At 41.6% G+C, this 72089-nt stretch overlaps 2 long non-coding RNA genes across 4 annotated transcripts; both read left to right on the top strand.

The window, feature by feature from the left end:
- The first annotated feature begins 12378 nt into the window (after positions 1 to 12378).
- Positions 12379 to 13759, top strand: LOC144586679 (uncharacterized). Its single transcript, XR_013541635.1, has 2 exons — positions 12379 to 12642; positions 13659 to 13759. It is a non-coding gene; the product is annotated as an uncharacterized LOC144586679 (long non-coding RNA).
- Positions 13760 to 21973: 8214 nt separating this feature from the next.
- LOC140704353 (uncharacterized) lies at positions 21974 to 66281 on the top strand. Of its 3 annotated transcripts, none has more exons than XR_012083508.2 (4): positions 21974 to 23684; positions 25698 to 25777; positions 65844 to 65938; positions 66057 to 66281. It is a non-coding gene; the product is annotated as an uncharacterized LOC140704353 (long non-coding RNA). The 3 variants fall into 3 exon arrangements; XR_012083506.2 differs by having other exon boundaries at positions 25668 to 25777; XR_012083509.2 differs by lacking the exon at positions 25698 to 25777.
- The last annotated feature ends 5808 nt before the right edge of the window (positions 66282 to 72089 follow it).

Here is a 72089-nt window from a genome sequence, read left to right as displayed (position 1 = left end):
AGGTTTTCATAGCCAGACTTCTGTAACATTGTATTAGATTTTTATAGTTATGTTTTTTGGATATTCAATACATAATAATGTAACACATTTATTTCTGCTTGCATATGCCTATTTTATAAAAATAATAAAGAAAATCTAGATTGTCTTGGACAGTCAGTTTGTCTGTCTTGCATGGGGCAAATAAATTAAAGGGCATATAAAGAAGAGAGAATTGTACAAGGCGCAAAATATGCCTCTGGGTCACACTAGGATTAGCTCTTCTGAGATAAACGTCAGCAGTAATGAACACAGGCATCTGATTTTTCCCTGGAGGTCTATAAAATTATGTTAGGACTCTTAGGGAGAGCTTCAGGCATCAGTTTATCTGATCTTACAATTAGACCTAGATCTAATTGACAATTTCAGCTAGAACAAATCCACTGAATCTATTGCTCAGTCATAAGTCCCATTGATTTCAAGGTTCTATTCTCTTTGGAACTAGAGATTGGATTTGGCTTAGGGTGGAGCCTTATCCCACTGATGAAATAAATCAGGAAAGGGATAGGTTTTTTTCGATTCAAGGTATGATCACATGACTTTTAGTGTGTGTCCTCACTGCTGCGTTCACTGCCACCATCTATGAGCAGGTGGCTCTGCTTGGCTGGGATGCAGGAGAACACAATAAGGGGAAAAGATGAAAGAGAAATGGGAGGAAAGAGAAAGACTGGGAAAGGGGTAAGAGTGGGAGTGGAACAAAGACAGGTGGCTCAGGGGAGTAGAAGGTAGGAAGGATTTGGAGGGGGACAAGGAGAAGGGATTGGTTGAGGGATGGAGTGAGAGGGAAAGAAGATGGAGGGCTGAAAGGGGAGAGAAGGAAGGCTGGGCTTGACTAACTGGTGCCTAGGAATCAGTAGATGATGCTGTGCCAGCTTTTTGAGCAAGTGACTGGAGTTTTTTAAACTGCTGTTTCTGATATCTGGTATAGCAATGTATCAGATAGCAGGAATTTAAATATATAAGGTGAATAGGTGCATTCACATATGTGGAATCCATTTCAGTGAATTGATACATATCCGTATAAAAATAAACAGACCTCTGGCACAGAAAGCAAAGCGTGCTACTTATACACTGCCCCATAGCACTTCTAGAACTCTCTGGGCAGTTTACAATTAATTATGCAGGCTATACATTCCCCCCCCCCCGCGAGTTGGGTACTCATTTTACCAGCCTTGGAAGGATAGAAGGCCAAATCAACCTTCAGCCGGCTACCTGGGATTGAACCCTCTGTCATGATCACAGTTTTGCCTGCAGTACAGCCGTTTAACCACAGCACCACAAGGCAGAAGTAGAAAAACCCACTCCCCTCAGACATTACTCCACATGTGCATGTACCTTGTGTAAATGTCCAAATTTCAATCGATGTAAAACATACTGAACTCAATTTAAATAGAGGCTTTGTTTTGTTTGTTTTCAAACTAGTGGGATCGGGCTCCTAGGCACAGCAGCAAAGGATTCTATATCAAAATAGCCATGACATTGCCCATACAGTATTTTTGAATCCTGCAATCTGAATTCTCTTCCTCTTGTTAAACTGAGAGAAGCTATGGAGGAAAGTACTGTTTTGAGATGGAATGGTCGCATAAACTCTTTTAATATTTAGGACCTCATACAGTATCTATGAAGTGAAAGGAAAGTCCAATGCCGCAAAGAGGAATACTACATAGGGACCTGGAATGTAAGATCTATGAACCTTGGTAAGCTGGATGTGGTCAAACAGGAGATGGCAAGAATAAATATTGACATCCTGGGCGTCAGTGAACTAAAATGGACAGGAATGGGCGAATTCAGTTCAGACAATTATCATATCTACTATTGTGGGCAAGAATCCCATAGATGAAATGGAGCATAGTCAACAAAAGAGTAGGAAAACCTGTACTGGGATATAATCTCAAAAATGATAGAACAATTTCAATATGAATCCAAGGCAGACCTTTCAGCATCACAATAATCCAAGTTTATGCACCAACAACCCATGCTGAAAAAGCGAAATTGAACAATTCTATGAAGACACAATACCTTCTAGAACTGACATCAAAGAAAGATTTTCCTGTCATTCTAGGGGACTGGAATGTTAAAGTAGAGAGTCAAGAGGTGAAAGGAACAACAGGTAAGTTTGGCCTTGGAGTTTAAAATGAAGCAGGGCAAAGGCTAATAGAGTTTGTCAAGAGAACAAGCTGGTCATCACAAACACTCTTTTCCAACAACACAAGAGACGACTCTACACATGGACATCACCAGATGGGCAATACATTTATTTATGTTCTCTGCAGCCAAATATGGAGAAGCTCTATACAGTCAGCAAAAACAAGACCTGGAGCTGATCATCAACTTCTCATAGCAAAACTCAAGCTTAAACTGAAGAAAGTAGGAAAAACCACTGGGCTAGTCAGGTATAATCTAAGCCAAATCCCTTATGAATACACAGTGGAAGTGAAGAACAGATTTAAGGAACTCGATTTGGTGGACAAAATGTCTGAAGAACTATGGATGGAGGCTCATAACTTTGTACAGGAGGCAGCAACAAAAACCATCCCAAAGAAAAGGAAAAGCAAGAAAGTGAAGTGGCTGTCCAACGAGATCTGTTCAAGAAAACTGGAGCTATTAAAGGAACATTTTGTGCAACGATGGACATGTTAAAGGACAAAAATGGTAGGGACCTAATGGAAACAGAAGACATCAAGAAGAGGTGGCAAGAATACACAGAGGAATTCTACCAGAAAGATCTGGATGTCCAGGACAAATCAGATAGCGTGGTTGCTGACCTTGAGCCACACATCATGGAGAGTGAAGTCAAATGGGCCTTAGAAAGCACTGCTAACAAGACCAGTGGAGGTGATGACATTCCAGTTGAACTATTTAAAACCTTAAAAGATGATGCTGTTAAGGTGCTACACTCAATATGCCAGCAAGTTTGGGAAAACTCAGCAGTGGCCAGAGGATTGGAAAAGATCAGTCTACAGTCCAATCCCAAAGAAGGGCAGTGCCAAAAAATGCTCCAACTACCGTACAATTGCACTCATTTCACACGCTAGCAAGGTTATGATCAAAATCCTACAAGGTAGGCTTCAGCAGTATGTGGACCGAGAACTCCCAGAAGTACAAGCTGGATTCCGAAGGGGCACAGGAACTAGAGACCAATTTGCGAACATGCGCTGGATTATAGAGAAAGCCAGAGAGTGCCAGAAAAACATCTACTTTTGCTTCAAAGCCTTTGACTGCGTAGACCACAACAAACTATGGCAAGTCCTTAAAGAAATGGGAGTGCCTGACCACCTTATCTATCTCCTGAGAAATCTATATGTGGGACAGGAAGCAACAGTTAGAACTGGATATGGAACAACTGATTGGTTCAAAATTGCGAAAGGAGTATGACAAAGCTGTATTTTGTCTCCCTGCTTATTTAACTTATATGCAGAATACATCATGTGAAAGGCAGGACTGGATGAATCCCAAGATGGATTTAAGATTGCCAGAAGGAATATCAACAACCTCAGATGTGCAGATGATACCACTCTGATGGCAGAAAGTGAGAAGGAACTAAAGAACCTCTTAATGAGGGTGAAAGAGGAGAGCGCAAAAAATGGTCTGAAGCTCATATAAAAAAAAACCTAAGATCATAGCCACTGGTCCCATCACCAACCCGGCAAATAGAAAGGGACGATATGGAGGCAGTGAGAGATTTTACCTTCTTGGGCTCCATGATCACTGTAGATGGTGACAGCAGCCATGAAATGAAAAGGCACCTGCTTCTTGGGAGGAAAGAGATAACAAATCTCGACAGCTTCTTAAAAAGCAGAGACAAAGGTCCGCATAGTCAAAGTTGTGGTTTTTCAATAGCAATGTATGGAAGTGAGAGCTGGACCATAAAGAAAGCTGACCACCAAAGAATTGATGCTTTTGATTGTGGTGCTGGAGGATACTCTTGAGAGTTCACTGGACTGCAAGAAGATCAAACCTATCCATTCTGAAGAAAATCAACCCTGAGTGCTCACTGGAAGGACAGATCCTGAAGCTGAGTCTCCAATACTTTGGTCATCTCATGAGAAGAGAAGATTCCCTGGAAAAGACGCTGATGTTAGGAAAGTGTGAAGGCAAGAGGAGAAGGGGACGATAGAGGACGAGATGGTTGGACAGTGTCATCCAAGCTACCAACGTGAATTTGACCCAACTCCAGGAGGCAGTGGAAGACAGGAGGGCCTGGCATGCTCTGGTCCACGGGGTCATGAAGAGTCAGATACGACTTAACAACTAAACAACAACAACAACAACAGTATCTATTTCAGCAAGTAAATGTCGGGAGATCACTCACCAAGTCCTTCTCTGGTATCAGGTCATCAATCCATTGTTGCTTAATGTGCTTTGATGGAGAATGAGAGTTGGATCCTGCTCTTAGTCTTTTTTCTATTCCCCATGCTCTGTGGTTACAGCTAGATTCCTGAATAAGTTTATTCTGAAAATCCCAGTTGTTGGCAGGAATATTCATGGCAAATTAATTGGATGGGAGAAGTGAAAACAAAATACTCCAGGCAGATATGGCCAGTTATAGCAGAAAAATTATAACAAAACTAGTGGAACTCTTAAATGTAGCTGCTCACACACTATTCTCTTGGGTTCTTCCCCAACTCTTTTAACAGTGGATTGGCCCAGTTAGCTTTCCTCTCATGAAATCCCATCCCCACCCCCTTCTCCTGTTATTTGCCTTCAAATAGGGCCACCTTAGACCATCTATGCTGGGAGGTAGCAGGAGTGAAAGGAGAGAACCCAATGGCACATGGCTTGCTCTGCACCACCTAAGCTAAGCTGCTGCTTTCATTGGTATCTATCCCACTGCAAACGTTAAAAAGAAAACCAGATCCCAGTCCAGTTGGCCTTTGTGCATGGACTGGAAAATGGAGCTCCATCTTGGTTAGGCCTCACCTTGAATATTTTGTCCGGTTCTGGACACCACATTTCAAGAAGGATGCTTACAAATTGGAACAAGTTCAGAGGAGGGCAACGATGATCAGGGGGCTGGAAACCAAGCCTTATGAGGAAAAGTTGAAAGAATTGGGCATGTTTAGCCTTGAGAAAAGAAGGATGAGGAGTGATATGATAGCACTCTTCAAATATTTGAAAAGCTGTCTTACAGAGGAGGGACAGGATATGTTCTCGATCATCCCAGAGGGCAGGACACGCAACAATGGGCTCAAGTTAAAGGAAGCCAGATTTCAGTTGAATATCAGGAAAAACTTCCTAACTGTTAGAGCAGTACAACAGTGGAACCAGTTATCTCAGGAGCTGGTGAATGCTCCAACACTGGAGGCATTCAAGAAAAACTTAGACAATCACCTGGCAGATAGGCTTTGATTGTATTCCTGCACTGAGCAAGGGGCTGGACCTGATAACCTTGTAGGCCCCTTCCAACTTCACTTTTCTATCATTCATTGACTCTATCTTCTTCTTTGCCATCAAAAGCAAAATCTGTAGGTTAACTCTGTCCCTGCTACCCTCGGCACAAATAAGGATAGCTGCAATGTTCCTTTAAGTTCATTTTTATGAGAGTGCACCAAACCACAAAATTGGAAGATTTGTTGATTTGTTCATTTCCAAGTACTGTACAAGGTTTGGAATCTCTCTTTCTCTCTCTTTCTCTCTCTCTCTCTTTAATGAAACTCCTAGAATCCTTCTCCTAGCATGGCTGTTGGTCATACTAATTGAGGTGGGGACTTCAAAATCATAACTTCCAAATTTTTAATTTCCAAGCTCAAAAAGATAGAAAGAAGCAGATAGTTCTGAAGATGATTTTCATCAGGGAAATGGCATGAAGGGCAAAGGATTGAAAGCCTGTTTTGTACCACTGTCCCAATTCAGATCCCATTCCTATGGTTGCAGTGAGTTTATAAGAAAGAAACCCAGCCATGGTATTCAAAATATTTCAGCCTAGTTTGCCTTCAATCCAAAAAAGCTTACTGATTCCTTTTTCACTCTTTTCACTTCCACTTCAGTCCCTGAATATGTAAACAAATGATGATATGAATTCAGGGCTAGGGAGAGATTAATAATCCTGGGATAACTGATTGTATTTTAAACAAGTCCCAACAACAATACTCGGTAGGCCCAAACTCAGAGTGGATTTGATGTTATTGCCTTTAACAAAATTACTCTTCTTCAACCTCAGTTCCCCAACAGTAAAACAGACATCATAACAGCCTGTCTTTCAGAGTCGCTACTGTGAGAATGAATGAGTTAAGGACTGGAAGCTTATAAGAAACCAAAGGTATAGCATAAATCTTAACACTTGTAAAGCTGACAAATTTAAACCGATCTAGCCGAAAGCAGGATTGGTTAAGACTGCCAGCATCAATGCATTTCAACTGGCAGGTTTACCAGCCATGCTGAGATTTTCACTGATGCTTTGGAGCCTCTGCTCAGAGATATGTAAATAGAAGTAGAACTTCATTTTGCCGGAAAGGCCTGGGGGACATGCAAAGCATTTAGGTAATCAGATATCTGAAAAAACAGGAGTGTGTATTTAGAATTGTGAATATTTATCTTTGGTGGGTTAGATTAATACGATGCTACACTGAGTTTGTGGAATGAATTTCCCTAATGAGAAAGTTTGACATTCCAGAGATAAGATAGGTAAAACAGGTTATGTTGCAGCTAGGAGGAGCTGTCAGGGCTGGCCTTTTGCTGCCTGAAGTGAAGGATAAATTCACCCCTGCGCCATCTACTGCAGCTGAGGAGACAGCCACCAGTTCAGTCTTTCTTTCATAGTGGTCGTGTGAGGGCCTTCTCCACCACAACAGAGGCATGCACCTAGATTAGGGTATGCAGTACAGGTTGTTAAACAGCATTGTGCCCTCAGTGGAAAGTAATAGCCAGAGACTTCATGAAAAAGAGGCCAGAGTTCATTAAAAATGCTTACTGAACCCTGCAGGCATCTGCCACCTGAGGTGATTGCTTCACTCTGCCCAATGGCAGAGCCAACACCAGGAACAGTAACTATTCAGCTTAATGTAATAAGTGCAGGAAAACCCCCTGTCTCAGGGCCTGATGACAAGTGACATAGGATATACAATGACTGAAGTTTTTATTCTTATTCTAAATCAGGTGTGAGGTACTCTGAATTTGCTCAGAGCTGAAGAGGTATAAGAGGGAAAGCACTACTAGCCCATTCCACACGGATCCTTCTCCACACATGGGCACACGTATACTTCTTTGGACTTGTGGGGGAAAAACTTGGAATATTTCAGACAGAGAGACCATGTCGTATTCTGGCCAGCACAGGGTTCAAATCCTCATTCAACCATACAGCCAACTGGATGATCTTGGGCCAGTCATTATATCTCAGCCTAAACTACCTCACAGCATTTTTTTTGTGAGGTTGAAGTGGGGAAGAGGAAGTCAGTGAAGACCCCTTGAACTCACTGGAGGAAAGGCGGGTTATAAAAGGCACTAATAAGTCAAGTAACTAGTACTAGAACGGAGAAAGAGAGATTCCCATAAATGCTTTAAACTAAATATAAAAACAAATGATCTGGACAGGATTCTTACATCTCATGTTGTTGGACACTGAAAATTGTAGAGAGTTGCTTCCAGTTAAACCACTTGGTAGTTCTGCAGCTTCAAATCATATGTTCACATAGGGAAAACCCTGACAATTTATTTCCAAAGTGAAGCTTTGAGGCCTCCATTACCATGTTTCCCCGAAAATAAGACAGGGTTTTATATTAATTTTTTCTCTAATAAAAACTGCATTAGGGCTTATTTTCAGGATTTTTTTTCATGTACAACAATCTACATTTATTCAAATACTGTACAGTCATTTCATCTTCTTGTGGTTGCTGCACAAGGATGGAGGGCAGGGTTTCATTCAACTGGGGCTTATTTTTGGGGGTAGGTATATACTTATATTACAAGCATCCTGAAAAATCGTACTAGGTCTTATTTTGAGGTTAGGTCTTATTTTCAGGGAAACAGGGTATTAATGTGTCCTAATTTCCTGCTAGGAAAAAAAAAGCTTTGCAAAAGAGCTAAATGTTATGACATATTCACATAATCTAGACGATCCCAGTTTATCATACTGTTAAAAGTACCTGTGTGTGTATGACAGGGTGCTGTATCAAACTTCCACTTCCCTCTAATGAATGATTGATGCTGCCAGAGCTGAAAGCACTCACAACCTGTGATACAAAAGAAACTCACATTAACTGAGATTTCTTTTATGAATTTAACCTAATTATGAAACTACAAGTGTTTCTCTAAGTGATCTGTCATCACATTCTCCTGCCTGAAATGAGGTACAAGTAGATGTGCAAGAGTAAAAGCAGGGATCTGAGCAATGGACAGAAATATCCTTTAACCAATACACCTTAATACACATATGAGGGGGTGCTGATAAGTATTGGACCTTAACCAGAATAATTGAGCTAGGAAGCTATAAATTGCAGGGTGTATTGGCCAATTTGTCTGTATTCAACAGCGAAAAATCAACTACCTATGATTTTAACTTAACTTTCATTTTCTGGTCCAAAGTGAACATGGCGACACCTCCAGAAAAGTTCAATGTGGAAGAGCATAGGACCATAATCAAGTTCCTGTTTCTCCAAGGGAAAGGTGCAAAGCAGATCCATGATGAAATGTCACAAACTATGGGTGATAGTGGCCCTTCATATGCAACAGTTAAACGCTGGGTTGTCAATTTTTAAACTGGCCATTTCGGTGTTGAAAGTGAGAAACCCAGTGGAAGGCCTGTTTCTGTCTCTGTGCCTGCAAATGTGAAAGCCATCCATGACATGATCATGGAGGACTGCCAAATATCAGCCAAAAGTATTGCTATATATCTGAGAATATGTGAGAGAGTTGGTGCCATTATCCACAACAACTTGGAAATGAGAAAGCTGGCAGCAAAGTGGGTCCCCAAACTTTTGACAACCGAACGAAAGAGGAAACATGTGGAGTCATCGGTAGCTGTTTTGGAACATTTTGCAAGAAATGGGCAAACTGGTAACTGGTGATGAGACATGGATCTACTGTTATGATCCTGAGACAAAGGAACAGTCTAAGGACTGTTCCCCCAGGCCAAAGAAGTTTCGAGTGCAAAGGTTGGTGCAGAAACAAAAGGCATTTTTTGGGATAAGAAGGGAATTCTGCTGGTGGACTACCTCCAACAGGGTTCAATCATCAATGCAAAATATTACTGCTGACGAAGTTGAGGCAAAACATCAAGGAAAAATGTTGAGGAATGCTCTCCAAAGGTGTCATCCTGTTGCATGCCAACACCTTGTCACACACTGCAGGTGAAACAATGGCAAAATTGACGTCCTTAGGCTTTCAAGTGATGTCCCATCCGCCCTATTCTCCCAACCTGGCTCCTTTTGACTATTATCTGTTCCACAAACTCAAAAAAACCGACAGGGGTAAAATTTCTTTGTTGGTCTTGCTCGACATCTCTGCGGCCTTCGATACCGTTGACCACGGTATCCTCCTGGGGAGGCTCTCTGAGTTGGGTATCGGTGGCTTGGCTCTGGCCTGGTTCAGTTCCTTCTTGGAGGACTGCCCCCAGAGAGTACAGCTTGGGGAGAGTATTTCAGCCCCGTGGAGACTCAATTATGGGGTTCCACAGGGGTCAATCATCTCCTCAATGCTGTTTAACATCTATATGAGGCCGCTGGGTGGGGTCATCAGGGGGTGTGGAGCATTGTGTCATCAATATGCTGATGACACCCAGCTCTATATTTCTTTTTCACCAACTGCAGGTGATCCATCCTGTCCCTCCAGCGCTGCCTGGGGGCCGTACAGCAATGGATGCAGGAGAACGGGCTGAGGATGAACCCGGACAAGACGGAAGTTCTGAGGGTGGGTGTCCCTGTGGATAGTGGCTTGGGAAATTCCCTCATGTTTTTGGGGGGTAGCCCTGGTCGCGAAGAGTGGGGTCCGCAGCCTGGAGGTACACCTGGACCCGATGCTCACCATGGAAACTCAGGTGGCGTCAGTAGTCCGCACCGCCTTTTTCCACCTTTGGCGGATTGCCCGGCTGCGACCTTACCTAGACACGGGGGCGCTCACTATCTTAGTACATGCACTCGTAATTTCTAGATTAGACTACTGTAATGCGCTCTACGTGGGGCTTCCTTTGAAGCTGATGCGGAAACTTCAAGTGGTGCAGAATGCGGTGGCCAGACTCCTTACTGGAGTGAGAAAATACCAACATATCTCTCCTACTCTGGCCATGCTGCACTGGCTGCCCATCCATTTCCGCATTGACTTCCAAGTGTTAATGCTTACATATAAAGCCCTAAACAGTTTAGGACCTCGGTACTTGGCAGAACGCTTACTCCCAACTAGCTCTACCCGTGTCACCCGTGCGAGCCAGGAGGTGAGGCTGAGGAGCCTGACGCTGAGGGAGGCCCGGAAGGAAAGAACTAGAAACCGGGCCTTCTCGGCAGTGGCTCCTCGCCTCTGGAATAACCTACCTCCGGAGATTCGCGCTGCACCCTCGCTGGGTACTTTTAAGAACCAACTAAAAACATGGATGTATAGGCAGGCCTTCCCTTCCAGGTAATTCCTGTCCTATTTCCTTTTTCCCCCCTCTTTATCTGATTTATTTTGTATTTTTCCCATTTTGCAGAATCATTTAATTAATTAATTTGTTATAAATTTTTCTTGAACTTGTTATGCTTTATGTTGTAAGCTGCCTAGAGTGGTCGAAATGACTAGATAGGCGGGGTATAAATAAATAAATAAATAAATAAATAAATAAATAAATAAATAAATAAATAAATAAATAAATAAATAAATAAATAAATAAATAAATAAATAAAAGTTAGAGTCCAAGAAATATTCTCTCTCTCTCTCTCTCTCTCTCTCTCTCTCTCTCTCTCTCTCTCTCTGTCACACAGACACACAAACGCACGCATACACACATATTGGCATCACAAAGGGAGAAAGATTCATTTTGAATGGAGAGACTTTGCATAAAATGTCGAAAACATGGTGCCGGGGAAAGATTACTGCTGTGTTGTTGCATCACACATGAAAACTCACAGGGGCTGGAGGCCACAAAGGTGTGACTTTCCTCACATGTTCTTGTAACAATCTAATTCATTCAAAATCAGAGAAACCCCAGTGTAGATCATGTTACTAAAAATTCATAGTTTTACATAGTTGTTTGGGTTTGTTTGTTTGTTTGTTTGCTTGCTTGCTTGTTTGTTTGCTTAACTTATATACTGCCCCATACTGCATGGGACTCTCTGGGTGGTTTACAACACTAAATTCAATTGAATAATACCCAATACAACACAAACATAAAATTTATAGCAACAAATAATTAGTCCCCTGCCACAAGCAAACCCGACTTTAAATAAAAATAAACAGCTTAAAATCCCAGGTCAACATGAATAAAAAGCTGCTTTTAAAAGTTCAGTTTTCACCCATTTCTTAAAAGCTTGTAGGGAAGGCGCATGACTAACCTCTGTTGTTAGTTTGTTCCACAGAGATGGGACCACAACCAAGAAAATATTTCTTATGCTCACTCTTCTCGTTTCCTTCGGTGTCACTATTATGAACCTTATGGACTGTGAAGAGCAGGTGGGATGGGTACCTGTTGTGTAGGTATACTCTCATGTTTCTTTATTTCTGAACCACAAACGAATCTTTGGGTGGACCCTACCCCACCGATAGCAATTTATGCAACATTTCTCTCTGCCTTGTAAATCCACTTCGAAAGTTTTATGATAATAGGAATGTGGGGATTGTAGCTCAGTGACAGAGCATGTGCCCGACATATAAAAAGATCACCAATTCAGCCCCTCATATCTCCAGATGAAACTGGGGGAAATTATGTCTGAAATCTAGAGAGTGGTTGTTAGTCAGTGCATGAAGTACTGAACCAGACAGAACAATGGTCCAACTTGGCAGGAAGGAGCTTCCAATGATCCTTAGAAAGGCATTACTGTATATCCTAAGGCAATGTTTCCTAATCTTATTCCCAAGATGTTGCTTGACTACAGCTCTCGAAACACCCAGCTGGGGAGTTGGAACCCACCAGTATCTGTGAGATACATGCTGGTACTGTATATCTGGGAATCCCCAGATAAATACAGCTCAAATATCAGTACAGTGCATCAGGAGGCTTAGAAATGGCCATGTAGATGTTTCATATATATATATGAAACACCTACATGGCCATTTCTAAGCCTCCTGATGCAATGTACTGATATTTGAGCTGTGAAGCATACCTGGAAGCTTGTGACAAAAAATAATGCAACTGGGATAATGGGGTATTTGAGGACACGATCAGACAGCTACAAAGGTTACATCAGATTGAACCAGAAAAGCTCACTTTTCACAGTGTGATCTTCCTACTTTCAGGAGTAGCTCCAGCATGGCCCCCCAAAATAATAGACATTCAGCTGGACAAAAAAGGCCAGATTGGCGATAGATTGGAATCTAGCTGGAGTGCATTTCCCTGTGTGTTGTGTGATTGCCTGGGGTGGCGGGTGTGGTGGAAATAGCCCTGGACTGCTCTGTAAGCAATCCAAATTGTGATCTATTTCCCTACAGCTCACACCCTGAACTGTCTTCAAGCAGATAATATGAAGAAGATATCACACAGCACAGGTGGGAGAGCAGAACAGCATACCGTTAATGTTTAAAGAAGAATTGGTTAAGAGTGGGAAGAGAAGGGAATAAGGAAAACAGAGAAGCTGATCGAGGAAAACATTTGTTTGACGTACAAGCTGCAGTATCATTATATGATAGTGTTACTAAAAGCAGGGGTTGGGTTTTGCATACACATGTCCCAGGTATAAATGCTGAGGAAATTAGTTCCAGACTTCTGATCAAAGCCTTCCTCTATATTCTCACCTATTAACCAAATGTCACCTGCAAAATAGATATTCAGCTGCAGAATCATCATCATCATCTCAAAACTGCAGGGCTGGAAGGGACCCTATGGATCATCAAGTCCAGTCCCTGTCAAGGAGGCAGAGTGGGGAATCGAACCTCTGACTTTTGCCTCTGCTGTCAGATATTTAAAGCATTGAGCTAGTGAGATGACAAGCAATGTACAAAGTCTCATGAAAACACTACCCATCTCTACCACCAAAATGGCTAAGGGCTGGTTTATCAAAGGTGTCTCAAGTGAGCTAGCTACCAGAACTGAAGCACCAAATCAGGTTCACGTACTTACCCAATTCAAGATGCATAGTATTCAAAGATGACATGAAGAGGGAAAAAATGTATCTTTCTCCATCCCTGGCAATAGAATTAAAGTAATAAAAAATTGAATAACTAGTTACTGCCCATTCATGACATCTAAAGTCTTCTTGAAGGGGCTGCCTCACTTTGCCTAGTGACCAGGCCAGCTCTGTCCACTGTCAAAAGGTGAGGGGGCACCGTTTGGAAAACATGCAGTCATCAAGCTTTTGGTTCTATATTACTGTACTTCGCTTCCTCAGTTTGCAACCTCGAGGAATGAGTTTGGAAACTGGAAGATAGCTGTCTAGTCTGCATTCTGTGGAGAAGGCAAGGCAACATTAGTTTACCTGAAAGGTCAAAGGGTGTGTCTGCTTCTCTGTTGCATGCATTGCACTCATTCACATTTTTGCGTCACTGTTTCATTAAATCCAAAACAGCCCTTCAAAATACTTTGGCACATAACAGCCTGCAGCCACATCCCTCCCAGCGGCTCTTGATTTTGGCCTCTCCCAGAAACCACAGTACAGATCATGGGCTCATCTTCTGAGATCTTCCAGCGCTGGGTAAGTCTACCCCAGGAAAGTTTCTGTTGGAATTTGTGTGTATTGGATATATATATATACTTAAATTTCTGTTTTAAAAAGCAGGAAATGCAATTCTTAAAAAGCCTGTAATTTCGGAATGTGGGATATTGTATTTCTCTATCCACAATTCAAAACACCAGAAAATGTCTCAGTATTGTTGAACAATATTGTGCCTGCTTTGCTGTTGTTTAGTCGTTTAGTCGTGTCCGACTCTTCGTGACCCCATGGACCAGAGCACGCCAGGCCCTCCTATCTTCCACTGCCTCCTGGAGTTGGGTCAAATTCACATTGGTAGCTTTGATGACACTGTCCAACCATCTCATCTGTTTAGTCAGCAGGTAAAAGAGTGCCAAATTTTACAGAGTTTAAGGTAGCCTTAATGTTGACCACACCAATGTCATCACTCAAAATAGTGTGCAGAATTTTATTTATTAGATGCTTCCATCCTATTTTGACTTATCCATCATTCCCCCTACACCACAGCTCACTCTATTCAGCATGGTCTCTGCCTTGACTATCTATGTGTCATTTTCAAGGATGTGGGTAGCTACTAAGGAGAGGACTGAATGGTCCTCTAGACTGGTCTCACATGTTTAAATGTAGATTCAAGCTAGAATCTGTAATAGCCTACAGATACAGTCTGCTCCTGTCCACCTCTGGAATATAAACCTGGGGATTTTGATGCCGAAGAGGTCAAAGACATATAAGATTTTTAGCTGTGGGCTCAGAATAGCCATTCCATCATAAAATCACATCAACTCCATCTGGCTTGGTAATACAGAAAGATTTTCAGGAGAGACCCCTATTGGATTAATGAAGTATCTGCTCCCTGTACTGTAAGCCTTAGGGTGGAATAGGAGGGAAAGAGCAGGTGTTTTATATTGATGCTTTACTTTGATCTTGATCCTGTTCATCACCATTCAATATCTGTAAAAGCCACACAATAATCTGAATAGACAGAGATATATGACTCTTTTTTGTTTTATCTGCACCCCTTCTTCCTTTCTCTCCTACCTTTCTTCACTCCAACAGTGGCAAGCCATGGGAAAAGGGAGAAACATCTTTGTTTTTCATTTTAATTTTATTTGACTTGCATTTAGCTAATTTGCAATTCCAGAAGCAATGCAGGAACCAGCCTGGATCAGAACTTCTGGATAGCTCAGTGGTTTAGGCATCTGCAGAGCCAGAGGTTGGGCACTCGATTCCCCACAGTGTGTCCTTGACAGGGGCTGGGCTTCATAATCCATTGGGTCCCTTCCAGCTCTGGAGTTCTAAGAAAAGAAAGAGCATGGAAATATAGTCAAAATGAGTAAGGGATTGAAGCAACCCCCTCTGAGGGGAAAGGTGACAATGTTAGGGACTGCTAAGCTCTGAAAAATGTAGACACAACGGAAAAGTAGAGAATGATCAACAATGTGGAGGTATAACAAAAGTAGAAGGACTTTTCCCCCCTCTTTCACAATACTAACATCCACATCAACCACTGAAGCTGAAAAATGGGCATTTCAGGAGTGACAGATGGAGGCATGCAAAGTTAAAATATAGAATTCATTGCCATGTGACATAGTGATAGTTGCTGATTTGGATGCATTTAAAAGGAGGTCTGGATAAACTCATGGAGGTTAGGGCCATTAGTATCTATTAATCAGAATGGCTATGTATCCCTCCAGTATTCAAGGGAATGTGCCTAATATGCCTCTTATGCAGTTGCTGAGTGAGGTGAGAGACCCTGCAGTTGCACTTGTGCCCTTCTAAAAGATTTACCATCGCAATTGTGTGAACAGCGTGCTGTACTAAATAAGGTGTTTGGTCTTCATCCAGCATGGCTCTTCTGACATTCTTGAAATGTAGTCATACTTTGAAATCCACATTTTTCCAAACAGTGCTCCAATATGGTCATGTGTCCTTTATTGAAATGTGCACACAACATGGCCTGGATTCATAAAAACAACATCCAAAAGGAACACAAAACATCGACACACAGTTCATGCACTCTGTTTTTAAAAATTCAAACTGATGAGGGGTTAAGTGAATTCAGCTATGGACAAAATGGTGAACTGAACTGACAGTCATGTTCATTCCTAACACTAACACACATACACACAAACACACACTTTTTCTTTTAAATGAAGGCACACAGCATCAATTCAACCATCAAATCAACTAACCAGACAAAATAACTCCCCTCCCCAAGAGAATAGTAATTCACAGCTGAGATAATTAGAAAAGACTTTCCAGAGCATGGTTTCCAAATGTTAATTTTTGGGGGCTCCTCCCAGAAACCCTCATCCAGCTGTCTGGGGCCATACTGGTTAAGAGTTTCCAGGACTAGTCATCCAGAAAATGAACCTTTCTAAGTTCTGCTCCTGGGTTATAGCCTTGCTGAAGCGCATAGTCTTTCTTTAATATGAAAGGTGAAGATACAAGACAAATATCCCTGGAGACATCACTCTACAAGTGCACGGGGTTGGAAGGCATTCCATAACAGAGAAAGGGTGCTCTCTGGTGGATATTTGCCTCATCTTTGAAGAATGAGCTTCCTGGAACAGAGTTTTTGAAGATGAAGGTTGTCTAAATTGAAGACATTCCTATCTCCCACCAGAAGCTCCATCTTCCACAGATCTATTATACATTTTGTTGTGTTGTCCATATTGTTTTACTCTTTCTACATCAATGCTGAATAGCAGACTCTTCCAAATAACACTGTCTGTACTCTGCACTCCATATGACCGCCTACTAAAAATATCTGTCATCTATTGTAGTCTCTGTCATCTGAACATGTTGATTAAATAATCTCTTTTTCTATTCAACAAGCAATGTGGATAAGGTTTCTTGTAATGCCTAATTAATCAGAAGAAGAGACAATGAAAATAGGATTATAGCCATATAAAGAAATGGTGTGTGCAATTTCTGTTAGCTGAGATCTTTGCACTTCTGAAATTAGGTACAGAAATGTTCAGTTGCATTGACTTCAAGAGGGCCAACGATCTTTTATGTCATCTTGGGATTGAAGCCTGTGTCCTTTTATAATGGTTTCTGAGCCAGTATAGGAAGCAATTTGCTATATGCTCTATATATAGTACTCAGCACAGAGGAATCTGACATATTTATCTAAAAGTTTGCAGAAACTGGAAAGCTTTTAAGTGATTTCTGATAAAAGGCTGCTAGTCACAATATAAAATACTTCATGCATATGCCAAGTCTGATGGTGCAGGATAGATGCATAATCTAGACTCAGCAGAAGTGCCAGCAAGCAATACACACCAGAATTGACCAGCATTAAACATCAAGGACACCTGTGTTCCAATCCTCATTTGGCTCCTAGGCTCACTGTCTTACCACTAGGGCTCTCACCCACTTGCACGAATCTTAGCTGATTACTTATTTCCACTTTATTCTTTCTGTCTTTGCTTATTTTAAAAACTTCTCCCCCCCTATCAGAGTACATGATGTCCACTGTTATGGCTTCATTGTGGAATTAGACAAAGGGTATGACTACATATTTGCAGCCTGTATTATGTTTGAAATCAAGCCAGTGCTCACACAGGGGCTGTGTATTGATTTGGGAGTTCACTGTTCATACTGCATGTGATGTGATTTGCCTTTCAGCCCAAAAACACTCTTCTTTTTTTCCTCTGATCGTGCCTCTGCCAATCCTTCCTTCCTCTGGTCCCACCTCTGCTGATCTTTTTATGGGGTATAAATACAGGAAACAATAATAACGGCGACCTGTGATAAGGTGATCGAGTGCTAATCTCAAGAGTCATATATGTAAGTTTTAAAAAATTAAAATTATATATTTAAAGATGATTGGGGAGACGAAAGAAATCAAGATTGCATTCCCCTCATCCTGAACATTATGCCCTAACTGCCTACATCAACAAAACATCACTTATAGCCATGCCTCCTGTTATTACAAAAATGTACCATAACCACATTGGGGAAACCCATGAATCATTCCAGATGAAAAAAGTAGAATCACTCCTAGCAGCAGAGGAAAAAATGTTGCTTTAGGAGTAAAAACCCACAGACCAATTCAAATCAACATTTGCATCATGTAGTCAGTAAAAATTACTTTGGACTCACTTATTTTATGAGCAGAGCAAATCCCATGGTATTTGACCATGTAGTCACAGCCAAAGTCATGAAGGGTGCCATTATCAGTGGTTACCAGTCTTAGTGGTTAAATATTACAGCCAGTATTTGAATACCAGGTGTCGGGGTAATATAGAGCAGTAGGAGGCTGTTGAGTCCATGACTTACTTGTGTACTTCTCAAAATTTATGCAGAACTAGTCAAACCATTTGTTTAGGAGGGTTGTTTCAATGTTCTTAACTGCTGAAAACAAAATTGATTGATTGATTGATTGATTGATTGATTGATTGATTGATTGATTGATTGATTGATTGATTGATTGCCGAATGACCACTCTAGGCTGCTAGAAAGTCACAACTAACTTAATCCAGACAGCACACTGGCAAAAAGCCTTATTGTTACCGATCAATTACATTTGTACAGGAATAAAAGCAATAGCTCTGGCACAAAAAATACAATTTCTCTGTTTTTAGATGATACATACATGTATTACAGCTCATAGTACATAAAAAAATATAGAACATGATATATAACAGGCATTCTCTGCCTTTTTAGGACAGAAGAGAGTCCTGTCTTGTTATCAGCCGTTTTTATAAGCATCTGTGTTCAAAAGTAATCCATTAAAATAAGGAAATATGCTGGCTGCTTAATCAAGGCACCGTGTTAATCAATCCTAATCAATCAAGTATACATTACAGCCATACTTTTCATCATTCTGATCAGAACGCTCCTTATGAAGGAGACCTTGGTGAATAAAAGAAGATTTTAAGACAAAGATTATGTTGGTGATGCTTGCTTTAAGTTATGGTTTGTAGGAAGTTTGTAATTTCAGATACATCTGATAGTAATATCTGATCTTGACCAGGATTGGAACAGTTACTCATTTATGATGAGGGGCATCAGCACACTAAATTGGCTTTTGATTATTTTGGAACATATTCCCATGGGACCAATTTGAATAATACGTATCTCCAATATAGTCTGCATGCATGGTGGGGGGGAGGCCCTCAGTCCCCCCCCACACACACACACAGGGAGGGGGGAAGAGAGAGTCTATTGCAGTGACCGCAAACCTTTTTGGGACCGAGTGCCCAAACTGGGGGGGGGGACAGTAGGTGGCAGGCTGTGGTGGAAGCGGAACCAGAAGTGGCGGCGTAAGGGAGAATCCTGGGCATGGAGGTGCCTCAAGACCCCACTCCAGATCCGCTGCCAGTGCCAGCTGCTCCGAATCCTGGCTTGCCGCCTGTCGGGACACCAGCACTACAGCTGCAGCCACCTTCTCAGGTTTGGCTGCAAGGGGGAAGGGGAGTAGAGATCCAGCGAATTACGGCTTGCATGCCTGTAGAAAGGGCTCTGCATGCCAACTGTGGCACACGTGCCATAGGTTTGTCTTTTGTGTACCGGTGAAGATTGTGGGTGCAATCCCATTCTGTACCATGAAACATGATCACTTCTAAAGAGAAATTAATTTATATCACAACTCGAATAATTTGGAAGAACTCCTTGATAATCTGTGGTTGATATTACAACGTATTACAATGAACTCCTTTATCCCAAGGTTTAGGCATAATTTAGAGACATGATATTTGTTCCTTTATGTTAGCTTTTACTTACAAAACTCAATACTGTTGTTGTGAAACATAATATGGGTGGAGCTTCACTAAATGAAGGAAGGGGATGAATATCCCATGCCACAAGTACTGGCATGTGTAGCTCCTCATTGTGCTGCCTCATGCTCTATTGTGGATATTGAGGAGATACATACTGAGGTGGCTGGAAGGACATTCTGGTCTTGAACCCTGGGGATTACAGCTGTTCCTAATTATTTTTAGAAGTAAATTTCTAATCCCTGAGAAATACATGATAAATTCTGGCTTTTGGGGTTAGGGAACACATTTTCTCTCAAGGGATCTGCTGTTGAGAGCCAAGCGGATTTATTTTTATGGGTAGAAAAGGCAAACTGGAGTTTGGTTACACTGTGAAATGGAAAAATAATTATATAATGCCTTTGTGTATCTGCTTTGGGTGTTTGGCAATACGACATTTTTGTGCCCTCTCCCCTTTGTATCACGTACCTGTTTCATGCCCCATTTGTCAGAATTCTGCTTTTATTAATCCATTGATTCAACTGATGCACCTTTCTCTTTGATCTGGGAACCATCCCTTCAGCTTCCTTCCGGGTGCCTCCTTCTGTTGTCTCACAAGAATCCCTTTTGGCTAGCACAGAAAACTCTGACTTTTCTGACATAACCTGCCTTCCTCCCCAACCCGTGTCTTGTTCCTATTTTATTCACAAGTTTGTGGTTTTTTATCAAATGTGGGGGAATGAACTCCAGTAACCTAAACATGGTTATGTAACATTTTATTTTATAGCATCAATCAATAAACTAGACTGTCTAAAAAGAACCTCATTGCTTCAGAAAATATAGAACCATACAGTAGTTTCACTGGTAATACTGTATGTGAATGAATTTCTTCCTATACCTAAACTCACAGGTCAAGAGAGCACTTCCTCATAATCAGATCTTCATATTTCAATGCGTCCTTTCTCCAGGGGCTAAATCTGGTGAGTAACAAAGCAATGGCTCAGCACAACATATGACCAATATGAAAATCAACCTTGTCCCAGAAACTCATTAAATCAGAGTACCTGAATGAAATCTGATCTCATTTTCTGAGGCCATTAGAAGAGTACACTGGCTCAAGTCCAAAATGCTAGCAGAGCTGGCTAGTGGATGAATTGAAAATAACTGCTTCAGCATGAAACATTTTGCGTTTCCAACATTATCCAGCATAATGCAATCTGGCAAAAGTTAAGTGCAACTGAGTGCCGTTGATTGAACGTTACCAACATTTAAGTGTGCACATAAGCTCCTCTGGTTTCTGTGGGACTGTGGGTCAAGTTGCACTGGCAGCAGAAATAGCGCAAAGCAGAAATAGGGTGTATCATCCTAGGCCTCTCAAGCCCGAAGATAATTTGGAAAAAGTATGGCATCAGACCCATCCAAATATTCTGAAATGTGGCTTAGGTAAATAGGGAAAGAAGAAGGGGCATTAGCCATCCATCCCATTTCTGCCAGCTTCTACCTGTGGAGGGGGCAACAAACAGGAGAGGACATTCTTCTCTCTGTGTGGAGGTTCTCTATGCAAACAGTAACACTGGGAAATCAGCATGTCTGATTTCATGAGGAGCCTGCATGGATTGACTAGCCTGTCCTCTTCAGACTGCCACTTTCCAAACATACTGGGCAACAGAAATGATGGCGGAGGGGCCAAGGCTAGCATGTGTCCATGCCCCTTGTATACATATACTGTATGTTGTTGTTGTTATGGGCCGTCAAGTTTGAACCAACTCACAGCAGCCCTAGCAGAGCTTTCAAGGTAAGTGAGATATTTGAGAAGTAGCTTTACCAGTTCCACACTCCCAGAGAGTTTTCATGAATGGGTATGGAAGTGAACCCAGGCCTTCTGAGTCCTTGTCTGTCACTCTATCTAGTTACATCACTTTGGGTACCTATACATTCTTAGCATTCTTTAATAACACTTGAATGGGATTTCTGTGATTTGTTTTTCAGCTCATATTCAATCATCCAATTCCCTGTGAGATATGGACTGGCTGTAGCAAAACCAACCCTTCCCCCAGCCTGCAGGGACAGAAAACTGATTAAGACAGTCTGATCCTCTGGTGACTTATGGAGCCATGGAAGATATTGGCATCACTTCAGCAACAAGTCAAGATGTACTTATTTATTAGAATCTTTAGGGGCTGAGGATCATGGACAGCATACGTAGTCTTTAGTGCACTGCTTTTAATGTTTTTAATGTCTGGATGATTAAATTGTGGGTATTTTGGTTTTCAATTGTTTCAAATATCTTATGTTTTAAAATTCAACGGATTTCAACGGAGCCCCCAGGCATGGGACACATGAACAGTTCTGACTCTGGAGTTTTCAAGGTATGTGAGATGTTCAAGGAGACAATTACTGTTGCCAACTGACAGTGAATTTCTTTGGTTGAGTGGGGATTTGAGCCCAGGTCTACCGTGTCCCAATCCTTCACTCATCTACTACACCATAGAAATTTTCCTACTGGAAAAAGGAAACATCATTGTACAAAAGGTATCTATCATCCAGGGCAGAAAAATACTTACTCATGTTAAAAAGAGGACAAAAAGGAACTTAATTAATCAAAAGCTCATCTCTTTGAGGAAATAAATTCTTCATTTAGATCCTAAGAAGCTTTGTAAGCACATAACAGACTGCTTTGGCATTACACTAGTAGCAGCTTTACAGCAAATAACACTAACAGTATGTGCTTAATTTATTGAGTCTTTTTTTTATGGAGAATGGGAAAAATGAAGCCAATGTACAAATTGGGTTCCTTTCTTAACAGTAACCTTAGCTTGGCAGAAGCAGATGTACTTCATGCCAGGAGCCTGTTTTATAGGAAAGTGTTTGACAAATTGCCACAGGCCCCAGGTTAACATTTCTGTTTGTCTTAGCAGATATTAATTGTTCAGCCTCTTCTGGATTGTCTCCCCCATAATTCTCTGCTTTTAAATACCCAGCATCTTTCTTGAAAGAACCTCAAAGGGTATTCTTTTCCTAAGGGCAAATTGTGAGCATGTAGCTAATTTAAGTCTCTCCTGGGTGAAAGTGCTCCCTGCCTCTTCCTCTGTAAATCAGAATGAGGGAACCTATACCATCACTGGAAGCAGCAACAGCAGCATTTCCCAGAAAGCTTTGGGAAACCTGACACAATTGCCGATCAATACCCTCTCAAGATAACTGATGGCCCATTGAAGGAAGATAATTGATGGCTCATTGAAGGAAGGATTGGGGAAGATGAGGAAGGGAGGAAAAGTGGAAGGGATCATCAATATATAATCTTGGTTATGAAACAGAAGTCTGGGAAGAGGTGCTCTGCCCATTTAGGACAAATAGCAAGGCATAAGAAGAAAAATAGGAAATGAAAGAAAGAAGAACATTTTCCGACAGATGTGTCACTGGGAAGATAAGAGGGGTCAAAAGGAAGCTGGCAAAGGTATTGATCTAGAAACTACAGAGGCTTATAACAAAGGACTGTAAGCAAAGATCAAACACTAGCTGTTCTAAACCTCTGGGTTTTCTTCTATACCTAGACAGCTGTTGCAATATAGCAATAGTTCAAATATGATGATATTCCAGAGATGATTTTTAATGGTGCTTAAACCACACAGAGAAAACAAGGGAAAAGCTGCATACAAATAGACAAAGAAAAATGCCCCAAATAAAGAGCTAGAATCATCTTTTAAATGGGAAGGCAGGAAAAGAAGTGGAAAAAGATTCAAGAGCTTCTGCTCACAAAAATCTAAGCTGCCCCCCTCTCTTTTATCCTTTTGATGACTGTTAAAGACCTGCCACTTTAGGGAGGCTTTTAACAATAAAGATTGAATCCCTTCTGGATACTGGGCTTATGCTCTTTTCCAGTGCGTTCTTAAAGTTCTAAGTGCTTAGATAAATGTTATTATATGTTGTTATTGTTCTTCTTGTTGGTTTTTTAAAAAAAAACCTTTGCAATATACCGTGTTTTAGTCCAATTTATTTTAATCCTTGTAAGCCAGTTTGGGTTCCCTCAGCAGGTGGAAGGCAGCAAAGAAAGAAAGAAAGAAAGAAAGAAAGAAAGAAAGAAAGAAAGAAAGAAAGAAAGAAAGAAAGAAAGAAAGAAAGAAAGAAAGAAAGAAAGAAAGAAAGAAAGAAAGAAAGAAAGAAAGAAAGAAAGAAAGAAAGAAAACCAGATATCCAGGTAGGTGTCCATGTGCAGTTGCTGTCTTATTTATTTATTTATTTATTTATTTGTTTGTTTGTTTGTTTGTTTGTTTGTTTGTTTGTTTGTTTGTTTGTTTGTTAGATTTCTACCCCACCCCACTTGACAGCGTCTACTCGGGGCGGCTTACAAATATCATAAAATATCATAAAAAACATAATGAACATTAAACAATTGAATCAATAATATAGTGTATTCAAGATGGGGAATGATAGACCACATGTTCAAAGTTAGATTTATAGGGTCCTTCCTGTGTCACCGTATCAACTGCTTAGCTACCACAAGGGAAGGAAGAATAAAGTTCCATTGAACATTGGTTGATATCCATGAGACAGGTTGATATTTTAACCAAAGATATATCTCAACAAAATTCAAAGATTGCTCCAATACAAAATTTAATAGAATGGGGGAAATCCATTATCTCCTTGACCAATCAACTGATCCAAAGCAAAAATTTCCCTGTCCTTCTATAGCTTCCATAGAAATGGTTTCTTCCCCATTTTCAATTCTGGATTGTCCTGCAAGATTAATTTAGCTTGAGAAAATGACTCAAACTGTAATTGTTGTGACATTATGCACTAGAAAGCTCTAACTGCAAAAACTGTGGAAAGCATTTTTGATATGTTTGGATCTAAAACAGTGTCTTCTTAGAAACGGGTAACAAAAAAACTTTATGTATCTATGATTTGCATAGGGTCTCCTGCCATCTACCCAAACCGACAGATCAATAATGTCAGAAATCATTGAACTGAATCAGAATGTGAAGTCAGACCAGGAGGTAGTTTGCGTCAGCACAAAGCCGTGTTCTAAGGCCCTGTAATTCTGGGTTCACTCATTTGTAATGCAGAATCCAGAGAATGATGCTGCCAGATTGTAGCATTCCAATGTTCTTTGTGTCATCCTCCTGAGGTCCTTTATGTCTTATCTGCAGTGACAATAAAACTGTAACATCAGCTTGGCTGGTGTGGATAAACTAAGCACTAAATGGAGGCTTTTAATGAGCCCCTGTGCCTTTAATCAAATTCCTGAACATGGCTTATTCCTGAATAAGCATTATAAGAGGAGTCTCACCATGGGAAATGATATTGTTAGCTAATATTATACTAAATGAAATGATAGTGTGGAAAAAAATGTTTTAATTCTGCTTCTAGCTAGGGGTGGAAAATAATGTTGTTGCTTTCAGCAGTCTCAATGAAACTGCACTTCCCAAAATTTGTGAGAAGAAGCACACACAAGAATTAACACATACCTGAGGTTTGCAGAGGATTTCAGAGGAATAATGTCTGCTGTGAGCATAAGAATGGGGTCTTTGCAGGAAAGTAGACATGTCAAGAGACTGGCACAGACCAGAACAAGGATCAAGAGTGTCACTAAACGGGCATAAGAGGAATGTGTCCCATTCTCTGTGTCCCTTATTTGGGCACAGAGCAAGTTGGGAGGGGAACTCTGCACATCCTGCGTCTGAATAAATAAGCTTAGTTTTGTGTTATAAGCATTGTCTTGCACCTTTCTTCGATCTACAGATTAGGCATACAGTATGTCTGTGCACAGTCACAAATAAAATAAAAATGCAATAGCTCTAAGCACAAAATTATAATATTGCAAAATCATAGAAAAACAGAAAGAAAGAAAAAGGACGAAGCAAAAAAAGAAAGCATGAGAGTATATTTGCGAAGGCTTTCACGGCCGGGTTCTAATGGTTGTTCTGGATTTTTCGGGCTCTTTGGCCGTGTTCTGAACCTTTAGAACACGGCCAAAGAGCCTGAAAAACCCAGAACAACCAAAAGCATGAGAGTGTCTACACAGGCTACTATGAATGATATACACACACACAGAGAGAGAGAGAGAGAGAGAGAAAGAGAAAGAGAGAGAGAGAGAGAGAGAGAGAGAGCGAGAGAGAGAGTTGCTGTCTATATGCCACAAGTTAATGTTGTTAATTTTGTAAGGTCTTTTATCCACTAGATTACTAGTTGTGGGCATCTATCTTTCCAGTTTTGGAAAGTCAGACTTTTTCCAGTTGTAAGGACATGGAGTCTATCTACAGTGGCTAATGGTTAATCTCCAAGAAGCAGGTATGTAATTTAAAAGTACGTAAGCTTCAACGAAGATCAAAGATTGGTCCAGTAAAAAATTAATGCAAGTAATAACTCCTATTCAAAATAAGCTTATAACTGGACATGACGATAGCACATGTCTAAGAGATGCACCAAGAGAATCACAGAGCCAACATTTAGATGATTTGCTTAGACAAGTGGTCTGGGAACAGGGGTAAATTACCCCAAATGGGGTAAAAATGAAAACCCTGGGGGTAATGAGCAAAGCCTACCTTGTAGGATTTTGAGCATAACCTTGCTAGCGTGTGAAATGAGTGCAATTGTACAGTAGTTGGACCATTCTTTGGCACTGCCCTTCTTTGGGACTGGGATGTAGACTGATCTTTTCCAGTCCTCTGGCCACTGCTGAATTTTCCATTGATGATGATAAAAAAATTAGTGCACTGGTCTTTGATGTTGGGCTGTGGCACCAGGGTGGGTGACATGATCTTTAGCCTGGTTTGTTCCTTTTTGCAAACCACACACAGAATGATTAAGGTGGTAGGAAAAGCCCCCCCCCGCCCATTGCTAGCACCACTCTGGCAGCCATTGATGATAATTAAATCCTCTGCAAGCTAGCAAAAATGTAATGCAACTTGCTAGGCACATTGGACACCTTACTACTCCCTATACCACCCCATGGCTGGTGTGCAATGTGTTCCAGCAAAAACAGTGCACATCTTTAGTAAATTTGGTGCATCCTGCTAGTTCGGTACATAGCCTGGCAGCCACTGATACTTATGATATATCCTGCTAGTTCAGTACACAGCTTTTGTAGATTCAATAATATTTTGAATTCAAATAATGTATGATTTCCTTACTTTCAAATCAAGGGGGTAATGTTGGCGTATATAAATTTTTTTTGGGGGGGGGGTAAAAGGTAAAAAAGTTTCAGGCTTAGACCTGAAAAGGCATTCCAGTGTCCAGTATATTCTAAACATGATCTTTTGTTGGATGAGTCGTAGAGCTTAAGATCTGTAAATATCTCAGGTAGACTGGTAAGGGCTGCCTTCTATTGATTAGGTAAAATAACACAATTCATTTCCCTGTTCCATTCATTTCTGAGTCACAAATATGCAGAAGGAATATTTCAGTGATTTGATGAGCCTGTGCCTCACAGGCAAGCTTTCAAAGGGAATATTCAAGCACATAATCCTCCCCTTGCTCAGCAACTTTGGCAGGAGGGCGGGGTTGAAGCCCAAGTATCAACTGTGAAAGATGCAGATGTGATAATAATCAAAGGCGCTGAGCCTGCTTTTGGCACAGTCACCAGATTGAGGAGGGCTGGACCGTGTCTTCTCTCCCCTCCCAACGCTTGAGCATTCCCCTTTTCTTTTGCACAGCAGAATGGCCAGCTGTTCAAATTAGAGCTCTCCAAGGTAGGATGAATGATTACCTCTTATTCTGCCATTTGCCATAGATTCATTGCTATGGGCAAGTAAATCAGACCCCAGCTGTGAACTGCTAAAACCACATCTGCATGACTTTCTCTCCAGGGAGTCTGTAAATTAGAATGCTGTCTTGTGCCTACATAGAAGGGTGCTTCAGGAATACGTTTAGCAATCGGCAAAATGGGGCGCTTTCCAACTTTCCTCTACTGTGACATTGACTGAGTGAATTTGCAATGATGGAGGGTCAGGAAACAAAAAAAAATATCAGCTCTCGATAGGTATCGGGCAGATAATGAAGTCTGCTAGCTGCAAGCAACCATGTATCATCATCAGCCATCTTACAATCTTAGGTAATTATCTAAGTGAAACTATCCAGTTAGCCAGCTGAGTCTTTATTAAGCAAATGTACCTTAAGGTTGTTTCTCCATGCCTCCAATAAGCCCATCTTAATTCCCTCTGGCTATGACCAGGTGCTCCGTCTCATTCATTCTGCAGGTTGGGATTGACTTCTTGTCACTTTCTGTACCATCTAAGGACTGGCCGATATGACCTTAGTCCTATGTTTCAAGAAGCCTGCCTTAAGCTTCCTGCTTTTCTTTAGACATATACATGGTTGGCATAAAAGGTGTGGCTGATTAAGAAAGATGAAAACAACCCATCAGGGATATCGTATTCTTAAACAAAGCAGAAGTTGTTGTTGTTTAGTCGTTTAGTCGTGCCCGACTCTTCGTGACCCCATGGACCAGAGCACGCCAGGACCTCCAATCTTCCACTGCCTCCCGGAGTTGTGTCAAATTCATGTTGGTTGCTTCAATGACACTGTCCAAACATCTCATCCTCTGTCGTCCCCTTCTCCTCTTGCCTTCACACTTTCCCAACATCAAGGTCTTTTCCAAGGAGTCTTCTCTTCTCGTGAGATGGCCAAAGTATTGGAGCCTCAGCTTTAGGATCTGTCCCTCCAGTGAGAACTCAGGGTTGATTTTCCTTAGAATTGATAGGTTTGTTCTCCTTGCACTCCTCCAACACCACAATTCAAAAGCATCAATTCTTCGATGGTCAGTTTTCTTTATGGTCCATCAATACAGGGAAAACCATAGCTTTGACTATTCAAAGCTATGTAGTATGTATTCAAAGCAGAAGTAGTCTTGGGCAATTCACAGTTCTGTGCAAAAATCGATCATTTTGCACAAAACTGGCTATTTAGAAACAAAAAGGAGAGGTTTTGAACAAACTATCATTCTTGTCCGTGCAAGAAGTCTGGAGATTGCTCACCAACGTCACTGAGGAGAAAAAGAAGGTCGCTGTTGGGCCAGGGATATGCAAGGATTTGCATTCCTATCTGGAATGTGTGTAAAATCTGGATCAGAGTCTTGTGTTAGTTTACTGCTAAAATGCCCACATATGGCATCTATTTCTTTCCAAATGTGTTCTTTGCAGGCAATAGTGCCTTGGGGTGAATGAGTGAGAAGCATTCAGAAGTAAAGATTGTCACCAGAAACCTAGCATTTCCATTTAGGGCCACATTATATCTGCTTTCCCATGCTCTCTGTTCCATTTAAATCACTCTTTTATCATGTTAGGGAAGGTCCTAAGGTCAGTGTTTGCACGTGTTATTAACAAAGGTCACAGCTTCAATTCCTAGCACCTCCAATTCAATGGCTCAGGGTGCTGACGATTTGAAATACTAAGCTAGATGGAGAATGTGCTTGAGTTCATGTAAAACTGATATATATGTCTCAATTCCTCCCACTCACACTCTCGGCCATGCTCAGCACTTGGATGTTGTTGTTGTCATTGTTATGTGCCATCACCATCTCCATCTTATGGCAATCCTATGACTGAGTAATCTCCAAAATGTCCTGCCCTCAGCAGCCCTGCTCAGGTTTTGAAAACTCAAGCCTGTGGCTTCCTTTAGGAAGTCAATTCAGTTCATATTTGGACTTTCTCATTTCCTGCTGCCTTCAACATTTCTCAGCATCGTGGTCTTTTCCAAAGAATCTTGCCTTCTCATGATATGTCCCAAGTAGGACAGCCTCAGTTTCAAAACTTGTATTTCCTGAGATAATTCATGTTTAAATTGCTGTAGGACCCACTTGTTCATCTGTCTACATATTGCCCCCTCCCCAGCAAGTTGGGTACTCAATTTTCTAACCTCAGAGGGATGGAAAGCAGAGTGAACCTTGAGCCAGCTACCTGGGATTGAACCCTGGGTCGTGAACAGAGTTTTGGCTACCAGGATGCTCTGATGGACCTAATCATTATTTTTAAAAAAGTTAGAATGGCAAAACAAGAGGCCAGGATTTGGCCAACTCATTGATTTTCAGCTAGATACAAGGAATGGGATATTGTGTCATAAGGAAATCTGAAGCATGCCTTGGCCTTTTATTGGGTAAGTCCAGAGGTGGGATTGACCCGGTTCGCACCGGTTCCATAGAGGTGGTTGTTATTTTTTATTTTAGTTCGGAGATCCGGTTGCTGGCCTGAGATGAATGAAGGCGGAGGAGCCAAGTGACCAGCGACGAGCGGGGGAGGGAGGGGGGCTATGTGTTTTTTTTCAAGTTAAAGATAACTAAGGCTGTTGCTCTGACAATTTGAGGAGACAAATGGCAGGCAGATTGCTTACTCAAAAACAGGAAGACAGCTATCAATTTGTTAACACTAGTAAGATTTACCATCAGGCCAGGGTTGAAGAAAGCAGATCAACATATCAAAGGGGAATCGAAACTATCCAGACATTCAGGCTGGGGGCTGGAGGGACTGCGAGGAGGAGGAGGAGGAGGAGGAGGAGGAGGAGGAGGAGGAGGAGGGACTAAAGCATACTAATCAAGGATTTGTGACCAGCATCTTCAAGAGGACTGTGTTGAGATAGGTTTAAGTTTCAAGCTTTCATTTTTGAGATTATTCAAGTAAGTATAATACATAAAAGGCAAACTATGTTTGAGCATAAAGCTGGCTTTTTATTAACTATTTCCCTGCCTTAGCTGTTTGCCATGCAGTCTTGACTCTGGCAGGCAAAGACTTTTGTGGTAGGCTTTTTTAACATGTAAACTGCTGTGGAGAAATGGAGGGAGGGAAATGAAATGGGATTGCTTTTTTAAATTTTTATCATGTAAAATATATTTTCAAAATTATTTCAACAGGATTCCCTTTAGAACCTTTTAGCATTTATGTATTATTGCATCTTTATGCTGCCTTATAGTGGGATGTAAAAAAAATATTTATCATTGTGTCAGGGTTTGTGAGCCACTGGAGACACTCTGCAGGGAGAAAGATGGGTTAAAAATAAAAACAAACAAACAAACAACCCGAGGCTCCAGGGTTTTAGAAAAATTGATACTTCTATTTTTTGAAATAAATAAATACCTGAACTTTGGAGAAAAAAGGTCAGAAGCCTGTTGGTGATTAATTAGTTATTTAGATTTTCAGGGAGGGAACATGCCACTTTTTCCATTGGTATGCAGAAATCTAGTATTTAGGATCTATGGAAAAACTAATGGGGAACCAGGCTCTATCAGGTATTATATTTTATTATGATGATAAAAAATTTAAAAGTGGTTAAGGGCATCTATTTGCAAAGGCTTTCACGGCTGGGATCTGATGGTTGTTGTGGGTTTTTCAGGAAGAACAATTTTCAGAACACGGCCAAAGAGCCCGGAAAAAACCCAACAAACAATTAAGGGAATAACCTTTCAACTTTCTGGAACTGGCAGTTAGATGCATAAAAAACCTGTTGTTGCTGTTATTGTTATGTGTCGTCAAATGAGCAATCTCCAACATGGCTTGGCCTCAACAGCCCTGCCCATCTATTGCAAATTCAAGCTTGTGGTTTCCTTAGGGAGTAGGTCCATCTTGCATTTAGCCTTCCTCTTTCCCTGCTGCCTTCCACATTACCAAGTATTATGGTCTTTTTCAATCTATGCCTGCCTTCTCATGATGTGCCCAAAGTAGGACAGCCTCAGTTATTATCATTATTTTTTTTTGCCTCTGGAGATAATTTAGGCTTAATTGGATCTAGAACCCAATTACTCATATTTTTTTGGCAGTCCAGGGTATCTGCCATACGATCCGATCAGGCCAAGGGTGTCTGCAAAGATGATTGAATTTTTGTTAATTGGGACAGTCCTCTTTGAAGAGCCACATGTCAGCATGTTGTTTTAAGCTTCTGTTTTTGCAACGTTGCCCCTTTGCACTGTCCTCAACAGCCCTGCACAGCTGGTGCAAATTCAACCTTGTGGGTTCTTGGATGGTGTCAATCCATCTCACATTTGGTTTTCCTCTTTTCCTGTTGCCTCCAACTTTTCTACAGAACCTGGAATGGGGAGGGATTAAATGTTGGTGAATTGGGGAGTGGACGGGAGATGCTTGCGTGGCAGCCTAGTATTGAGTCAACATGTTTTTACAATTATTTTGTAAGAAAAAGTGACTCATTCGAAAACAAGAGGAAAAGAGCAGAACCCACAAGCTGCAAAAAAGCATACATTTCATAAATAAATAACTGGCCAATGGGTTTCTCTGGCCACTGTTTTGAGGGAGATCGTAACCCTGTCTTTGTGGTTGGTGGAGGATTCTGGGAGTTGTAGTCCCCCCATTAAGGGCATTTATTTGCAAAGCTTTCACGGCCGAGATCTAATGGTTGTTGTGGTTTTTTTGGGCTCGTTGGCCGTGTTCTGAAGGTTGTTCTTCCTAACGTCTCACCACAGAGACTGTTAGGAAGAACAACCTTCAGAACATGGCCAAAGAGCCTGAAAAACTCACAACAACCAATTAAGGGAATAACCTTTCAACTTTTTGGAACTGGCAGTTAAATACATACAAAACCTGTGGTTGCTATTATTGTTATGTGTCGTCAAATCCCCCCCCCTTAGGGTGCCCCTAGGAATGAGCAGTCTCCAACATGGCCTGGCCTCAACAGCCCTGCCCATCAAGCTTGTGGTTTCCTTAGGGAGTATGTCTATCTTGCATCTGGCCTTCCTCTTTCCCTGCTGCCTTCTACCTTTCCCAGTATTATGGTCTTTTTCAGTCTATGCCTGCCTTCTCATGATGTGCCCGAAGTAGGACTTTTCCACAGAACCTGGAATGGGGAGGGATTAAATGATTGTGGCATTGTTCAGAGACCAGTTCACATCCCAGGGTGGCAGCCCTCTCTTGCTTGTGCTACAAAAAAGCTTCATTATTACTATTACTGTTGCTCTGTGGTAAGAACTTTTTTTTTGGAAGGGGTCAGAGAATTTGAGAGTTATTCTCAAGTTCATCTTCGCTTTACATGTGTGTTACGTGCCGTTCAAGATGACCCTAATGGGCCTTTCAAGGCAAGTGAGGTTCTGCTTCTTCTTCCTTCCCTTCTTCCCACACAACTACCTTCCTTGTTTCCCCAGAGCAGGGAATAGAGATTAAACCTGCACTGCATGGGGTTACACAGCACTCTCCCTGAAAACTAAGGCTTGTATTTTAGGACTCTTCCCTGAGGACTTGTGTGGGGCTGAAGGAGAAAAGGGGCAGCAGAGGAGGACAGAGGAGATGAAAATGGAAGGTGGAAATTTGGGGAAGACAGTGGAGGGGGGGAGTCTTATGTTTTTGGTGAAACTGTGGCATGAAGGAAAAGTGGAAAATGAGAAGAGGAAGCAGCCGCCAGGGCTCTGAGGGAAGCCATCATCACCACCAGCGCCACCAGCAACACCAACACCCCCAAAGCGACTGGTGAGGAGAAGCGGTGGGTGTGGGGTGAAGGGGAAAGATGGAGGAGGAGGAGACCTCAGAGGAGTCAGCAACTGAAGGACCGATTGAGGTGGTGGGGTTGAGGTGGAGTGGCGACAGACTGAAAAGGGACCATACCTTCCAAGCCAGAAGGAAGCGGGGGGGGGAAGAGAGAATAACTCCACAACAGGTGTGCAAAGGCGGCCTCCAGGTAACAACAAACAGGGCTATCAGTCATTTCAGGAGCAGGAAAGGGGAGGGAAGCAATTTTTACTGGTGAGCTATAGGGCAAAATAGGAGGTAAAGGGAAGGAGAGATGTGTCAGTTCTCTGTCAAGCTTGGTCATAAGCACCCACTGTGAGGTGTGTGTTTGTGTGTGAGTTTTTGGCACATGCCCATGGTGAGGGTAACAGCAGCAGTATGCCCAAACAGATGCACTTATCCAGATGTCTTAATTATGTGAGAAGTAGTTGTGATAACAGGCAGTAGGGAGACCACTGTGGAAGAAATCCTCATCAGATCCCACTGTCCTGGGCATTTACTTACTTATTTACATATTTACATATTTACTTATTTATTTATTTATTTACTTATTTATTTATTTATTTATTTATTTATTTATTTATTTATTTATTTATTTATTTATTTATTTATTTATTTATTTATTTATTTATTTATCATTAGGACATAGAACCTGTTGTTAATTTATTTGAATCCCACCACTGGGTAAGTCCACCATGGTGTGCCTATCACAACAAGGAAACACAGCACTAATGCCTCCCCTGAAATGTCTTGATCTTGACAATCGACAGCAGTCTAGTCTCAGAACTCCTTTACAAAATACTGGCCTGTGTTCTTGCCACTTCTGTGTTTTTCACAGGACTGGCCTGCTACTGGCACTGATTAACTGTATGCAACAACTACTACTTTCATTTCTGCTACTGTTGCCCACCCAATCCTGGAATAAAGATGCGAGACAAAATTATTGGATCAAATGTGGGCCACACTTTATTGAATAGAAGCTGTCTTTGTCCTCAATAGGCCAAATATAAGGGGCCTGCTGTAGTGCGGAAAAAGGTGGCAGGTAGGGGTAACCAATACCCCTTGATCATAAATGGGGCAAGTCCCTGACCCCAGGTTCCAGCAGTCTACCAGACAGCAGGAACCCGGCTGGCCGCTAATTAAACATGCCCAGACCTCAGTACATCTTTTCTTGATGACTGTTGGTCTGGAAGTGGCCCAGCTCATCCTTCCCGCACTGGCCCTGTAATCGCACGATCTGCAGAGCCGGGAGGTCGGATGCACTGTTGGCTTACCTGAAATTACAAATGGGACACACTGAAAATACCTGTTTTTCCGCAATAGCAATTGCATGCATTTCTACAGAAAAATACCCTATAAAAATAAAGACAACAGTGTACTGGGGGGAGAGGATTACTGAGGAAAGAGGTGCTTTCTCCTCCTGTATCGTTGACACTAATGTGAACATTGTTTTAAAATCTGCCACCTGCCAATCTCAATGAATGGACTTTAATTCTTGCACTCAGCTGGCCACCAATTGGTTTACCTTTCCTTGCATCCTGGAAAAACACTGTCAGTTCACCTGAATCTGGCAGGCTATAGTTTGTGCAGATCACAATCCCAAACCGTGACTTTATCTTGTATGGGATCTTGGTTCCCATAAACCTATGAAACCATGATTTGCTGGGTTTGGATGAAAAATCATGTTACGGTTTGCTGGAAACCAGAGATAATTTTTTTCTTTCATCACATGCAGATAAAGGAGGAAGACAGATAGATATCCCATAGTTTGGTTTTATGTCTGAAAACAGCAGCTGACTCTCTGTTCTCACAGCACCACTGAGAGTTGTGGATAAGTTATTGCTGCTCAACTACATTCAGCTATCACATTTGATCTCTGAATATTGAAGTTTTAGAAGAGCTGGTTCAGTATTGGACTGTATGTGAACATATGAACTGAAAAAAAAAACACCATTCATTCATAGTCTTTGGATGCAATGAACTGTTGTCCCCATCCACTCCAATATGAGCGTCAGTTCTAGGTTTGTGTTCACTCAGCATCAAGCTCTTAGGGATATATATGAAATCCAGCCAGTTTGGCTTATGATGTGTTGTGGCTTCCAGGCCAACGCAGTTCATAGAAGCCTCATTTGAACTGTGCCAAATCTCTGACCCTTTTGAAGCTGGCCTACTGCTCATTTTTACAGCTCACTGCTCCAATTGAAAGGAGCAAATGACAGCCCAACGTATAAAAAGAACAAGAAAAGTGGGAAAGACACCCCAGGGATCTATGTGCATTAAATCTCTTCTAGTCTCTTTCAGTTTTTCTTTCTCTCTGTTTTATATAATGTATAATACATAAATATGTCATATCAGAATCAACTTTGAGATGCTGTCTTTATTCCAGTTGCACATCACAAGGTCATATATCATATTGCCTTTCACTGAGTTTTTAATCACAGGATGTTATGTTTAGTAACAGTGCAATACAATCGAATTTCACTCATAATGGATTGTTAGGTAGAATCAACCCAATTTCTGTCTGTTCCTCCTAGAATCTGTCCTAGCCAACATGTCCAGTGAGCATCTTGGTAGGGAATTTTGGGAATTGTAGTTTAAAGAAACTTTTGCAAGCTCTGACTTAGAAAATCCCATTGTGATGAGGGATGACAGCAGTATTTCCCCCATTTGGGGTTGTTTGGTGAAACACATCTGTTGCTGCAGCTGTTCTTAAAGCCTTTGGCAACTTCTAGTCCTTGGCTGGCTTAGCCAAACTGATTTGCATGCCAGATCCATTCCAGTTGAAAGACCAAGGCATGAGACTGAACTCATTAGCAATACTTGCTAACAATCTTTGTCTCCAGCCACCCTGTACTTCCAAACCAATATTGCTGCACCAATTTACTTCTTTGGCTTCTTTGTGGTGGCAACAGGCTTCCAATTTCATTAGCTTTGTTCTAATCCCCCTGTAAGGTCCTTTCAATAGAGCATGAGGTGGCTTCTCTCCACCCAGTCTTATCTTCCTGAAGGCTGACCGACTGTCAACTTGGTCAGTAGTTCTGTTTGTATGCCTTGGTGCCAACCAATGTCAATTGTGATACATAGCTGGAAAGCACTCAGAGAAGTGACCGACACATCTACCCTGGGGGAAGAGAGAGACATGGCAGCAACACAAGTCACTGCAGCTCCTGGAAACACTTATTGGTAGTATTTGCAGCACTGCAGAACTACTCTAATGGGACCTGCTGTGTTTCCTCACACTTGACTAAGTCTGTACTGATGAAAATAACGACAACACCCTAACAATACATAGGAAGGAAGGGAAGCTTCATGAAAAGAAGCATGAAAATGACGAACCCTTTAAAAATGTATCTATTTATAATGTATTCAAAATTCTGTTTGTTGCCTTTCCCTCCTGAACAGAACACATGGGAGCTAACAGCTCGTTATGATAAAAATTTAATCAACCATAAGGTAAAAGCATGAATCATCAGGAAACAGAGACAGACATAGGCCATCTGGTTAATGCATTCCCATCAGCTTATCTGTCACACCATGTAGGCAATGTTAAAAATAAACATACAGGAAAAATACAACAACAAGAAGAAGTATGGGTAAAAAGCACAGATTTTTTTTTTTTGCCACCTAGTAGAAAATAAAAAAGGTGTCAGGCAAGTTTCTTAAGGGAAGGATTTCCACAAATGGGTCACAATTATATGAAGTCCCCTCTGCTAGCCAGGTTTATCCAGAAGTCAGGAGGTCTTTTGAGAATCCATGCTCATCATGAATTCTTTCCTGTTTTAATCTAGAGTGCATTCACCTTAAATAGTGATATGTAAGAAATGTACTCTGAGAATTTTTAAACAAATCTGTCTGATCCACATCTCCCAGACTGAACATAGGATGGATGCAATCTGTGGTCTGGTATCCCTTCATTTTCTGGGACGTAATAGCTAAAATCCTGTTGTAGTTACTCAGATGGTGTAACTTTTAGATGTGACTTGACTTACATTAAGAAATCTCCATAAACTGTTGAAAGTAATTAGAATTGGTATGGAACAGATAACATCTACAGAGATTTCTTAACATACAACTATTCACTTCCAAGAGTTACAGATTTGCATAACTGCACAATAGGATTTGAGCCCATGTGACTAGGAAAGAAAAAAATTCAACAATATGCACACATTCAAAACATATATGAAGAACACAGCATACATTTCTTTACTTTAGTCAATAGGGGCATGAATCCATTTGGAAAATGTGCCCCAAAGTGGGAGGAAGGGTATTTAAAAAAAGGAAATATAATGGAATGGATTTTAGAAAAGGAGAAAGAAACAGTCTTGAGAAATATGCCTATCCCTAACCAATTGGCACCATGTGGTACCATATTTAATTGATTAAATGTCTTAATTTTGTAGTAACTTCAGAGATTCAGAGCTTTGTACGTGGGCTTCAGACTGATACTTCTCAGTCATCCCATATAATTTCATTTCTTTTCTAAATTACTTTTCAACTGATTGGAACTGTACAATGTACAATAAAAATATTAATAGACAATCATTCAACCATTTCAAAGTAGCAATGTTGTTATATATATATTTTTTAAAAAGCAGCATAAATGCTGAAGTCACATAAATGCTTTGTTATGTTTGGGTGCAAAAAAAAGTTTAAAATGTGCATGAAGACACAGTGGATGAATGAAGGAGGAGAACTTTGTTTAATCCACTGCTTTTAAAAAAGTGAACTGAACTAATTTGCCCATCCAATGAATTGCTTTCAGTACCTCAGCAGTAAAATCTCTAGCGCCTCTTCGTTTTCTCTTCATTTCATAGAGCTACCCTATGGAGAGAAAGGTGGTATACAAGTAAGTAAGTAAGTAAGTAAGTAAGTAAGTAAGTAAGTAAGTAAGTAAGTAAGTAAGTAAGTAAGTAAGTAAGTAAGTAAGTAAGTAAGTTAATTTCACTTTAGTTGCCACAATTTTGGCCACATATTTCATTACCATTGGAATGTATACAAAATGTTTCCAGCCAGTGGAAAGTTCCTTCCTTCCTTCCTTCCTTCCTTCCTTCCTTCCTTCCTTCCTTCCTTCCTTCCTTCCTTCCTTCCTTCCTTCCTTCCTTCCTTCCTTCCTTCCTTCCTTCCTTCCTTCCTTCCTTCCTTCCTTCCTTCCTTCCTTCCAGCACAAATTTGTTACGATCTTGATAGATTATGCCTCTGTAGCTTAAAACAGCTGTATTTGTCTCATCTATGTATGATGATTTATATTTTCCAGTTGCTTTAAGAGCATATTTCATTTTACTTCCCAGAACTGCAGGTTCTTCACCAATGTATTTGTCTTTGAAGGAATCTGTGATCCTTGTGTCTCTTCCATATAGGTCTTCAATACACTGTTTCCATCTTCTCTGTACAGTATTTACCCTGATGAGATAATATGTTCCCCTCCTGGTCTTTCAGCATCCGTAACAGTTTAAATTTCCTTCAATTTAAAAAAAATTAAAAAAATTGGTGGGGGAAAGACCTATGAAGACATCTCTTGTTCCTGCCATTTGGTTATTCTGTTCTACTTTTTGCAAGGATTATTAAAACAGTTCCCTTTGTCCCTGCATATGCGAATAATCTTTTTATTGTTGAGGCAGAAGGCCTCTAGAGAGAGACTGCTGCACTTCTGTCTCTCTGCTTCCCCATCCCTTGCTCAGTCTTGCTCACTGCAACACAAAACCCCAAGGTGGGAAAAACAGGGAGATATTAGCCCCAACCCCAGTTTCATCCAACTTGTTCTCTGAAATACAAGCTCTGCCCATCAATTCTGGATCATTTCAAGATTGGATTGTGTTTTCTCATTCATTGTCCTGGCATTTAACACCAGATACTTCCTCCAAGACCACTCTGTCTCTCTGACCTCTCTCCTCAGAAGCCAGTTTCAAAGCAATTGATACCCTTGTCAGTCTCTGCATTTTTGAGGGCTGGCACTTGTGAGAATGTTAGGTGACTTGGAAATCCCATTGCTCTTAGCCCCTGACAAATGATTTCGCCCAACACAGGGTACTGGTGTTAAGCTCTTAAAAGCTGGTAAATCATCTGCTCTATTAAATCCAGACTCATGGAGCCCATTAATTGGTGTCTTACTTACAGTGAACCAACAGCTCTAATTTGACACATATTTTATGGATAGCTCTACCCCCTCAGTTCATCAAAATGATCTGACTTCTCCTCGCCTCGCTGGCCGAGGCCACTTTCCAAATGCCTGTCCATAATCTCATATGAAAAATGAGAGCCTTTGAAAGGTGATGAGTCAGATGAGGATGAGAGAAGCCCACACACGCACATCCATATGGAGGGCAGCAATCTGATGGATTAAAATTACAAAGATAGGGAGAATGATGAGTTTTCTAGTTAGCTCCGTTTATCACTCTGACAACTTTGCTCTAGATGAGTAAATAAACAAACCTCTAGCAAGAGCAACACAAATTAAGCCACAGATGGAAGCAATGGGACAGCAGGTCTTCCTGGGGTATTGGTCCCAAAAGCCAGTGCAGAAATCAATGTGCAACTTTGCCCTTATCTCACCGTCTGAATTGGACTTCAGGAAAGATGGCCCAAATACTGCCCTAGCAGAGTAACAGGTGGAGTGTAACATTCCTCTATGACCCTAAACCAGGGATGGATCCTTTATATGGATCCTTTATTGGATCCTTTATTGGATCAATAACGTATCAAAAAAACCAGGAAAGGTTTTGAGTCCTGAAGCACTCTTATTCACATTGGACACAGTTAGTTAGCACTTAGTGCCCAAACTAAGAATGGGTAAGGATGTCATATCTGGTCATTTTTTTTTATTTTACAAAATTCCAAAACTTGCAAATTTCTTTCCCCATGTGGTAGAAATATCCAGAGCTTATTTGAAGCTGATGCGGAAACTTCAGGTGGTGCAGAATGCGGCGGCCAGACTCCTCACTGGAGTGAGAAAATACCAACATATCTCTCCTACTCTGGCCATGCTGCATTGGCTGCCCATCCGTTTCCGCATTGACTTCAAAGTGTTAATGCTTACATATATGGCCCTAAATGGTTTAGGACCTTGATACTTGACAGAACGCCTGCTTCCACCTAGATCTACTCGGATCACCCACACGAGCCAGGAGGTGAGGCTGAGGAGCCTAACGACAAGGGAGGCCTGGAAAGAAAGGACAGGAAACCAGGCCTTCTCGGCAGTGGCTCCTCGCCTCTGGAACAATCTCCCTCCTGAGATCTGCGCGACCCCCACTTTGGACACTTTTAAAAGTTAATTAAAAACATAGCTATACATTCAGGCCTTCCCTCCAGTTAATATCTGACTTTTCTGTTTATTCTCTCCTTATGTATTTTCTATTCTATTGTATTCTGTTTATTACAATATGATTTATGTAATTGTTTGTGTTTTTTGTATTATTTCACTGTTTTTACTATATTGGAAGCCGCCTAGAGTGGTCTTTTAGACCAGATGGGCGGGGTATAAATCAAATAAATAAATAAATAAAATAAAAAATTATTCAGTTTAAGAGATAACACAACCAGTGGATTCATCCAGGCACTGAATTCTTAATGCTATAATGTACAGTTTTGAATTCCTGTATATTTAACAGTGACAGCAGAGATTTTGGGTTGCCACTTCCCTATTTCAGACAGATGTATCTTTAACATCTCCAGGACAGGCACCAAACATGGTCCTCTACATGCCAGGGATTGGTTTATCTAGTGAACTCAGTAGTGTGAACTGAGGTGAATGTCCTTTGTTTGTTTCTGAAAAATCTGCTGGCATCTGAGAATTTCTTCATAATAGGGACGGATAGAACTTGAGCTTTTCCCATTTTAAAGCTTAAAGCGCTATAGACAGATATGTGCCTGCTTACCTGCAGGGGAAAAGTGAGCCCCAAAATATCAGCATAAACACAGGCCTCACCTCCCAATGTCACAGTGCACGTATTGTTCTGAATCTTATCTATTGAGTGTGAAATACATATATACGGTACATCAGAGGTTGGAAACATTTTTATCTTCTCTGAACTAGAACCACCATAATCTCTCCAGACATGAGGATTCTGGAAGCTGTACCTTCCTGCCCCCTGTCTGGAACGGCAAGCTGAGCAGGGAGATAGCGGAGCTCCTGGCGCCATTGGTGGGAAGAGTGTGGCCTTCGTGGCACCGGAATGTGTGACTGGGTGGGCCAGACCCTCATTGGGCCCAGCTGAGATGGGGATATTCACAGCCATTTAGGAACTATCCCCATCTCTACTCCCGCATCCTTGTCTATCACTCTATGCAATACACGACACTGGGTACAGTTATGTGTACCCCAAAACTGCAAAAGGAAGCCTTTAATCGGTAGCATTCTTCCACAATTGCTGATGTCATTCCCATTGCACAGACGGATCCCACCCAACACGATATTGACAAGGGTGTTGCAAAACAGGTGCTCCGTAGGGTCCCTGTGTCCTTTCTTTAATTGGCAGGAAACAGCTTTTGGGGAAATGGGGTGAATTCAGCCCCTTTCCCCAAATTCAATGTTCACCCCCTCAAAAAAAATATGGAGAAGATTCCTGCAAATGAGCATAACACTGACACTTGGCTTACTATGGCTGAAGAGTGACTTGAACTGGGGTTAAAGGACATGCTGTGCAAAACAAATGCCTTGTCATGGACTGAGACAGGCCTGCTTTTACTGACATGTGCAAAGCAAACCATCTCGCCTGAGCCTTAATCAGAAAGGCATTTGACTGATACTGGTTCGTGCTTTCCAAAATAGCTACTTCCTTTCAGTATTACAAGGCTGATGTTAGGCTACTGGTTTTATGTGAGCCACCTTGAGTACAGAAGGACAAGCAGGTGGCCATTGTAAATATATGCCTATATACATAATAAATACTTGGTCCTCATTAAGGATGGAAAGAACCCTCACTAAATTCCTTGTTCTCATTGATTTAAGTGGCCTGACACAAAGAAAAAACTAGACGTTCCAGACAATGAGTCTTTCTTTTCTCTCCCTCAAGCTCCCTGCCATATGTGTAAAATATCTTTAGTGTCTTTTCCCTTTGAGAAGCAAAGCATGCGCGTGCACACATACACAGCAAGTACAAAAGGACTGGCTGATTGTTAAGAAAACTGCCAGGAGGAGGAGGAGGAGGTAGGAAAAAAAGAAAAGAAAAAACCATCCAGTGCTTCAGATGAAGCAAAGCCGCAGCCAGCTGAATTTGGGGCAGTTTGCCCAATTCACACAACTGTGCCCATTGTATTAATTGTGCAGTTAGTTGGGAAAATGGTCTTTTTAAAAACCCTTCAGTACAAGGACTGTATCAAGAGTTGCAGGACAATCTTCCTGAACCTCACTGGCAAAGAGTGTTGTTCATGCTTCTTCCTTAAATGTGAGGATAAGACAAGCTAGAATTTATATAGTGGGTCCACATGCCAGCACAGAGGGACAGACTGACACTTCCATAGAATCTCAGAATAATGAAGTTGGAAGGGGCTTTTAAGGCCATCAACTCCAACCTCCTGCTTAATGCAGGAATACAGATAAAATGATCCCTGCCAGGTGGTTGCCTAAATTTGTCTTGAATGACTCCAGTGTTGGAGCACTCACCACCTCTTGAGGTAATTAGTTCCACTGTTGTACTGCTCTAACAGTTAGGAAGTTTTTCGTGATATTCAATCAAAATCTGACTTCCTGTAACTTGTTGCATGTCCTGCACTCTGGGATGATTGAGAACAGATCCTGCCCCTCCTCTGTATGACAGCCTTTCAAGTACTTTAAAAGTTCTCTCATATCTCCCTTCAATCTTTTCTCAAGGCTAAACATGCTCAGTTCTTTATAGATATACGAGGATACTTGGGTGTCACTACTTCAGTGATTGCTAGACCAAATGTTGTACGATATCAAGACAGTGAATGAAAAACTCCACTTCATTGTGATGCACAGATCAATATGTTTACTGTGTACAATCAGCAATGTTCTTATTGGCTGCAACATTTTTTCTACTGGGCATCAGTGGGAGGGGGAGACAAGAACTGAGGAAAGGAAGGGGAATCTCTTACACTTCTTACTCTGCCATGAAAATTTATTTTTCCTCCTGTAGCATTTAATCTGATCCCTTGCGTTTCTCCTCCGCATATTCTTGAGAAGAGGTGCTAGCTAAACACTGAATGCCATTTTGTGACAATTTATGAACAAACAAACTTTCCATCAAACCAATACTCAGAAATGTCACTCCAGGCTGTTGCCAAGCAGAGATTAAATGACGGAGTGTCAACCATCCCCTCTTTTTATTTGATGTTTTGAATTTCACTGTTCCTCTCTTTCATTAAAAATGAACTAAGGTGGGGAGGGGAGAGTAGAATAAGATAGAAGGCTTTTACATCTAAAAGTCAAGGTAATTATCTCTTACATCCAGCCCACTCCTCCAAGGCGCCAAATGAAGCTATCATTAAAATCTGTGTCCATCTGGTGACTTTTCAACATCTAATTAGGTGTAGAAGCCAGTTAACATATCTATAGACAGCTCAAATCACTCTTTCCCCTATACGCATGTGAGGCTTCCCTCCCACCCCTACCAGTGTTCTGTCCACAGCCTAGAAGCTGCAGTCTGCTTCTCACTTTCTTCTCTCTGTTTCTAAGGGAATGGATAAGAAGAGAAACCAGGAGAGAAATTTCTCTTTATGGCCAACATGGCAAAGAATCTTTGTGCCAGTGGGAAATGGAGGGCTGGCTGCACGACTGTCCTAACATTTTAAATGGCCGCCTGAGGGGGTGTGAGGCTGTAAACGCTGTGATGTAAAGGCACAGCACAAGAAGGAAAGTTCTAAACCCTTGCAGCAGATATGGTTTCCTTGGGTTAAGAAGACACGTTGACTGAAAGTTCACTTTGGAATACTTAAGTGTGAGAATTGACTTCTTAAGGGTGATTTTAAAAGTTTCGAATAGAGGTGAAGAACTTTTGGTCCAGCGGATAATTTCAATGTCAATCATCCTGATACCTGTTGGGAGGCAAATGCTGCTAAAATATGGCCTTTTAAAAAAGTGTTTGTTTATATTGCTGATTATTTTATTATAGTGCTGTGTCCATAACTGGATACACTACACAAAGCGAGGTATGACCAGTGTCAAACTGAGGGAACTAGTATTTCACAGGATTTGGAAATGACGTATAATTTTGTGAATGCAGCCTAAAATAGCATTGGCCTTAATAGCTACATCGCACTGTTGGCTCATATTCAGCTTGTGATCTACAACAATTCCAAGATCCTTCCCACTTACAGTATTACTGAGCCAAGCATACACACACCCCCATCTTGTAATTGCATGTTTTTGGGGGGGTCTCCTAGGTGTAAAACTTTGCACTTATCCCTACTAAATTTCATTCTGTTGTTTTCAGCCCAGTACTCCTAGTTAGCCTGCTAAACAGGACATCATGGAGCACATTGGAAAAGGCTTTGCTGAAGTCAAGACATATTAAGTCTACAGCATTCTCACGCTGTACCAGGGAGGTTACCTGATCAAAAAAATGAGATAAGATTAGTCTGTCAGGGCCCTTTCTTGACAAATCTGTGTTGGCTTCTAATTATTAGTGCATTGTTTTCAAGGTGTTTACATAGTGTCATAAACTGCTCCAGAATTTTTTCTAGCATTGTTAGGCTGACACATCTGTAGTTCCCAGGTTCCTCCTTTTTGCCCATTTTGAAGATAGGGACAATGTTAGTCCTACTCCAATTATCCAGTATTTCCCCCATCCTCCATAATTTCAAATAAGATTAAAATTTTAAAAAATAAACAGTGGTTCTGAGGGTTCTTAAGTCAGTTCTTTCAATTCTTTTGGATGCAGTTCATCCAGCCCTGGAGATCCGAACCCATTTAAAGTAATAAGGTATTGGTTGTTGTGGGTTTTTCAGGCTCTTTGGCCATGTTCTGAATTTTGTTCTTCCTAACATTTCACCAGTCTCTGTGGCTGGCATCTTCAGAGGACAGCACTCTGTGCTCTGGTCCTCTGAAGATGGCGACCACAGAGACTGGCGAAACGTCAGGAAGAACAACCTTCAGAACACGGCCAAAGAGCCTGAAAAACCCACAACAACCATTAGATCCCGGCCGTGAAATCCTTCGTGAATACATAATAAGGTGTTCTTTGACTATTGGTTTATCAAACTCAAGCTGCAATTTTGTCCCTTCACATTTGCCTGGAGGATGATAGATTGTCTTTGGAAATGACTGAGCTAAAGTAGGAATTGAGCACTTTTGCCTTTTCTTTGTCATCTATTATCATTTTTCCACCACTTTTTCCTGAAATCTCTCTTTTTTGCTCATTTTATCCCATGCATTTACACATGCATAAGTTTACTTGGGTTACTGTATGTGAGAATTCCAGTTTCCCTGGGTACTGCTGGTGAAACTGGTAAATCAACCTGGTATCGAATCAATCACACTGGCTGTGAAATCAGTCATGTAGCTGATTGTGCAATAGGCAGTCTGTTGAAACAGGTAGGGAGAGCCTTTGGACTGCGCCTTGAAGCATTAGGATATCGACCTACTTTCAGTAAGGCCTTCGACAAGATTCCTCACGATATTCTTGCAAAAAAAAAAAAGCTAGTAGAATGTGGGATAGATAGTGCTACTGTTAGGTGGATTTGTAATTGGTTGACTGGCCAAACTGAAAGGGTGATCACAAATGACTCACCTTCGTGCTGAAAAGAGGTTACTAGTGGGGTGCCCCAGGGTTCTGTTCTGGGTCCCGTGTTGTTCAACATTTTTATCAATGACTTAGATGAAGGAATAGAGACTATGTTGATTAAGTTTGCAGGTGATACCAAATTGGCAGGGGTTGCTAATTACCCAGAGGACAGGATTAACATTCAAAATGACCTTGACAGATTAGAGTCCTGATCCAAAACTAACAAAATAAATTTCAACAGGGAGAAATGTAAGGTCCTACAGCTAGGCAGAAAAAATGAACTGCACAGATATAGGATGGAAGACACCTGGCTAGACAACAGTACCTGTGAAAGGGATATAGAAGTCTTGGTAGACCACAAACTGAACATGAGTCAGCAGTGTGATACAGCTGCCAAGAAAGCCAATGCAATTCTTGGTTGCATCAATAGGAGTATAATGTCTAGATCAAGGGAAGTGATAGTACCACTCTATTCTGCTTTGGTCAGACTTCACCTGGAATATTGTGCCCACTTCTGGGCACCTCAATTCAAAAAGGATGTTGACAACCTGGAATATGTCCAGAGAAAGGTGACTAAAATGTGCAGTCCACTGCTGAGTTCTTCAGCAGCATGGAGCCACCATTGTCCCATTCCCAGGATAACGCAAGACTGGGTAAGCTCGTAGAGAGAGATGAGAGGATGGGGGGGGGAGTATTCAAGATAAAACTTCTCCTACCTTCCGCCTCTTCCTTTTCAGCAGGTGGAGAAGGTGGACAGAACGCTGCTTGGAGGAGAGATATTGGTTGCTGTGTCACAGAGGTCGGACGCCGTTTTGGATGGGGGGTTGCTTCCCCCCCCCCCCGGTTTGCTTGTTAGGCTTCGGCTCAGACTTTCAGAGCCTATTCCTTGATTAATTGTCTTTTTTTTAAAGGAGAAAAAAGGAAAACAGAAGGGGAAAGGTAGGAAAGGGGGTGTCGGACAGAGTGTGGGGCGGCCGTTAGGCCGGGCTTGCATGACCGCTTAGCCTGCAAATAAGATGCCTGAAGCATTGTTGTACTCAGACAATTAAAAAAGTAACCAGGACTGAAAAGAAAGGTGGAAAGGAACTGGAATTGAGGCATTTTACTGTTTAAAAAAGACGGAGGTCCCCCACACCAATTTTATTAGTACATTGGGTGTCCACCAAATGAAGTAGTACTAGATTATTGGGATTAATATTATAGTGGTTTGGATTCATTTTCTGGTTGAGATTGGGGTGTGTGTGTTTTGTGTCTGTCATAAGCTCTTATTGCTTTAGTATCTGCTTTAGTTTATTGGTTAAGCCGCTTTACCTTGAACATTACTTAGGCTTTATTATCAGGACAGACTTCATTAATTGGCTGTTGTTCATTGGGTTTTTTTAAGGTATATTGTTCATATTAATTCACTGGTCAATTCATTATATTATAGTCTTTTAAGTACAATAGAATTGCTGGATTAATAGTTTGATTTACATAATTCATTATAGTATAGTCTCTTCATTTTATTTACATATTTACAGGATTAGTATAATTATAGTTGACTTGCGGGACTAATGTTCAGTCTTAGATAATTCATTTCAGGGTAATATTTTAATTATAATTAATAATTAGAAGAATAGTTAATTGGAGTTGGCTGGCGGAACTATTATTCGGCTATTGAGTAGTTCAGCTTTATTTCCTGGTGTTATTTTGGGTTAGTCTGTCTGTGCAATTGGCCTTAATTAGCTTCTACCAGGTGATTGAAAAGTTAGTTTCTGCCACGGGGGGGGGGGGGGGTGGTGGTGTTTCAATGCAAGGTTGGTTAATACTGGGACTGCAAGTGCAGTACATAGACTGCAAGTTTTAAAGTGGTAAGGACAGAAAGTATAAATAGCAGCAGTTGGTAGAATTATTATACTGCAAGGTATTATTACAGAGCTGGTATAGCAAACAGACAAGTCTGTAGTGCTTTAGTAATTGGTTCTGGTCTTGCATTCAAGACCAGTGAGGTCCTCAAAAAAGGGACAGGGGGGGGAGAAGGGTAAGCAGCCTGCCAAAAAGAGGGTTGCCCCCCAAGTTTTCCCACCTCAATCATCTTCATATGAAGAGGCTTGGCTGATATGGCAGCAACTGAAAGAGAAGATTGCAGCCTTGGAGGCTGAGCGAGCAACTTAACATGCCTCGCCAGTTAGCATGCCACAACTTCGCAATTCTGCCAGAGACACAAGGACCCACAGGAAGGCTAAACTCAAGGATTTGGCAGAAAACTTATTATCAGGTTTTTCTGCCTTAGGGGAAGCTGTACAACCATCTGGAAAAGGGATTGCTGCTTCAATGGTTGCACCGCAGAGTGGGTGTAAGGAGGATGAGCAAGGTATAGGATCATCTGAACCTGGAAGGCCAGCCACTGCGAGGCAGAGAATGTGTGACTACGGACAGGAAGCTATCTGGGTGGAAGACAGTGAACCATCAACATTGGACATCACATGTTAGTTTGAGACTGCACAACACACCGTGACACCAATGCCAGTTTGGCCTTGGCTGTTTAGTGGCCAGTTTAACACACCAGCTCACATTCCACATGGCATGCAGGGTCTGGGTGTTTCCCAATGGCCGAGTACTAGTACACCTTTAGCTTCCTGGGCTTCTCCGTACACACAGGGATTTCTCCTGCGTTCTTTGGCCCAATGCTGGGAGTAGGTGTATGGCCATATCTGTCAGTACCGCATATGGGCTATAACACAGTGTCACACTGCCTTTTGGGGATTGCGCCATGCCTCTAGGTGACCACCTAGCACCAGCGACTAAAGAAAAAAATTGAAAAGAAAGTATATAGACCTATTTGAACACTTTAATGGCCATTAAGGGACTGTGTCACCCTTTTCATAGGACAAGGGTAGCCAGGGGTATGAAGCAGGATTTACAAGTATGGAGTCAGTTTTTAGCCAAATTTAATGGGGTGTCCTTTTGGAGGTCGGAACTGCTATTCCGGTTGGAATTTCAGGTGCAGACCGATGCAGCTGGTTCTCTAGGCTTTGGAATTTATTTTAAGGGAAGATGGTGCACTGGGCTATGGACTGAGGAATGGCACCAGCAAGGTATCACGAGGGACCTCACTTTTTAAGAATTTTTTTCCAGTTGTAGGGGCTTTGTGGCTGTGGGCGTATGAATGGGCTAATATGTCAGTACGCTTCTGGTGTGACAATCAGGCGGTAGTTCATATCGTGAACAACCTGACATCATGCTCAGAACGCATTATGGCACTCGTGTGTGCATTTACACTGCATGCATTGAGGTTCAATGTTTTGATCCATGCAAAGCACATTCCGGGTCTGGATAACAGCCTGGCTGATGCCCTATCATGCCAACAGATTATTCAGTTCAGAGAGTTAGACCCAGGAGCCAATGGAGTTCCAGAGATGCTTCCAGCAGAGGTCTGGCAAATTGGCTCAGAGGACACTGAGTATAGAATTCCAGGAGTTTAGAAAGGCTGTGGGAATGGGCTTGACTTGGCCTACCCCTGTTGAACACCTTCAGCAGTTTCTAGTGTTTCCCCATAGGAAAGGTTTAGCCCCAGGTTTCATCCAGAGTAAGTTGTCAGCTTTAGCCTTTCATGCTAGGGTTCATGGGTATCAGGACTACACCTCTGACCTTTGTATCAGGAAAATGATCAAAGGCTGGAGTAAAGAAAGGGGTCATGTTAGGGACCCGAGGACACCAATATCCCTGGCATTGTTGGAGAAGATATGTCAAATGTGGCCTCTAATCCGCAGGGACACATAAGAAGCTGCGCTGTTCCAGGCAGCTTCATTGCTGACATTTTTCAGCGCATTGAGGATTAGTGAGGTGGTGGCACCAGGTAAAGGGGATGTATCAAAAGTGGCTTTACAGATGCACAATGTGGCAATAGAGGAGAGGACTGTGGGGGTACATATTCGCTGATCCAAGGCAGATCAGCCGGGCAAAGGAGAGGACCTGGCCCTGTATCCTTGTTCGGTACCCTGTAAAAGTGATCGATAATTATTTACGAGTTAGAGAACAGGGCCAAGCATATTTTTTCATACATGAGGATGGAACCCCTTTGACAAAATATGAGTTCTGGAAAATGACTGATTTGGCCTTAAGCAGAGCAGGGGTGCAAGGTCTGAAGTTCGAAACTCACTCATTTAGAATTGGAGCAGCCTCAATGGTAGCTGTTCTAGGTTATCGTCCTGATGACATCAAGTGTTTGGGGCGAAGGTCATCTACCACCTATCGTAGATATGTGAGAACACTCCCTCATGTCTAGGCAGGTACGTATTTTGTCTTGCAGGTCTGCTCTTACAGAAGAGTCGGTGACAGGTAATGATAGTGGACCACAGCTTCGTTTTTTGAGCTGCGAGATAGGCTGCTCATTCAGCGCAGGGGAGCGATTTGGGTCTTGCAGACAGAGCCCAAGTCATCTGGAGAGGCATCCGTGGAATGTTATGGAGCCAGTTATGTAGAGCTGCACTCAGCACGAAACCCCCAGATGTCTTGATTATACAGTTGGGAGGTAATGACCTGGCAAAGCTTTGGAGCTTGAGAGGCTTGATGGTGGGCATGGGCCAAACCACAGTTTGCCGTGGGTAGTGTGGCTATAACAGGCTTTGGTGAGTCCCCGCACAAACACAGGTAAGATATAGCTCATCTGATCTCCCAGTACTGTGGATTGTGCAATTATAGTGCTTGGGGGAGAAGATCCGCTGGCCGCATCTGGACTAACAGTCAACAAGAAGAAGGGGACTTGAGGTCAAATTTGGGCTTCACGACTGAGAGATCTTGGGGCTTCGGACTCGCCCATGGTTTGGTAAGGGTCTATTGAGACCCCTCTGCAGAACCTGATTCTGCACTACAGCAGCTCCCCCTTTTTTTCTATAAAGGATAAATTTGAATATTCAATAAAGTGTGGCCCATGTTTATTCCATAACAGTTGTCTTGTGTCTTATTCTGGGGTAAGGGGACAATGGTTAAAGGTCTGGAAGAAATGTCCTATGAGGAGCGGCTTAGGGAGCTGGGAATGTCTAGCCTTACAAAAAGAAGGTTGAGAGGGGACATGATAGTCATGCTTAAATATTTGAAATGATGTCATGTTGAAGAGGGGACAGGTTTGTTTTCCAGGGCTCCAGAGACTAGGACACAGAGCAATGGTTTCAAACTACAGGAAAAGAGATTCCACCTGAATCTCAGGAAGAACTTCCTGATGGTCAGAGCTGTCCGACAGTGGAATGGGCTGCCTCGGAGTGTAGTGGCGTCTCTTTCTTTGAAGGTTTTTAAGCAGAGGCTGGATGTCCATCTGTTGGGAGTACTTTGATGGATGCTCCTGCATGGCGGGGGGATGGACTGGGTGGCCTCAGTGGTCTCTTCCAACTCTATGACTCTAATCAGATGCTTCAACCAATATCCACCCAAAATAATCTATCAATACCAGGCTAGCAGTATCTGGAGCACAAGTACTTCCTTCAATAATATTTAGAAATTAGTCAGGCCTTTAAACAAAAGCTGATAAAAATTTAGAAAGTAGATTACTCCTTGTTTAATACTTAAAGTACATTCAAATGACCTTCTAACCATTAAAATTAGATTCAAGCTATGGTTTAGAGATGGGCATAAACCACAGCTTGGCATGGTTTGGCAGATCAGGCCCACAGATGTTTCCGGGTGCCCTGGATCTCCTGCTCCACTTCCTCCCACAAGCACCCACTTAGAGGAGGAAAACAGGACATTCCTAGGAAGCCCAGGGTGCTGCCTCTGAGTGGGTACCCACAGGAGGAGGTGGGGTGGGAAATCCAGGATGCCCACACAGCAACTATGGGCCTGATCTGCCGAACCAAACCGAAGTGCCAAACCACAGTTTGTGCCCATATGAACTGCCATGAAAGCAAAGTCGCTTTAGCCCTCCATAGGGTCTCAGAAGAGCACATGGTGTCCAGTGGCTGCTCGATTTCTTTTTGTTTCTCATCGAGTTCAAGCAGAGCACCCTCCAGCAGGCAGTGGCACTTCTGGTGCTGAAGGTAGTCCTTTCAGTCACATCAGGTGCTAAGAAGGCTATGGAGACCTTAGCCACTGAAAGCTGTAGATCAGCTTCTCTCTCTCCTCCAAAAGAAGACAGCCTGCTTTGGTGAGTGGATATTCTGCTTATAATATGGGAAAGAGATTTGTGTCTCCAAATTTACATTTTCTATTGATGTTGGTATGTTTAAATTGATAGCCATATTGCAAAAACTGGAGGAATGCAACAATAGGAGGAAGACAATCTATATATTAATCTGGGAAATGCAGATCAGGTCCATTGGTTCTGAAGTGTGGACCAGATGAAATCCAGATCGTTCTCCCCATCTGCAATAATTTTGGATGGATATACAAAAACCAATCCCAGGACTTTCATTTCCATTTACTGTGGAAGACTAGATACAACACAAAGAATGAATAGAAGAGCTAACATTTAGTGAAGTTCAGTTCTTGAGCCAAAAGAGCTTTCTCCAGTTCTCAGAAGTACATTGCTCCATCACCATTAGAGCTACAGATGAGAACATTAAATAAAATGAGCATGGTGTGGAGAGTGGACCTGAAATAGATCTGGGATGAGGCTGTATCCAGAGAGATATTAGTGGCCATAAATACATCAGAAGGAAAGGAATCTCTATGATACAATCAGCACCACCCTTTAGCTATCATCTATCATCTTTTGTGTTGCACCTTTCATGGACACATTAGGATGCTCAGCACTCGTCCATCACACAGAATAGAGCTCTGTTTTCATTAATTGTGTAGGCTTTGGGGAATGCTGGTTCCTTCAAGGCCTTTTGAAAGGAGAAATGGCACCTATTAAGATATTTCCTTGCATCCTAAGGAGTGCTTAGCCCCACTCATTGGAGTTAACACTATCTTGTGTATCTTCATCACCAACACAGTAGCCTTTCAACCAATTTTATTTTATTTATTTTTACATTGCCCACAAGATCAAGGTGATTTATCAGTTGTAGTGAACTCCTTTGGGCTGGAATCCAAGCTGACCCTGGGAATGTAATGTTCTTCGAGTGAACGGTTCCGGATCTTAATATCTGGGCATATGGTATACTGTTATCATTCCTAACCCTGGATTATAAAGGTCAGTGGCAAGGAAGAGATATATTCTTGAGTCATCATTTTTGCACACCATTGCACATGACCTCAGATAATTGACATATGGTTATAGTACCTCTTTCATTCTGCTGGATGCATCCCAGCGTGGATTTCCTTAATTGCCTTTCCAACAGCTTTAGCACTGCTTAGATGGATGCCTTCTTGGGGTGAAAAATGGCCCATAGCAGCCACAGTTCAATTGGCCTTGTTTCAGAAAAACACTTAGGCTCCTGACACATCAGTTAAAAGGAATGTTCTGCTGAATCAGGACCAATGAACATGAATCTGCCTTATACAGAGGCAGAGGACTGGTTGGGTTATCCCAGTAGGGACTGCTCCAACCTTCGCTAACCCACCAGAGATTTGGGACTTCAGTATTAAGAGTTCTTGGAAATGGGTGGGATGTTTTTCTTCAGTGACACCCTCAGGCACTGTGCTGGGACTAATTCTTGCCAGCAATTCTTATTCTGTAAACTACTGGAATATTGTACTTATTAGTAATCATCAGTTGGTATAGTCTAGCGGGTTGGAAGGCCTTGGCTGTATTTTACCAGTTGTTGGGGTTTTGAGTTTCTACTCCTTTTCTCGTTTCCCCCCTTGAGATACCAGAAAGACTGTTCTTTATGCAACCTGGGTCCAGAAGTTGTCACCTGGATAAAAAATCTTCCGGGACCCAAGAAATTGCAGAGAACTCCAAACAGAGGGTGGTATTTTTTTCCTTTTAAAAAGAAGTTTACCATAGACAAACACTTAGAAAGAGGAGTACCAGAACATTTTATCTTTGTTTAACCAGTTCTAGATTATATAGAGACAGTAAGGACATGGCACAACAGTGGGAAAATGCATATTATCTGCTGTGAATCTGCAACTAGAAAGTCTGCTTTCCCTGGGTGAATTCAGTTTAGCTGATCAGACAGCAATAAGCAGAGGGAGAGGTGGAAATTGCCAATCAACACTTGGAAACAACTTAAGCCAGCTTCTGTGTCCCTCTGCCCCTGCTGACTTCTGCATATCTGGATGACTATAGAACATGCCTTACTAACAAGTGCTGGTTGGCAATTTCCCCTCCACACACACACACACACACACACCATCTCTCTCTCTCTCTCTCTCTCTCTCTCTCTCTCTCTCTCTCTCTCTCTCTCTCTCTCTGTGCCTTTGAGACTGGTCTCCTAAGTGTTGTAGTACATGTTTGTTCCAGCACTGGCAAATCCTTTTTCTTTTAAAGAAACAGTTTGGATACAAAAAGGTGCTTGGCTGATGGGAACTGACATCCCCATGAGTGCCCATTTACTTCCTCTTTTCTCACTCTCCCTACTACAAAGACCCCTGCACATGCTTTTTGCATTGGCACAAGCAATCATACTGCCTGAGCTGATATGGAAGTATTCACTTGTGCGCCCCCCCCCCCAAAAGTACAAGCTCCAGCAGTGGAGGGGAAAATATCAGATGGTAAAAAAATAACTCTGGACTGAATCACTTGACTTGCACATTGTGTAGTCAATGGAAATTAATGTGAACCTGACCTTCTCAATCCCAGACTAACTCCCATATTACAGTAGTGCCATGCTAGACGATGTTAATCCGTTCCATTGAAATCGCTGTCTTGTGAAATCATCGTCTAGCAAAAAGTGTTTCCCCATTGGAATGCATTGAAACCCGTTTAATGCGTTCCAGTGGGGGAAAATAGTCGCCGTCCAGCAAAAATCACCCACAGGGAAGCCATTTTGCGAAGTGCCGATCAGCTGTTTAAATCGCTGTCTTGCGAAGCATCAGTCCAGGAAACACCCATTTTGCAAAGATCGCCCATAGGAAAGCCATTTTGTGAAGCTGCCAATCAGCTGTAAAAATTGTTGTCTTGCGAAAAAACAGTCTGCGAAGCACAGACCAAATCATCGTCCAGCAAAATCCCCCATAGGAAAAGGCGTTTTGAGAATCGCTATAGCGATCGCAAAAAGTCAACGTCTAGCGAAAAAACTGCTTTGCGGGGTAATTGTCTTGCGAGGTACCACTGTATTGCTAATGTAGTCGCTCCCTGGAAAAGACCCTGCTGTTGGGAAAGTGTGAAGGCAAGAGGAGAAGGGGATGACAGTGGATGAGATGGTTGGACAGTGTCATTGAAGCGACCAACATGAATTTGACCCAACTCTGGGAGGCAGTGGAAGATGGGAGGACCTGGCATGCTCTGGTCCATGGGGTCACAAAGAGTTGGACAGGACTTAATGACTAAGCAACAACAACAACTCACCACTAAATAAAACTGAAAATGGACTCTATGACTCTAGTGTATGAGAACTCATTGGAAAAACATAGAGCAGACTTCTAAACATTACAGTCAGGAACAACACAGGTTACAAGCAGTCCTGCAGCCAGTGCTAGAGGGAACCATAGTCAGAATGAAAATCAAGAACAAAGTAGTCCTTCTGTCCAAGAGGCAGAGAATGGGAAGAAGAAGTTGGGAAAAACACACAGGGGAATCTTTTACCATAAGATCAGAGGTCTATTGCTCAGGAAAAAAGCAGCATTTAACACATGAGTAGTTATAGTCAGACCAGGTCAAGAAAAATCACTGATGTGTAAACTCTGGAAAGGTGGGATGTAAATCTTTTCATAAATAGACAAAACCAGAATAGTGCATGTGGTGCACAAGCCTCCCTAAGGAGCACTTAGCTCTCAGTCAGAGAGTTCACAGGCCACTCACCTACCCACCTTTGCACTGGGGCAAGTCCCAAGACCTCAGCAGTGTGTAGCATAAGCCCCTTGAACAAGTCTGACCTTAAAAGAACACTTTACTTTTAACCAATACTTTGCAAAGTGCTAAAAGGGACGTGGTGGCGCTGTGGGCTAAACCGCAGAAGCCTGTGCTGCAGGGTCAGAAGACCAAGCAGTCATAAGATCAAATCCACGCGACGGAGTGAGCGCCCATTGCTTGTCCCAGCTCCCACCAACCTAGCGGTTCGAAAGCATGCAAAATGCAAAATGCAAGTAGATAAATAGGTACCACCACGGTGGGAAGGTAACAGCGTTCCGTGTCTAAATCACACTGGCCATGTGACCACGGAAAATTGTCTCGAACAAAACGCTGGCTCTATGGCTTGGAAACAGGGATGAGCACAGCCCCTAGAGTCGGACACAACTGGACAAAAATTGCCAAAGGGAACCTTTGCCTTTACCTTTTGCAAGTACAGACACATGGGCTTTGTGATTCCTTAGAACTCACAAAAGCTCAGTTAGATAGGACTCTTAAAAGTTTGTGGCCTTCTCCACCTCCTGGATTTAGCCAGACTCTGCTGTTCAAGAGACTGGTCCTTTGTAAGAATTGTTATAATTAATGTTTTTACAAAAATAGAGTTCCATAAAATCATTTTATACAGTGGTGCCCCGCAAGATGATGTTAATCCGTTCCATTGAAATCACTGTTTAGGGAAAACATCATCTTGCGAAAAGTGTTTCCCCATTGGAATGCATTGGAATTTGTTTAATGTGTTCCAATGAGGAAAACAGCCATTGTTTTGTGAAGATCGCCCATAGGGAAGCCATTTTGTGGAGCTGCTGATCAGCTGTAGAAATCGTCATCTTGCAAAGCATCGGTCCCGAAAAAAACCTGTCTTGCGAAGCATGGACCGAAACATCGTCCAGCAAAAATCGCCCATAGGAAACACTGTTTTGCAAAGCACAATGGCAATTGCAAAACCTCATCGTCATGCAGATTCACCTTTTGCGGGGTAATCGTCTTGCGAGGTACCACTGTATTGCTCAAGCTTTAGCATAAAGAACATATTCAAAGGTAATTACAGCTAAATAAAATAACTAATCCCCATTAAAATAAAATAAAAACCACAACTAAACTGGGCTAAGGTGGGCTAACCCCACCTCCTTCTGGCAATCACATACTTTACCATTCAGCTACATAACACACTCCAGAAAGAATCATCATCTCTCAGTTCCTTCAGAAATCAGTTAGCTTGTAGCTAAGCTCTATTCCACACACTTCTCCTTCCATCTTTTCTACATACTCTGACTTCTCCCTTCTTCTTGACACTCCATGGCTGTTAACCAATTAGCCTCAAGGGGCTGTGACACCTTCCTCCACCCTCAAGTCCCATGAAGATCCAGGTGTTTTATCTCTTCTCCAATTCGCTCAGAATGTTGAGTTTTTCATGGGCCCCTTGGTCTGACCTTCAGCTTTATCACGAAGCACGCCGTACCAGTCTTCAGAAAAACACTCTTAGCACTTAGAAAAACACATTCAATGGTGAAATTAGAATCAAGATATTAAAAAAGATAGGACTGTGGGTTTCTTTGAGGGCAAAGTACAGGGGGATAGACTGCGGATATATACTGATGAAAGAATAATTTAAAAATGTACACATACTTATTAGAATATCCTCATTCTAGAGGATGAGAGGGTGAAAGAGACGATGGTAAAATGGGCAAAAAATTTGGATATAATATAGGTCTTGATGATTGAACTAAGATGTGGAAAGAAAGCAAAAAATAAATAAATAAATAAATAAATAAATAAATAAATAAATAAATAAATAAATAAATAAATAAATAAATAAATATAAATAAGATGATTAAACCAGCAAATCTCAGAAAAATATTCTCAAAATGTTTTACAGATGGCATTACACACCTGTAAGACTATCAAAAATGTCAGAGGGTAACAGCAATATATGTTGGAAGTGTAAAAAAATGCAGGAACTTACTATCATATGTGGTGGACATGCAAAAAATTCAAAAATTATCGGACACAGGTGTGGGAATTAGTAACAGAAATTACCCAGCAGAAACTAGGTATAAAACCTGAAATGGCATTATTGAATGTCATGCCAGGAATTAATGATAAAAAATTGAAGCAGCAGCTCACAGCAGCTAGATTACTCTGGGCCCAAAAATGGAAAAGCGAAGAGACCCCAACGATGGAAGAGCTGTTAAAGAAGCTATGGGATATAGCAGAACTGGACACTATCAGAAGCACTACAGGAACAACCAAGAGACTATGTAAAACAAAGCTGGGAACTAATATACTCTTGGGCCCATGTATATCTACTTAGTTTACACTGGATACCAAACCGGGGAGAGTGGAAGGTTAACAAGGCTGGAGCCTCTGACTCCAAAGGGGGGAGAGTTTAGTTTAGTAGAGGGTTTAGTCTAGTTTATTATTATTATTATTATTATTATTATTATTATTATTATTATTATTATTATTATTATTATTATTATTATTATTATCATCATCATCATCATCATCATCATCATCATCATCATCATCATCATCATCATCATCATCATTATTCTCTTTTTGCTTTTTCTATTTTTGTATGTTGCATTTAAATAAAACAAAACCACATTCCAATGTCTCTAAACCACACAGAACCTGTCTGACTCCATCTTACATTTCTCTGACTACATATCCCATACTGCTTCAACTCCATCACAGTACACAGTCTGCTCCCCCTTCCACTCTGCACTCTTCATAAGTGCCTTATCACAAAAGTCTCTAGCACAAACCACTAGAGACCTTTTCATTCTTTCAATGCCAATTGGTCCCGAAAGCTAGTCACCCAAATTAGATCCATCACAGCAGAAAGTCAGAAGTAGTCAGGTGTGGAAGGAAACCGTGCTGCTCACAAAGCCCTCTGACAACTACCGCCCAGTGAGGGATTTGTTCCCTCTCTCAAGTGGCAGTTCAGCTAATTTCATCATACAAGTAGTGAAGAGACTTCTTTTTTGGGACCCAGTATCTGAAATCTAATTTAGGAAAGGTCTCAGGAAGTCCTCAGCAGTGATCAAAAGCTCCGGACACAGAGCAGGCAGAAAGGACAGTAGGTGAAGCTAAATCTAAGGTAGATCCATTCTCATCAGCTATTTTTATCTCTCTCTTAATGAGAAAATTTTGTTATTACTGATTTGAGCATTTTTCCCTACCAGGCATAAAAGGAACGGATAAATCCCGTGCATGTCTATGCAAGATCAGTCCCAGTATGACCCCTTACTCAGAAATACATATACCTTGGTTTCATGCAAAGTAACTAATTGCCTTTTAGAATTATCTTAGTCTAATTGGAGATAACAGAAGCAGCAGCTTGAGGCCTCCATGTATTATACCTCACCTGTGGGCACAGGCTTGCCCGAGGCCAAACAGGCTGTCTCTACTCATAGGAGCACATCAAACCCCAACCTCTGGCTCCACTGAGCTATCCAGCCAACTTACGTTAAAAATAGTACCCAGCTAAAAATTGTGTAAAACAAACAAATTAAGTTACTTATACGAAAAAAGGAGAGCAGATATGTTACAACTCAGTAGAGAACAGAAAATGCCTACACTAGCAATTTGCAGGCAAGATTTACACCATTTGTATCATGCCAGAGGGTGTACCTTCCTGGATTTTGACCATTGCTTCTAAGCAGTATAGAGCAGATATCACCTTGGACCCGCAAAGTATGCAAGAAGATTTTGGCCAGATATGCTAATCACATCACCTGAAATTACTGGGGCATTTTCTTTAACTGTAAGCAACAAGTATGGCATCCCAACAGAAGGACAGGATGGGAAAGGAGACTCGACCTTTTCCTCTTTGTCAAGAAACGATCCTGAGAAAAATCAGCCCCCTTCCCTACCTGAAGCTTTTCTTAGCTTCCAGAAAGATTTCCTACCTTTGAACTAAAACCATTCCCTCCTGCTTCCTAGTTCTCCATGGCTTAAGAAAAATTTCACACCCTCCAAAGGAAAAATCAATAAAAATGTGCTATGGAATTAAAATATGTAAATCAACGCTTGCATCACTGTTTAATGTCAAAGCTTTATTCCAGAAACAGAATTTGGGTAGGAGAGCAATTCAGATAATACATTAGCCATTAATACATCATACTTCCCTGGGTGTTCAGACAAAAGATTACTAGCAAGAGTAATAATTCCATGACCAGAAATTCTAATATGAGGCATAGTTCTAAGATATATTATATGAAACACAGTGGCTTCATAAGGAACATTGTGCACCTTTTCTATATATATCTCCTAAAAATCACGATCTAATAAAAAATTCTGGTCCTTACAAACTAATTTAGTGCAACAATTTTATTTTGTTTTTGTATTCCTATATATGACATTCACTCCTCACAACACTGAGTAAAATGTACGCAGCTGAGAACAGGAGGAAAAAACACTGTAATGAAATCTTGCAGAACAACCAAGCTGGGAGGTCAATTTACCAAGAGATCCAGTGATTCTTCTTAAAGCATAGCCTTTCCTGTTGAATTCTGAAGCTGAACAGATATAAAAAATGGATGACAAACTTTTATTTTCCTCCCTATTATGCTCTTCAGTGCACTTCCAATACTTCCTTTTGAATTTGTCTCTTGGTTCAGCTTAAAACTTTTTTTAAAAAAGGGTGTTGAACAATTCTATCCATAACTTATCACCTGTTCATCTTGTCATTATTTTCAATTTCAATTTTCATGCCAAGCAATTGAAACACTAGGTATGATATATTTACTGGGCAATGTGAAATGAGGTGTGACTCTAAGATCACAATGAGCACGATCTGTTCTGGGTACCTGCAATACTGTTAATGTTCAGGGAAGGGATACTTACAGGTGCCGAGATATTGCAGATTTGTCTCCTGAAAGATTTTATCCAATGTGCCATTTTATGTGTTAATAGTGGATGAAGGTATCAGGTATTGTGTGTGAATTAGATCTTCCAGTTTGCTTGGATGCTCTTGTCTTTAAATGTAGATTAATGGAAGACTTGTCTTATTAGAATTACTGCCCTGTTTCAAGGGGGTACAACATATGACTGAGAGGCAAAACGCAACTTTCTTTTCAATTTCCAGCCTGATGTCAGAATGTGTAACCCACATATCAGGGCCATGCAGTAGTGAATCACCCGCTTGAAGCCAGAACAATGATGGAGAAGGGGGAGGTGATGCAGGCAGTGGGAAGGGGGCAGGCTGTGGGGCTCCATATGGGTGATCCGGTGCTGCTCAGCACCAGATTGGGGCTGTACGGCACTGAATCACCCATTTTCAGCTGGAACGATGGTGGTGGTGGTGGAGAAGGAGGTAGGACCAGGTAGGGAAGCAAGGCAGGCAGTAGGAAAGAGGTAGGTAGGTGGCAGAGGGGATGACGGGTTCAGTTTCCCATCTCTCTAAGCACAAACCTTTTTTAAAAAATGAATCGATTCACGGTTCATTTTTTTTTTAAGTTCAGAAAGTTTGTGGTTCATGGGTAACCACAAATTAAAAACCATCACGATCATCACTGTTTTGCTTCATGCCCATCTCTAATTGTGTCCAATTCTGGACAAACTGGAACAAGTTCAGAGGAGGGCAACAAGGATGATCAGGGACTGGAAACCTATGAGGAAAGACTGAAGGAATTGGGCATGTTTAGCCTTGAGAAGAGAAGACTCAGGGGGAGATATGATAGCACTCTTCAAGTACTTGAAAGGCTGTCATACAGAGGAGGTGCAAGATCTATTCTCCTCATTTCCAAGTGTAGAACACATAATAAAAGGTTTAACTTACAGGCAGCCAGATTTCAGTTGAATATCAGGAGAGATTTTCTAACTGATAGAGCAGTACAATTACCTTGATGAGCGCTCCAGTGCTAGAGGCATTCAAGAGAAAATTGGACAACCATCTGTCAGATCTACTTTGATTTGAATTCCTACACTGAGCAGGGGTTTGGACTCAATGGCCTTATATGCCCCTTCCAACTTCCATTTTTCAATTATTCTATGCTTCTATGTTTTCAATTTCTTCAGATTTAATTCCATTTTAGTGATAATGTCTTAATTTACTGTAATTTTATACATGAATTTTTAAATTGCTGTACATTGCCTTGGGTTCCTTTATCAAAGAAAAAGTGGAAAATAAATATCATTTTTAAAATTAGTTCCTAGTGATAAGTCCCATTCGAGACAATTTGGCTCACTTTGATTAACGTAGAACAATTTAGGGCTAGAACAATTTAGGGCAGACGTTCACCCCATGTCTGCTTGGGAGTCTGTCCCATTGGGCACTGATTTTTTTTTTAAGTAAACACGATGCATATGTTTGGGTTTCTCAGGACACATTGGAAAACTCATCATTCCTTTCCTTTTGAGCCTTTCATTTGATTCTGGTTCCCAAGCTACACATTTGTACAAATTCTCCAACCATTTCCCTCCATCCTTGCACATCCAGTGAAGAGGGGGGAAATGCTTAACGGATGCCTTTGCCCATCCCAGTAATTGGCTGCCTCATTTCCCAAACCCTCCTGTGTAGAATTCGTTGCTCCTCTCACCCATGGGACAGAAGGATCATTACTCCTCTTCCCACCATCCTAGAATTAGTTGTACTTTTTCTCCAGGCTGTGCCAGAAATTCCCTGTTTTCTCTCCACTGCCTTCCAAGGACAGTGACTAGAGATGGGGACGATGCGCCAAAAGGGTGCTTTGTCTTGCTTCATGGGTCCTCAAACTTGACGACCCATGAAACACAAATTGCCCCTCCCCCAGTAACCCGAGGAACAATGAATCAATTCGCCATTCGTTGCTTCTTCTTTTTTTGCTTTCCCTCTTCTTGCTATGCCCTGGGGCAGAGCAGGAGGAGGGAAAGCAGGGAACAAAGTGATCCTGCGGTGCTTTGATCCCTTTCCCCCTCCTTTTGCTAAGCCCTGTGGGCCATAGAAAGGAGGGGGAAAGCAGAGATCAAAGAGATCCTGGGGGATCCCTTTGATCCCTTCCCTCCTCTTCCTATGCCACACAAGCATAGGAAGAGGAGGAAAGGAGCACCAAGCCATCCCCGGGTGGCAAGCTGCCAGAAGGGAAAATCCCTCTCTGCTTATGCCCGCAAGGAACAGCTGATCTGCGGGGGCATACGCAGATAGGGAATAAAGAGACAAATATAAAAGGGTTATATTTATTGCTTCATATTCATTGGGATATCTGGACCCGAAGAATATGAAGCAATGAATATTTGACAAAACACGGATATTGAACAAATATCCTGATTCATTTTTATATTCATCTAAATGTCTAAAAGGGACGATTACCTTCCTCTAGTGCCACTGCCATCTCTTCTTCATTCTTTCTCTCTCTCTTGGCTTCTCAGAATTCCTTCTCATTCATCTTCTCTAGCCCTTCTTCTGTGCTGACACATAAAGCTATTCTTGAGATGCTTTACAGCCATAAAGCGATGCAACAACAAGAGGGATAATTGCTTTCTCAGAATGAGTGAGCCACATTTCTACAAAGTGTTTCTCTGCAGATTTTCTAGAATGAGCCCATGAATGGGTGGTATTTGTTATACATGGGACTCCCCATCTCAATACACAGAGGCAAACACATGTGTGTAGGCATCCTTTAGTCTCGAGAGACTATGGTAACGTGCTCTGAACAGAAGTCTTGGAACAATGTCTAGTGTAGCTGAGAAGGCCAATTCGAGAGTGAGAATCCCTTCCACACTGAAGACAAATCCAATCTGTCCCCTGTCCAGCTCCCTGATTTTGCTGCTTTCGGGACTGCCTCTTTGCCTTGGCCTGCTGAACAAGTGTCTCTTCAAATTGGGAGAGGGCGTGATGCACCACTTTACTCCAGGCTAAACGCTCAGATGTCAAGGTTTCCCAGCTGTTGAGGTCCACTCCTAAGGCTTTCAGATCCCGCTTGCAGATATCCTTGTATGGCAGCTGTTGTTTCACTCTGGAGCGATTTCCCTGCACTAATTCTCCATACAGGAGATCTTTTGGAGTCTGACCATCAGCCCTTCTCACAACATGCCCAAACCAACATAGACATCACTGTTTCAGTAATGTATACATGCTAAAAATTCCAGCTCATTCTAGGACTACTCTATTTGGAACTTTGTCCTGCCAGGTGATACCAAAAATACATCAGAGACTACGCATATGGAATGTGTTCAGCTTCCTCTCCTGCTGTGCACAAAGGGTCCAGAACTCACTGCAGTACAGGGGTGTACTCAGGACACTCTATAGACCTGCATTTTGGTATATGCCTTCAGCTTGTTATTAAGCCATACTCTCTTTGTGAGTCTAGACTACATGGTAGCTGCTTTGCCACTGCATTTATTCAATTCAACATCTAGAGAGAGGGTGTCAGAGATTGTTGAGCCAAGGTACACGAAATCATGAACAGCCTCCAATTCTTGTGCAGAGATGGTAATAGGGGGAGGTGAGTCCCCACCCTGGCCCATGACTTGTGTTTTCTTCAGGCTGATTGTTAATCCAAAGTCTTGGGAGGCCTTGCTAAAGCAATTCATGAGTTGTTGGAGGTCTTCAGCAGAATGGGCAACAACAGTTGAATCATCGGCAAAGAGGAAGTCCTGCATGCATTTCAGTTTGGTGTTCACTCTCAATCTAGAGAGATTAAAGAGCTTTCCATCTGATCTAGTCTGGAGATCGACACCTTCTGTTGTAGTTCCAGTTCCAAAAGTGTGCTTCTGCATGACAGCAAAAAAGATCCCAAACAGGGTCGGTGCGACACAGCCCTGTTTCACTCTGCTTCGGATGTCAAAGGGATCTGACACTAAGCAATCAAAAACTACAGTGCCCTTCATTTCCTACTGAATGGACCTAATGATGTTAAGGAGTCAAGGGGGACATCCAATCTTGGGAAGAAGGTCGTCTCTACTAACCAAATCAAAGGCCTTTGTAAGATATATGAAGGCCACAAAGAGTGGCTGTCATTGTTCCCTACATTTCTCCTGAAATTGTCTGAGGGAAAATACCATGTCAGGGGTGGATTTATTAGCTCGAAATCCATGTGTACATTTGGAAGGGCAGAGGTGAAACCATATATTTCCTGGATCAAGTTCAGTAACAAAGGAATGCACCGCTACAAATCAGCTAAGGAGTGCCTTCCAGCATGTTATTTTAAGCCAGGATATGAATCATGCAATAGGAGGCCCTAATGCTAAGAAGATAAGAAAAGCAAACTTCATCTATTAGGAAAAAGTAAGTGACAGATCAGGAGAATAATAAGCACAGGCAAAATTGTTGCTTGGGCTCAATATTAGGGAAATATTAAGAAAATGTCAATTTAGATAATTTCTTTGTTATATAGCTTCAGTGCTGAGAAAATAATGGTAACCATTTTAGGAAGTTATGTAAACTGATGGGGCAGTGTATAGACTTGAACATGACAGATGCTGTAGTGCAAGGATTAAGGGCACCAGTTGTAAAACTATGGAGGGGTCAGCCTCTGGATGAATACTGATAACTAGTCCCACCATGCTCCGTGAAAGCCAGTTTGGTGTATTGGGAAGCCAATTTGGTGTATTGGAAAGCATGCTAGGCTAGGCCTCAAGAGATCTGGGTTCAAATTTCGACTTGGCCATGGGAACTCACTATGAAGGGGGGTAATTGTGAAGTCATTCCTAAAATTCTTATAGACCTTAAAAACCCTATTAGTGTCAAGATAACTCTGAAATAGCTTGACTGCACATAACATACAGTGCCACAATGTACCTCACCTATGCTGCACAAAGAGTGAGTAAGCAGTAGCTGTCCATATTTTTGTTTTGTTTTGTTACACTGATGTAACATAAATTAAAATGTGGATCTTTTTTCTTTCTTTCTTTTTTGGATCAAGAGGGTGACTAATATAGAAGTGTTAAGGCAAAGAAACAAACAAAAACCAAAGAAATATAAAAGCCATAAAATGCGGAAAGGTAGATTACTTCACAGGAATATTTAAAAAGAAACAAAAAATAAAGATTGTCACCACTGATCATTCAAGGTAAACTAAATAGGAAAAGATATGTAGGGAGGAAAATAATGTTTCGGCTGATGAACTTGCAAGGTTGCTTTAGATGAAGTGCTATGTCATTGTTTAGAGCTGTTCCTTCTAAAATCATAAGGGGTGTGTAATGAGGTGAGAACACAAAGATGTAGGTAGAGAACAACAAGAAGAATCTGTAAAGAACTGGCATGTGATACCTAACTCTGACCTAATTCTTTTTGCCTGGCATGCTGTACAGTCATGCATCAAAAATTTCACTAGGAGATTTTGCTTAAATTTCCATTTAAAAAACACACACACACCAGATGTTTCAAAAGATGCATACAAAGTGCATGGTGATATAATCTATTTTTCCATACTGCTGCACCACAGGTGGATCAAGTGGCCCACAAGGTTGCCTGTTACCAAAGCCAAGGGCAAGTGGAGGCTCTCCTCCTCTCAGTTCAAGGCCTGCAGGAATCCACAGGGTGATGCTTGTTTTGAATGTTTTCCCCTTCCTGATTTGTGGTTGATAAGGAGCAGTTTGTAGCTCCTCGTGCAGTCTGTGTATTCAGAATTAACCGGACATATCTGTAATTCTTTCAGCTGGCCCTTAGAAGAGGCTGAAAACAATTGAAAGCCTTTAAGATGGCCCTGGGAGTCCACCATACAAAGACGTTTTGTCCTGCTGATGCAAACTTCATAGCGCTGCAGCAAAAGCCTGAGCACAGCATGCACGGCTTGCAGGAGAAGGGTTTAATTATTTTCATTCTTAATTTTCATTTCACTTTTGTTGGAAATTCATGTCATTGCTGTTGTTACCACACTGAGGAAGGCAAAAAAATATCTTTGCTCAGCAGGGCAGAGGGGAACGGGGGGGGAGGGCTTTATTTGCTTTCTTTAGAAGTTAAAATTATGCCTGTGGAAAGTGTTAGGCTGAGGGAAACAACACCATATTTTAAGGACAATAAAATAGTAGGCAATGCAATATTGGCAATATAAAGTGTGGCATCTGCCACAGTCAAGACCTTGAGCTTTAATTTATTTTATCATGGTTGGCAGACTAATCCAAGTGACCACATTGGCTAAGGCATTGCAGGACTTGTTATCCTTAAAATTTACTTTCCTAAGCTACACCTGGGATAGCCAGACCGGAGGTGGCAAAGGAAACTCGTTTTAGTTGTTTTCCTCTTCTTTACACCACCTAGAATCCTATCAATGTTTGCATAAGATTTATGTGCTTTCTCATGGCTAACTACAATGAAGTGATGAAGTGCTAGACAGATGACCAAACAGTGTGCAAAATGAACCCTAGCATCTCATCAATTAGCTGCAATTAGCCATGGCAAGTTACACAAACCTTATGCAAACACTAGTAGCTGTTGCAGAGTTTCAAATTTCCTCTAGCTGCACAGCAAAAGTGCAAGGATTTACAGAACAGATTCAGATTAGTCTACCTCTTTTCTCATTGACTGACACTTATAGTCTCAATAACTCACTTAGAGACATTAGTAGGAGAAAGAATAAAAGGTTTCATTACTTACAGACTAAGACATAAGACAGCAAATTAAGAACAAACATGACTACTTTCAGCAAAGATCTTAACTGACTTATTGAATTTGAACAGACTACAGAGAGGGAAATAGGCTCAGAGCAGACAGGTGGGCTCTCTTTAAATGAGAAACAGGATAAAATGATTGGTTACTGCAGGAAAGATTGACAGTCAGCCCAGCTAAGGAAGATCCCTCCCAGACACACCTACTAAAGGCATCATGCAAGGTTGTAAAAACTCCAGCAGTAGGATTCTGGCCACTAAGCAACAGAAGCATCTTTGGATTTCTCTTTATTGTAAGTCAAACATCATGAGGTTCAAATGGCTGTCTGAATCAAAGTTCACATGGGCACTTTTATATTTTTACTTTCTTTTTAAAAGGGATACTACTATGTATTTCATACATAATAATGATAGATACCATATAAAGGAGCATTCCAATTAAAATTTTGATGTAGCATAGATATTAAATATCATAGAAAAGGGAGCCATTCACAGATTTACAAAGTATGTATACCAGTTTTAAAATTCTTGTGCATGAGCACACTCACATAGAATAGAGTGGCACCTGATTTATTATACACATGAACTGCTGGATAGCTCAATGGTTTAAGGCATGGTTGGGAGTTCGATGTGCCCCCTCGACAGGGGCTCGACCCAATGATCCATCCTGTCCTTTCCAGCTCTGTAGTTCTATTATTATTATTAAGCTCTGTTAGAAATAACAGGTCTAACATCTGAATAAATATCTGCAGTAGGATTATGAAGAAACACACGCATTTCAGCTTTAAAGAATCAGTATGCTCATATGAGCATCAAACTGGACAGCAAATGCGATGTGACCAAAAGCTTTATCTTTTTCCAGAGAAGAATCTTCACTGAAGCAGGAAGGAGCTGATCCTTCCTTCTTTTGAAAATTTTATGTAGTAGTAAGTCAGATAGAAGGTAAAACAGAAAGGGCTGATCCGTCTAGCACTCTGTTTATTCAGTAGTCAGCCAGAAGTGTAAACCCAGCAGCAGGGCATATGCAAAGTGGCCTCTACTCTCTAATTCTTTTTAGACATTCTACAAGGGGTGTGCACAAATCACTCCTCTCATCCATAGGGAGGGGCTCGACAAATGAGCTTGTGGACCCAGATTATGATTTGAGCCCAGAGGTGCAATCCAACTGAACAAACTTTTATCAGTAATTTACAATGGCAAATGGGCCCATCGGGGGTTATGATATGATGGTTTAAGCTAGATCTCAGGTACCTTACCTCCCAGTAGTTTCCTTGGTCTCTGCCAGGGATTGGTTTATGTCATCCTCCCTGGGATCAACAGCCACTCTCAGGTTCACCACAGGTGAGAGGTCCGGCTACCCTGGCCTCTTGGGACTGAAGTCTGAGCCCAGGGATCCTGGATCTCCACATCCAGATAACAAAAGTGCTGGATCTGCCTCTTGTGACACTACCATTGTCATTGGGTGGGGTGGGGGTCAGTAAGTCAGATGTGGAACTCACACACTGCCTGAGTAGCTCGTGTTGGCCCAAGATATCTTTGGGCTAGTTTGCCACTGTGTGGAAGGCCACCTTAAATGTTTCCAGTTGGAACCACTCCAGAGCTGCCTCCTAATCATTTTCATCTTCCTCCTACTTTTCACCTAATTCTTGATGAAGGTCCTGTGCAGACTCTACCTTCTCTTCTCCTCATCTCTTGTGTCCTCACCTTTTATTCTAAAAAATTCTCTGCCCCCACCTCTCAGGAGCTTCTCATAACTGAAAGACACCCCCTCCCCAGGTTGTGCAGCTTTCCTGACTTGACATCGGATATTCGTATCCCTGGGGATACAAATATGCATATAAGCACCACAGGTGCTGCAGAACATTGGCTCGAGGTGCGTATGGTTTTCAGGGTCTGGATCTTCTGTATTGAACGAATGCATCAGATCACCAAAGAAAGTGTCATGCAGATTAAGCACCCGACAAAACGTATGCTTGTATCTGGTCTCCGCAGATGTCAATGGAGCTAATTTTTCATAGAATGAAGCACCCTAGGTTATCTATTCCTGAAGGATAAAGGGTTGATTCTGTCCTGCGAGTGAGATGAAGTGGCATTTAATATTTCAGACCCTGGCTCACAGCACTGAGCAATTCCCTCTGGGAAAGGTTGCAGACAAAAATCTGATTGTATATTTTAAAAGTCTCTGATAGAGTGTGTTCCTGCTGCTGATAGAGTCTCACATGCATTCATCACTCAGGAAACACGGGCAAATTTAGTGCTGTGTCGTAATTTGCTGATGCTCTGATTTTTCCCCCCACTGCATTTGAACCTGATTCTCTTCATATTTAATATCTTTTTGAGCAGCATTGGCTGTGGGATTTTTCATGCTTTAAAATCCACATTTGGAGGTCATTGCAAACAGACAATGGACTGGTGAAGATGAAAGAAACACCGTTTCTTCCAGCAGCACCAAATCGAGTCCATGACAGGCTCACGCTTGTATGCTCTAGACAGCTGCTCTGCTCCCTCAGTGAGAAAATCTGGCTCAGCTCTGCAGGAATTTAACAAAATCCACCACTCGGAAGTACAAACTAATTAGATTTGTTACAGCACAAATAATGTAAAATAAATAAATAAAGCTAATGATGCTATAATTGGTTGTACCCTTGCCTTGCCACTTTTTTTCTCACTTAGATGTGCGGATAGTATTCCAAGCTGAACAAATTTGAATAATTGACTTCAAGAGAAATCCAAGATGCATTTTATTTTACTGTATTTTTATAAAATCTCAAAGCTGAAAGAGAGCAAAGGCCTTGCCATCTGACAGAAAATCTTGATGGAGCAAGATTTATAAGGCACGTTATCTCTCTTCAACCAGAGATCTGATATATCACAAGGAGAAAGCTGAAACCAAAATGTTCCCTCAAGAACATCCTTCCGAAGGAATCGAATTACAGAAGGAAACAGTTGGGAGGGTCCACAAAGGCTGTCTAGCCCAGCCTTTTGCCAGTGCAGAACTTGGAAATAATCTTCTTCTTGCAGCAGTGGGGATATAACCAATTTATATTGTGTTTGTAACTTAGTGAAGAATAACTGCAGCCCTTGTGTGGTGTAGTGGTTTGCAATGTTCAAGATATATTTACAGTTGAATGTTCAAGTGACTAAACAGCAACTATTTTCACTTCTTCCAAGAAACAGGAAAGTAAAGAGTTACTATTAAACATTTAGGTATTTTGTTTTGGCCTTGGAATGGCAATGAACTATCTTATGATCTGTGTGGAAAGGAAGCCATCCAGAATCCATGTAAAAGCAGCTAATGGAAAGATTCAACCATATTTATAAGGAGCCTGTCCCACTCTTGAAGAATTTGCACTGTGCAATTACTAAGATTCAAGCAGGTGAAATAGTTCCATTAGACGTTCTTCTTGGATGCTAATGATGGACCTTCTAGAAAAGGAGAGATTAAAGCTATTGCTGAGGTAGACTGAATGGGGATCTGGGAGGACTTTTTCACTTACAAATTCTAGGATTATAGGAAAAGAGTGAAGAGGAGGAAGAGGGACCGTATCTCGAGAGGCAGCACGTTTTGAATGTGAAAAATCACAGGCTCAATCTTTGTATGTCCACTCAAAGTATCCTAGGCAGAAGGGAATGTAAGAACTTTTTTCCTTGATCCTAAGGTGCCTCTGCCAGTCAGACTAGACAGTTCTGAACCAGGCAGACCCATTGTATGAGGGCACTGAAGTATGGTTTATACACTAGTTCAAAGCAACATGTTGCCATACTGACACTAGTATTTCCTTTAGTTGAATTTTGACAGGATCACCATCCAGTCTGGATCTTATCCTCCAGTTGGCCCAAATTCATCCAGACCAGAGGGAGGACTCAGGGAAGGTGAGAGACAGAGTACCAGCAGCAGCATGCAATGTAGCTTTGTATTTCTCATCCACTATTTGCTTCATCTGCCTTCTCAAGAGAGAGATTCACTGGCTGTCTCCACCACCTGCCCCAGAGCCCTTGCCAGTCTTGCAAATGACTGGTTCCAGCCTAGAGACCAAGAAGGATGTGCCAGTGTCATCCAGCTGCGCCAGTGGTAGCAGATTGAAAAAGCTACTAGAATTGAGCAAGACTGGGGTTGGGGAAACCCCAATCCACGAATGAAAGAAGTAAGGGAGGCTGGGACTGAGTACAGCAATGCTAACCTGTGCCTAATGTCTCAGAAGTAAACCTTACTCAGTGTAATTTCTTGAATTTGTGGGGATGAAAACCTGGATCTCCCAGCACACACAACCATAAATGTGACATGCTAAGGATATGAACCTCTTTCACAACTGCTTTGCCTGCAGCAGGGCTGTATTTGCCAATATTAGTTGAGAGGTTCAATGAAAATTTGATGCAGATATTTCTGATCTATGTCTTTTCTTTTGATGATTGATGGTCACCCTACCTGAAGATGATTTCTCACCAAGCTGCCTTGTCAAGTCAAAACAGCCTGCCTTGAAAAGAAACAAGTCATTAGCTAGTATTCTTCACTTCTCTGCCTATACATGAACCGGTAATGGCTTGCCTAAGGTTCTTGTCACTGCATAAACTGTTCGTCAGCCAACATTGTAGTTTATTCAAGTTTTGATTGCTATGATTTTGGTAGTACTGCTCTACTTTTTTTTTAAAAAAAATGTGTTTAAATAATTAAAAGGTATATACTGCTCTGTCTATACCATAATATCTGAGCAGAGAATAATAGAGAGCTCAAACAAATTAAATGCTGTGTAAAACAATATAATTTAGACATCCCTGACACCAAATGTAAAACAATGGTGAAAGCACACACAATCTGGGCCACACATCAGAGAAAAGCATTCATGAAAAGAAATGTTTCAGCAAGGGAAGGAAACTCAGTCATAATGGTACTGATACATGTCACTTTGGGATCTTATGGCTGAAAAGAGGCATTTAATAAAATCAGGCATCCAGTCACATTTAACTAACTTTCTCTAAGGAATGTACACGTCCTACTGCCAGTTTTCAAGCACAGAGTAGCCATCTGATGGGGAGCTTACATCGCTCTGTGAACTGTCCTTTAATTATTCTTGTTCCTGCCAGGC

Source organism: Pogona vitticeps, chromosome 2 (assembly GCF_051106095.1).
Source record: "Pogona vitticeps strain Pit_001003342236 chromosome 2, PviZW2.1, whole genome shotgun sequence".
NCBI lineage: Eukaryota > Metazoa > Chordata > Lepidosauria > Squamata > Agamidae > Pogona > Pogona vitticeps.
This window is presented reverse-complemented; position numbering and strand designations above follow the sequence as displayed.